The sequence below is a fragment of the Ranitomeya variabilis genome, chromosome 4 (genome assembly GCF_051348905.1).
Source record: "Ranitomeya variabilis isolate aRanVar5 chromosome 4, aRanVar5.hap1, whole genome shotgun sequence".
NCBI classification, from domain to species: Eukaryota; Metazoa; Chordata; class Amphibia; order Anura; family Dendrobatidae; genus Ranitomeya; species Ranitomeya variabilis.
Genome location: NC_135235.1, coordinates 229,478,936 through 229,551,024, shown reverse-complemented (window position 1 = coordinate 229,551,024; position 72,089 = coordinate 229,478,936). Strand labels below are relative to the sequence as shown.

General features: G+C 43.6%; 2 protein-coding genes across 2 annotated transcripts in view; both read left to right on the top strand.

Annotated features, from left to right (window-relative positions):
- The window catches only part of LOC143768730 (zonadhesin-like), an 18,295-nt gene extending 8,018 nt beyond the window's left edge, over positions 1-10,277 (top strand). The window contains exons 5-8 of the mRNA XM_077257384.1: positions 692-880; positions 6,622-6,801; positions 7,926-8,104; positions 9,748-10,277. Coding sequence (XP_077113499.1) covers positions 692-880; positions 6,622-6,801; positions 7,926-8,104; positions 9,748-9,753 — 554 coding nt within the window. The 3' untranslated portion in view covers positions 9,754-10,277. The remainder of the gene's footprint in view (positions 1-691; positions 881-6,621; positions 6,802-7,925; positions 8,105-9,747) is intronic.
- A 31,974-nt stretch (positions 10,278-42,251) lies between these two features.
- On the top strand, positions 42,252-67,050 carry LOC143768729 (uncharacterized). The gene is made up of 5 exons (XM_077257383.1): positions 42,252-42,355; positions 54,921-54,987; positions 56,201-56,563; positions 64,429-64,695; positions 66,631-67,050. The coding sequence occupies exons 2-5, from the start codon at positions 54,942-54,944 to the stop codon at positions 66,816-66,818; spliced, it is 864 nt and encodes a 287-aa protein (XP_077113498.1). The 5' UTR covers positions 42,252-42,355; positions 54,921-54,941; the 3' UTR covers positions 66,819-67,050.
- Positions 67,051-72,089: the final 5,039 nt, after the last annotated feature.

Below are 72,089 nucleotides of genomic sequence, written 5' to 3'. Positions count from 1 at the left end.
CCTGGAAACTTTCATTAGCATCACTTCTTCATCCAAAATCCTGGAGATTTTTATTGGCATCACTTGTTTTCCCATGGACATGGATAATTTAATTGACATCACTTCTTCACTTAAGGACCTGAAGACTTTTATTTGCATTACTTTTTCACTCAATAACCTGGAAACTTTCATGGGCATCACTTATTCACCCCAAAACAGGAAGATTTTCATTGGCATCCCTTGTTCATCCAAGAACCTGGATAATTTAATTAGCATTACTTATTCCCTTAAGTACCTGTAGACTTTTATTGACACCAGTTCATCATCCAAAGACCCGGAGACTTTCATTTACACCAGTTCTTTACCCAAGGACCTGGAGACTTTCATTGACACCACTTCTTTATCCAAGGACCTGGAGACTTTCATTGACACCACTTCTTTACCCAAGAACCTGGAGACATTTATTGGCATAACTCCTTGATCCAAAGACTTGGAGGCCTTCATTGGAATCACTTCTTCACCCAATGACCTGTAGACTTCTTTTGGCACCTCCTCTTCACCTTTAGTTATGCATATCCAACTACTTCATATTTTATTTTTAATTTAGTTTTTCTTTCCGAACTACGTCTTTTAATTTAGATGCATTGTAATAATAAAAGCTTAGTTTCTGAAGTGGATATAACCCTTGCATTTACCATTGTTTTGTAACCAGATTCCACCATAACCTGCCCTCCTGACGCTGAAGTATATAACTGTACAGGGTGCTGGTCAGAATGTCCCATTGCAAGAAAGATTTGTAGCAGTGAATGCAAGGAAGGATGCACATGTAAAATTGTCGGATATTTCCTCCATAATGACAATTGCTTTCCACTTTCTCAGTGCCCGTACCTCCCACTGAAGGGTAAGAAATTATAAATTATATTTGTTTTCAGAAAAGGGAAGAATGGCAACAGCGGTAAAATATATATTGTGTCCGTATATATATATATATATATATATATATATATATATATATATACACACAGTACAGACCAAAAGTTTGGACACACCTTCTCATCTAAAGATTTTTCTGTATTTTCATGACTATGAAAATTGTACATTCGCACTGAAGGCATCAAAACTATTAAGTAACACATGTGGAATTATATACTTAACAAAAAAGTGTGAAACAACTGAAATTATGTCTATTCTAGGTTCTTCAAAGTAGCCACCTTTTGCTTTGATGACTGCTTTGCACACTCTTGGCATTCTCTTGATGAGCTTCAAGAGGTAGTCACCGGGAATGGTTTTCACTTCACAGGTGTGCCCTGTCAGGTTTAATAAGTGGGATTTCTTGCCTTATAATTGGGGTTGGGACCATCAGTTGTGTTGTGCAGAAGTCTGGTGGATACACAGCTGATAGTCCTACTGAATAGACTGTTAGAATTTGTATTATGGCAAGAAAAAAGCAGCTAAGTAAAGAAAAATGAGTGGCCATCATTACTTTAAGAAATGAAGATCAGCCAGTCCGGAAAATTGGGAAAACTTTGAAAGTGTCCCCAAGTGCAGTGGCAAAAATCATTATGCGCTACAAAGAAACTGGCTCACATGAGGACCGCCCCAGGAAAGGAAGACCAAGAGTCACCTCTGCTTCTGAGGATAAGTTTATCCGAGTCACCAGCCTCATAAATCGCAGGTTTACAGCAGCTCAGATTAGAGACCAGGCCAATGCCACACAGAGTTCTAGCAGCAGACACATCTCTACAACAACTGTTAAGAGGAGACTTTGTGCAGCAGGCCTTCATGGTAAAATAGCTGCTAGGAAACCACTGCTAAGGACAGGCAACAAGCAGAAGAGACTTGTTTGGGCTAAAGAACACAAGGAATGGACATTAGACCAGTGGAAATCTGTGCTTTGGTCTGATGAGTCCAAATTTGAGATCTTTGGTTCCAACCACCGTGTTTTTGTGCGACGCAGAAAAGGTGAACGGATGGACTCTACATGCCTGGTTCCCACCGTGAAGAATGGAGGAGGAGGTGTGATGGTGTGGGGGTGCTTTGCTGGTGACACTGTTGGGGATTTATTCAAAACTGAAGGCATACTGAACCAGCATGGCTACCACAGCATCTTGCAGTGGCATGCTATTCCATCCAGTTTTGTTTAGTTGGACAATCATTTATTTTTCAACAGGACAATGACCCCAAACACACCTCCAGGCTGTGAAAGGGCTATTTGACCAAGAAGGAGAGTGATGGGGTGCTACGTCAGATGACCTTGCCTCCACAGTCACCAGACCTGAACCCAATCGAGATGGTTTGGGGTGAGCTGGACTGCAGAGTGAAGGCAAAAGGGCCAACAAGTGCGAAGCATCTATGGGAACTCCTCCAAGATTGTTGGAAGACCATTTCCGGTGACTACCTCTTGAAGCCCATCAAGGGAATGCCAAGAGTGTGCAAAGCAGTCATCAAAGCAAAAGGTGGCTACTTTGCAGAACCTAGAATAGAAGACATATTTTCAGATGTTTCACACTTTTTTGTTAAGTATATAATTCCACATGTGTTAATTGACAGTTTTTGATGCCTTCAGTGTGAATTTACAATTTTCATAGTCATGAAAATACAGAAAAATCTTTAAATGAGAAGGCGTGTCCAAACTTTTGGTCTGTACTGTATATATATATATATATATATATATATATATATATATATATATATGTATATAATGAAAAAAGTGGTATTCACCTGCGCTGTCTACAAAAATGAACAATAAAATGAAAAATAGATGAATAAGAGAGCACTTACTTGCCTATATTACAGGGCGATAAACATATTGGGGATCTTTTACCGCAAAATCCAAGATTTGTATATACAAAAGCCCAAAACTTGGGCCTTCTGCTTGCTCCCACCACTAAATCAGTATTAAGCAATCTCAAAAATACAAATAAGGTATCAAATACTAAAACTATGGGGTTCAAATCATGTGGCAAATGTTTCTGCTGCAAGCACACAAAATGTGGCAGAAAAATATACACGTCTTTTACAGAAGCAAATAACACTCATGAATATCCTATTGAGTCCTCAATCACATGTGACTCTGTAGGGGTCATCTATATCCTTAGTTGCCCATGCGAGAAAATTTACGTCGGGTGCACAAAAAGACCCCTAAAGGTCCGCATAAAGGAACATCTGAACAATATCAAAAAGGGTTTCAAAGGTCATCCCTTATCCCGACACTTCTATGAGAAACACAATAAATCATGTGAGGGTATCTCCTTTTACGATATCCAAACCGTACCTAAGAACCCAAGGGGTGGCCACTACATCAAAACCATGTCAAGAATTGAATCTAAATGGATCTTCTCCCTTGACAGCCTGGCACCCAAAGGGCTAAATCAGGAAACTGAACTTTATGCCTTTTTTTGACGTGTCATTTGGCCAAATTCTGACCCTCATGAGGCTGTCAGCAGTATCTGGGTCAATAATAACATCATCCGTTTTGAACACAGGCTAAAACGATGGAGAATATCCCGGGCTAACATTATTAATGGGTGACTATACATAGAGGCAAGTGCCTAACAAGGGCTATAGAGCCCTAATATTTTATATTTCATACATAAAATGACATATTTTATGTATTCCTAATATTTGTGTTCATTTATAACTCCACACATACTGATGTGGTTATATGTTCAGTCAGTCTAATTGAGAGACAATATTTTGTTAGTATTTTCATTTTTAAATGCAGTATATACAGATATACTTTTTAAGCTTTTTACTATAATCAATAAAGGATTTTATTTATTTATTTATTTTTTATTTATATTTTTTTTATTTTTTCCCCTTTAAAATGCTTCCCCAGTTCTTAATCCACCTGTTTATACACCTTAGGGCTGTGTGAGCGCGATGCGGATTTGGTGCGGATCTGCAGCGTTTCTTTCTGCTGCAGAGGCGCTGCAGATCTGCACTGTGATTTGCAGTACAATGTGAATCAGTGTAAAAGAAAAAAACCAAAAAAAAAAAACCTGTGCACATGGTGCAGAAAAATCAGCGCAGAAACGCTGCAGATTTCAGGGAAGTGCATATCACCTCTTTTGTGAGTTTCTGCACCGTTTCTGCACCCCTCCATCAATAGAGGGTCCGCACAGAAAACGCATCAATACCGTGCAAAAAACGCATCAAAACCGCACAAAAAAACGCATAAAAAACGCAGCTGCAGACTCTGCCAGTGGGTGCGGATTTTGTGTGGATTTTCTGCAGAAAATTCTGTGCCGATTCTGCATCGTGTGCACGCAGACTAATTCCTAACCAACAGACAATTCAATTGAGTTCCACAGCTCAATACCTAATTACATATCAGCAACTTTCTGTATTGGTGCACAAACAATCATCCAATTAATGATGCGATTCACTAATTGAATCAGCACTGGCAGCAATTACACATAGGAGGGGAGGGCATATCGCTATAAAAGAAGCAGGAACACATGCGGTCAGCATTAACCCTGATGAAGAGGGCCAGAGCCCTTGAAATGCATAGGTTGGCTGACTAGCTATACTAGCACACCTGTCTTCTTTAGCCCCGTAGCGTGGTGACGTCACCAGTAGCTCCGCCCACCCTCTCCGACCGCTACCTCAGCGCTGCATCCGGCCGGGGCACGCGAGGTCTCGCGGTCGCACGGCTTCTGCCGCCACTCTCTCCTTAAACCCACCACTCTGCCATAGCGATACACGTAGCGGTGGCTCAGACCTTCCGGAACTGCTTCCCTCCGCACTCAGCACCACAGTGAGTACAGCATATTTTATGTGCACATAGCAATTGTGGCATATTAGTGCTCCAACATACTAGGGGAGCATTTCTCCTCATCTCAACATATGGGCAATCAATTCTAATCACAGTAATCCTTGTCAGCCAGCACCTGACGGTCATCTTAGTACCTTAACCTAACAGGAATCCTGCGCTACTCCCACCAGCAGTAAGTTCATTATGTACTGGGAAAACTAGACCGCATTTACTTAAAACCATACCTATAAAGGTTGTACATTTATCTAAGCAGGGGCATCTACTATAAACCTCTGAAGATTAAGCAACCGTGGTCATCACAATACCCGCATCAATTGCAGATACACAGAGATCACGTCTCTTCATTGCACATTTCCATTTAATATCTGAGTGAGTATATATTATAAATCTATTTAGTCTCACTACATTCACCAATACAAACATTTACCCCTTTTTTTTTTTTCCTTCTTGTTCCCTTAAGATTCTGGTAGCACTTTAAGGACCTATTAAAACATCCACTGCATAACCAATGATTACTCATTAAGTAAGTGCTCTCTTATTCATCTATTTTTCATTTTATTGTTCGTTTTTGTAGACAGCGCAGGTGAATACCACTTTTTTTCATTTGATATACTTTACAGGTCTACACAGAACCTGTCACAATCACCAGTAGCACTCTACATTCAGCAATTTTTCTCCCCCACTAGGAACTATCAGGAGCGCCAGTGCTTTCTACTTCCTTTTTTAATATATATACAAATTGAACTTGTCAAGTTTTTGGAAATTCACTGAATCCAGCAAATTTGCACATTGCAAAAGATTGCAATTGCATGATTAGCCAGATTAGGCTCACATTTAAGGCATGATCGAGTGAGCTTCTCAATTTATCTATCACATCACATAGTATCGCAAAACCAAACATCATAACCTGTATAAAAGTAGAGGCAGGGAATGCAGCATCCATTTACTGTGTATCTGTATAATGATAGGACATCACAGCTCAAAGCGCAACACTAGAGAATTTCTGTATGTGTTTTACAACAGTGAGGAAAATTAGCATAGGAGGTGAAGAAAGGAGAATAATTCAGAGATTCATTTTTGTTTCCCTGTTTGTGTAGAAACGAGCCAACAACATTGCAGAAAGAAAAAATAACTCAGTGACTTCCAAAGTGTGTATGTCACAAACTATTGTACTGAGATTTTGGACACCTGCTACATTAGTCTTATTTAACGCCTGTTGTCACTATATTTTGGACATGTAACGACCAAGAATTTCTTGCTTTCTAGCATTTCACCAAAAGTGACCAAAGTTCCGAGGTTCACGGAACTGTGTACCGACCAGGTGTCCATAAGGTACACAAAGTGTGCTTGTCACACACTATTTTTTTTTGCATTCCTGTTTTATTAGTTATCAAGTGAGGACTATTAAATAAAGTGGGAAAAAAAATTACCTAATAGGTAAAAAACTAAAAAAAACACAAGTTCAAATCAGCCCTCTTTTGCCCCATTGAAAAAAAAAATATTTGGTATCACTGCGTTCAAAAATGTCCGATCTATCAAAGATCTATAAAAAGAATTAATCTGCTCTGTAAATGGCGTAACGAGAAAAAATCGAAACCCAAAAATTATAGTTTTTTTGGCCTCTGCAACATTGCAATAGCAGGCGATCAAAACAGCGCAGGGCGTAAAAACTAAGCTCTCATCAGCCCCAAATCCCAAATAATCGAGACGTTACTGGTCTTGGAAAATGGCGACAAACGCAAAACTTTTTTTTCCTACAAATTTCGGATTGTTTTTTCACCGCTTAAATTAGAAATAACCTAGACATGTTTGGTATCTGTGCACTCGTACTGACCTGCGGAATCATATTTTCTTTCATTCTTTAGATAAAATATGTCCAGGTAACATGGTGTGGAGAAATTGCTCAGTTTGTAAAGATTATTGCCCAGTTCAAGGACAAAGGTGTATAAAGAAGTGCAGGACGGGGTGTGTTTGTAAGGGCGACTTTTTGCTATATTATGGGAGATGTATCCACAAATCTGCCTGTCCACAGAGATTCGCTTTTGGTAAGAATTATACTGTTTTTCTTTTTTTAACTTATTTTTCTTTTCTTATTATTTTATTTCTCTTTTTTTCACCTGTTATCTCATTTAACATGCGCCAATAGAGGCACACGTCAATCCATGTTCCCATCGGATGCGATCACAGGGTAACATGACAGCTTGGGGTCTGCTGATGACCCCCATACCCGTCATTACGATCTTGAAGGCCAACAAGTCACTGCCGTTCATAGGAGATCATGATTTTAGCTATACTGATGCGCTACTATGTATAGTGCAAGCGATCAGATGATCGCAGCTTCAAGTCCCCTAAGGGGACTATTAAACTGAGTAAAAAAATGAAAAACAAAATATAAAAAAATATTAAAAAAACACAAAAGTTTAACTCACTCCCCTTTTGCCCCATTACAAAAATAAATTTAAAAAAACACACATTTGGTATTGATGCGTTCGTAAAAGTCCGATTGATAAAAATATAAAATAAATTAATTTAATCGATAAGTGGTGTAATGAAAACAAATCAGAATGCCAGAATTACCTTTTTCTTTGTTAACCACAACTTTACAATAAAATGTAATAGCATTATATCTACCCCGAAATGGTATCAGTAAAAACATCAACTCAGGGCACTAAAAGTAAACTCTCACTGAGCCCCAGACCCGAAAATGTAAAACATTGCGAGTCTTGGAAAATGGCTACAAAAGCAATTTTTTTTTCTTATTATTATTATTATTATTATTATTATTATTTCTTACACATTTCCTAATTTTTTTTAATCATTTTAATTAAAAAAAAGTATAAATGTCTGGTATCTGCGTACTCATACTGACCTGGGGAATCATAATGGCAGCTCAGTTTTACCATACAGTATAGTGAAGATGGTAAATAAAAAAACCTGAAAAACAATTGTGGATTTGCAGTTTTGTAATTTCGGCACACTTGAAATTTTGTTCCCATTTTCCAGTACTGTATATGGTAAAACCATTGGTGCCATTCAAAAGTCTAACCCTTAACCCGCATATGGCTATATAGCTGGAAAAATAATAAAGTTATGGCTCTTGGAAGAAGGGGAGGAAAAATTGAAAAATGGCCAAGGCGTGAAAGGGATAACGTTAATGTCATTATTCTAGTTCCCAGCTGTCCTGATGGCCAGAGTTGGCATTATTGTGCTCCGTGCGAATCCTTTTGCTTTCCTGAAAGTAAATGTGGGAGGGAATGTGTACAAGGCTGCACGTGTGAAGACGAAGATTTGGTATGGTATGATGGAAAATGCATCAAAAGAGAAAAATGTCCTTCACTTCCTTCTCGGGTAATTTATTTTGCTTTGTTTTATAATACTGTCTTGGTGATTATGGTTGAATGGCACTAAACCAAAGAGAAAAAGCCAATCCAATGATGGATGATGGATGGATCGATCGGTGGTTGTCTGCCACCAGTAGTTTCCTGTACAGTGACCTCTTCTGGAGAAATGTAGTATTGCATGGTGCCAATCGATGAACGGCCAAATAGAATGTCCTGAACCCATCCAATCAGTAGCCAATATGGCCATTCTGGTTTATATAACCTCCTGTAAGATGTCCAGATGCCTCAATAAGGCATTAATACAGGTGCTGACCAGTGAGGACAACCTGTGTAATATCTAATAATTGATCATTGGTTCCTTTAAAAGGATTGTTCCGAAAATAGAAAAATAACAGCGATACTTTCTTCCAAAAACAGCTTCTCAGCTCCTTTGAAGTAAATGCCAGAGAAAACCTGTAAATGAGTAAAATGCTGTTCTTGGAGGAAAGTCAGGTTTTAGTATTCATGGATGAAGCCCTTTAAGAAAAAGTATGTTTGTCAAGCTGCTGCAATGCAGGTAGGTGCAGGATCCACTAGATGGCAGTAGAATGGAAGCAGGACTGCACCAAAAGCTGGCATGCAGGGCAGCAGTGAGGCTACCATGAGAGGCAGCAGAATAGTCAAACAAGCCGGGTCAAATCCTAGACTGTAGAGCAGTACCAAAGGAATAAGCAAACTCACGGTCAGAGACAAGCCAATGGATCAGTAATGTTTAGGAGCGGATAAGCCAGAAGACAAAAGACAGAAGCAGGTGAGGATACAAGCCAAGTCAAAACCAGGGAGTCGCACACTAAAGGGAAACATTGAGTCAAGACAGGAATAGGGGAAAACAGATACGGGTTCAGACCACAAGCACAGCAGGACAAATCAGAGCAATCGGAGTCAGCTGCAGCAGCCCTAAGCAAAGACTAACTGACATCGCCTGCAGGAAGTAGCGGCAATAAATAGCCAACCTGAGCCAAGACCTAGGCTGGGAAAGGTTAACTCTTGACATGACCAGACTGGGAAAAAGGGAAAACAGGACTCAAAACCTGGTCTGGATCATGACAATGTTAAAATGTTGTATTCGAATTTCAATGTCTGTCAGGACTAGAATTGGTGCAAATGGATTCGACCGTTGGTCAGTGGAATGGGAGATGGAGTAATGACTCTTAACCGACGGTGTCCGCAGATCTTCTTTTGATTGGCTGGCCTGGAATGATGTCACATGGGCATCATGCCACAACGATGGTGTTATGCCAGGCTAAAAAATCAAAAGAAGGTCCATGGACACCGTCAGGCAAGAAGCAGTAGGCCCTCTCCTATTCCAATGGCCACAGACTACTGTTATGGCCACTGGAACGGGACTTAGAATTAAATTCACACCCATGCTAGTCTGGATCATAACCAGTACATTCGGGAGGTTTTCCAGAGAATAGAATGCATATATGATGCCCACCAGACTCCTCTTAGCTCATGATATAGAAGCGAGAGATGATGGATAAACCCTTTAATAGTCAAGATTCTGAATCTGTAGGTGAAGAAATGTCACCCCAAACTGGTCCAGTGCAGCTTTTTGGATGGTGAGCCCAGTCTGATATGGTCTAAGTTTTGACTTGCATTTTCTCTTAGCCCTAGATGTGAATCATCCCTTCATGATGACGTCTCTCAGCACCACGTCAGATGAGATCCTTCACCCATCACACTGCTAAAAATGAAGTACAAGAACCTCCTCTGAAACCCTTAGGATATGTTCACACGTCGCATTTTTGCATCATTTTTTTCAGTGTTTTTTTTTCTATGTGGAAAAGGAGAAAAATTTTACAGAAGCAGCAAACGTAATACAATTTCAAAAATCTTTTCCTTGCATTTTTTAAGCTGTGGGGCATTTAAAAAAAAATTGAAGAGTGTCAATTTTTTTTTCAGCTTCTTTGTTGCATTCTTTTACTTGAATGCATGAAAAAAGTACCAAAACATGTACGAAGCATCTATCCTGCCAACATTCTGAATTTTTCATGCATAAAACGAAAACAAAAAAAGCTGCAGAAAAGCATTGTGTGAACATAATATTAAACCTCATTACTGACTGTGATTATAAGTGAATGATCCTTATAATTATGCAATGATTTCACTGTGATAATAAACTACAGCTGATTCCACCTAGTTAGTTTGTACTGTAATAATTTTTGCACTAGAATGAGAGCAAGACAGCGCAATATCCTGTCATGAATAAGCAAAGACAGCAGCATAATAAAGAGCAACTAAAAGGGTCCTTACAATGCAGCACACTGGCAATTATAAACAAAGACTCATTCATGTCTAGTATGTTGATAATTCATACACTTTTCCAATTCAATTTACACAAATACAACAAAGTGTTGGCAGGTCAAAGTTTTCCTAGATTCAAAACGGCCAGGAAGCGTTTAGAAAAGTAAAAGAATATTCACCAAGCTCTTACCTGTCTTCTAAAGTCTGGTCATTGTTGTGGTCTTCAGTAACATCTTTGGCATCTATTGCGCTTACTAGACTGCAATCTCACGGTGATATAACTTTGCAGTCTACTCAGCACAAGAGGCACTGACTATGCCGAAAGTGAGAAGATGGCCCAATGAAGACCACATCGGTGACTGGAGCAAAGAAAACTACTGAACAGGAGTGGGTGTCATGGGTCCCAGGTATAACTGCTGCAGGGAAGCTGCGCGCCGCAGCAAGGGAGCTGAGCAGAGCAGCGGGAATCTCAATGAGTAGCAAACAGGACCTGAACCACGTGAAGTGGTTTAGGGTGGCGCCAAACGCCGGGGTGCAGAGGAGAAGATATACATTGGAGAGTAGTTAAACATGCCAAGATCAAAACAAGGAGACAACGTGGAAACCGAGGGGTGAGACGGAGGGATAGAAAGGGAGCCAGAGGTCAGAAAGCCAACAGAACAAACAAGCGGAGTAACGCACGGAGAATAACACAAGCAAAGGCAAGCCGAGTATACACTCAAGGGGTCAGCCACACAGACTAAACGAATGTATAAAGGAGGAATCAAGAGTTTTTTTGTATAAAAATATATATATCCTTTATTACATATAATATTAACAATTATTTATCAGTATCATAATATTAAAGACAATGTGTCAGTATGAAAAAAGAGATTGATCCAATATAGGTGATAGCGCAAGCGCAACCACCAGCAGAGACTTGACAATTTATAAGGGGTTCAGAATGAATACTAACTACCAAATAAATGTCCACTCACACATATAGAACAATGCAGTTCTGTGTGAGTATAGGTGTGTCACAAATCTACATACAACAGTCTTTTATCACGCAAGCCATGTGGCAGCGCTGATGATTAAGCGGCACACCTAACATATATAAAAGAACCACATATAAAAAGATAAAGCATAAAGCAGTAAACTGGTTAATTACCCATGTTATAAGGACGTCAGCTCTGCGGGTGATCGCTCTCCCCGACGCGCGTTTCGCGAGACCGAATCTCGCTTCCTCACGCCCCCTTGAGGAAGCGAGATTCGGTCTCGCGAAACGCGCGTCGGGGAGAGCGATCACCCTCAGAGCTGACGTCCTTATAACATGGGTAATTAACCAGTTTACTGCTTTATGCTTTATCTTTTTATATGTGGTTCTTTTATATATGTTAGGTGTGCCGCTTAATCATCAGCGCTGCCACATGGCTTGCGTGATAAAAGACTGTTGTATGTAGATTTGTGACACACCTATACTCACACAGAACTGCATTGTTCTATATGTGTGAGTGGACATTTATTTGGTAGTTAGTATTCATTCTGAACCCCTTATAAATTGTCAAGTCTCTGCTGGTGGTTGCGCTTGCGCTATCACCTATATTGGATCAATCTCCTTTTTCATACTGACACATTGTCTTTAATATTATGATACTGATAAATAATTGTTAATATTATATGTAATAAAGGATATATATATTTTTATACAAAAAAACTCTTGATTCCTCCTTCTTTATATGATTAATTTTGAGTTTTGTATTCTCATATTTAATTTATATTGCTGGTTTCTCTATATAAACGAATGTATAGCTGACAGGGAATCTTAGGGTATGTGTCCACGTTCAGGATTTGGTCAGGATTTTCCATCAGTATTTGTAAGCCAAAACCAGGAGTGGAACAATTAGAGGAAAAGTATAACAGAAACATATGCACCACTTCTGCATTTATCCCCCACTCCTGGTTTTGGCTTACAAATACTGATGTAAAATCCTGACCAAATCCTGATGCAATCCTGAATGTGGAAACATACCCTTAGTCTGGAGTGTGTATAAATATCCCTCTCAGATCCAAAGAGAGGGCAGCAATATTAACCCTGAGAGAGCAGGACATAAACCATGTCCTTTACCATGACAAATACAGTAGGTAACTCAGGATTAATACAGGATCAGTAATGTAATGTATGCACACAGTGACTGTACCAGCAGAATAGTGAGTGCAGCTCTGGGGTATAATACAGGAGGTAACTCAGGATCCGTAATGTAAGCACACAGTGACTGCACCAGCAGAATAGAGAGTGCAGCTCTAGAGGATAATACAGTAGGTAACTCAGGATTAGAAATGTAATGTATGTACACAGTGACTGCTCAAGCAGAATAGTGAGTGCAGCTCTGAGGAATAATACAGGATGTAACTCAGGATCAGTAATGTAATGTATGTACACAGTGACTGCACCAGCAGAATAGTGAGTGCAGCTCTGGGGTATAGTAAAGGAGGTAACTCAGGATCAATGCAGGATCAGTAATGTCATATATGTACACAGTGACTGCAATAATAGAAAAGAGAGTGCAGCTCTGGAGTATAATACAGGATGTAACTCAGGATCAGTGCAGGATCAGTAATGTAATTTATAACATAGTGACTACACCAGCAGAATAGTGAGTGCAGCTCTAGAGTATAATACAGAATGTAACTCAGGATCAGTAATGTAATGTATGAACCCAGTGACTGCACCAGCAGAATAATGAGAGCTGCTCTGGAGAATAATACAGGATGTAACTCCGTATCAGTAATGTAATGTACGCACACAGTGACTGCACCAGCAGAATAGTGAGTGCAGCTCTGGAGTATAATACAGGATGCAACTCGGGATCAGTAATGTATGTACACAGTGACTGCACCAGCAGAATAGTGAGTGCAGCTCTGGAGTATAATACAAGATGTAACTCAGGATCAGTAATGTAATGTATGTACACAGTGACTGCACCAGCAGAATAGTGAGTGCAGCTCTGGCGTATAATACAGGATGTAGCTCAGGATCAGTAATGTAATGTATGTACACAGTGACTGCACCAGCAGAAAAGTGAGTGCAGCTCTGGAGTATAATACAGGAGGTAACTCAGGATCAGTAATGTAATGTAAGCACACAGTGACTGCACCAGCAGAATAGTGAGTGCAGCTCTGGAGTATAATACAGGATATAACTCGGGATCAGTAATGTAATGTATGTACACAGTGACTGCACCAGCAGAATAGTGAATGCAGCTCTGGGGTATAATACAGGATGTAACTCAGGATCAATAATGTAATATATGTACACAGTGACTGCACCAGCAGAATAGTGAGTGCAGCTCTGGCGTATAATACAGGATGTAGCTCAGGATCAGTAATGTAATGTATGTACACAGTGACTGCACCAGCAGAAAAGTGAGTGCAGCTCTGGAGTATAATACAGGAGGTAACTCAGGATCAGTAATGTAATGTAAGCACACAGTGACTGCACCAGCAGAATAGTGAGTGCAGCTCTGGAGTATAATACAGGATATAACTCAGGATCAGTAATGTAATGTATGTACACAGTGACTGCACCAGCAGAATAGTGAGTGCAGCTCTGGGGTATAGTAAAGGAGGTAATTCAGGATCAATACAGGATGAGTAATGTCATGTATGTACACAGTCACTGCAATAATAGAATAGAGAGTGCAGCTCTGGAGTAGAAGGATGTAACTCAGTATCAGTAATGCAATGTACGCACACAGTGACTGCACCAGCAGAATAGTGAGTGCAGCTCTGGAGTATAATACAGGATGTAGCTCACGATCAGTAATGTAACGTATGTGCAGAGTGACTGCACCAGCAGAATAGTGAGTCCAGCTCTGGAGTATAATACAGGATGTAACTCAGGATCAGTAATGTAATGTATGTACACAGTGACTGCACCAGCAGAATAGTGAGTGCAGCTCTGGAGCATAATACAGGATGTAAGTCAGGATCTGAACTGAAATAATTTATGTACAGTGCAGAATGATGAACTTTTTATATAGAATCCTTTTACATGTAGATGGTAAGATAATGATCAGAGGTACACACAGACTTCACTGCCCCTTCTACAAATGATTTGAATATTGTATGGATCGTTCCTCTTTCTCTTCTATTTCGTCAGTTATAATGGCCCCCGGTCTCTAAAAGAATAACCATGAGGGGTATTATAAGTTGACAAGAACCTAATTTGCCATTGATTTAGACTGAATCTATGGAATCAAATTAAATATTGCCTACACTTCATAGATTGTTATTCTGCTATTAGCTGAGAGCAGCACTAGCGCCTTATCAATTTGCAGCCTTGTAATGTAAACGTGTTCTCATTCACTGACTGGAAGCAGAAATATTGATAATGATGAGTAAATGAAACATAGGTATGCTCAAAAGTTATAGAACTTTCATTCTACAGAGATAAAGCTTCAACATAAATGTCATAAATAATCCCATCTGTACATTACTGTGTGCATGATGCTCTGCAATTAAAGGCCTAATCCAAACTTGCGCTTCTTATGTTTGTCTAAGACTTGGGGCTTTGAAGCTAATCCCGCTAATGTGATGGAGGCGTCATTCATAATATTTCAGCTGGGTAGTCACATAACTATAAAGACAATAACAGGATGTAAATGTGTTTTTTCTATGAAAGCGAAAATAAGATACATCGTTTTAACCCAGGAAAGAACCATTACTCATATTCATGATATGTAACTTAGCAAATATTTCCATACCACACATAATATCAACAAAATAATATATTGATAGTGTGGTAGATTGGCTCACTCGGCTGCATACAGAGTAAGACTCAGGAACGCTGTCTCTTTAAACCTCTCACTGGTTTATTAAGGACACTGCATAAACCAGTGGAGAGTTGGCAAAAACAAACCCATCCTTTCTAGCCTAAGAAAAAACAAAAACATAATACAAAAGCACAGACCGTGTTGTTGCTGGAATCCGCTCACTCGGCTTAGCAAAACACAATCACCTCTCTAGAGTTAACCTCTCCAGACACACTGAACACTGAGTGTCTAAGAAGGCCGAGTATTTAAATCCTAGACCCCCTACTGGGGTGGAGATATGGTGAACAACCTCCCACCTGCTCTATAGTTGTTCAAAAAAAACCAGCCCTTTAAAATGACTGCTTAACCCCTCTCTACACTTAGTGTGCTGGAGCAAAACTTATGGGTTTCAAATCGCTGAAGCTAATTTCCTCTGTGAAACATATCTCTCCTCCAGTACTTTGCCAGGGATTGTCACAATAGATAGACAGATGGATATGTAGATACATAGAATCCTAGAATGTTAGAGTTGGAAGGGATCTCCGGGGTCATCGTGTCCAACCCTCTGCTCAATGCAGAATTCACTAAATCATCCCAGACAGATGTCTGCCCAGCCTCTGAAAATGTCCATTGATGGAGAACTCACCACCTCTTGTGGCAGCCTGTTCCACTCATTGATCACCCTAACTGTCAAAAAGTTTTTTCTAATATCTAATTTGTATATTCAGCTTTTCAGTTTCATTCCATCGCTTCTCATATTTCCAAAGATGATCCCTCTACACCAGGGCTCCCCAACCTGTAGCTCGGGAGCCACATGTGGCTCGCGGCCCCATGAATTGTGGCTCGCGAGTGTCTGCCAGCTTGATGCATTAGGTCTAGCAAACAGGTTGTTAGGAGTCGAGTTTCCTCTGCTGCACAGGGGGAATCTCGATCCATGTCTGCTGCGGTCTCCCATTCTCCATTGGCCGCAGTGGAGCCTGCTCAGCGGAGATGTCGGTCCCAGTGTCTCACTGAGTCTGATTCAGTGCAAAGGGTTATTGCTGCCTCTCCAGGCTCTGCTGTTGTACCCTGCACTGATCTACGGTGAACAGGCTTTTCTGGGACTAAGTCCTGCTTTGCACACACTGAGCATGCCCAGGGTAAGATCTCTCACTGGAGATCAAGGGTCACATGTTCAGGTACTGCAGCCAAATCTATTGGTCTTTCTAGGAAGGTCCTGTAGGTACACAGGCTCTGTAGCAGTTTCTCATTGGTCCTCTTTTGGAAGGTCCTGTACGTGCTGCAGCTATTTAAGGCTCGCATGGCCGCACGGCCATGCGCTAGTATCTTCTAAAGTTACATGCTTTGCGCCACTGTGGTCATATGCGTGAATGTGTTCAGGGACCCGGCTGAAATAAGCCCCTAGAATGCTGGTACCTCCGGCGAGGAGATTGTTTATGAGAGTATTCAGGGACCCGACTGAAATAAGCCCCTAGAATACTGGTACCTCCGGCGAGGAGTGTTGTGTGCATGCATGACCACTGACTGCTCTCTTCTGGGTAGTTAGCCTGTGTCTCTGTGAGAGTTAACAGGGCACAGAGCTTTGCTTTCTCGGGCGCTCTGTGAAGCTAACAGAGCTGGTTAATACCGCCATATTGTGCCGCCATTCACTTAGCGGCAGGATATTTCCTGCACGGTGGATCTCGGGTTGCGAACGCACCAATCACATCAATAAATATATTCGGTGCGTTCCGCAAACCCTAACAGTATACTGGCGCCAGGGTCTGGCTAAGTAATGGCGGATGAACAACGATTGCAGGGGTACATCCAGCTGCTGGAGAGCCGGTTGGCGTCTCTCGAGCGTGCAACCTCGGCGGTGGATGTTACCGCAATTGCTGTTTAGGCTGCTAGCCTGGCTGCAGCAGCTTTACCCACTGCCACCTCTGTTCCGACCTTATCCCACCTTCCGTTACCTGAAAAATTCTCTGGGGACAGTAAGTCCTGTAGGGGATTCGTGAGCTAGTGCGGTATACATCTCGAGCTCCTGGCTGCACGTTTTCCCACAGAGCGGGCAAAGGTGGGATTTGTAATTTCTCTCCTATCGGACAGAGCTTTGGAGTGGGCTACGCCGCTGTGGGAGTGCAACGATCATGTGGTGCAGAGTGTTCCTCGGTTTCTGGGCACTCTGAAGCAGGTCTTCGTAGGACCTCAAGTCACCCATGAAACGGCGCTCCAACTGCTGGCATTGACTCCGTGTTCGACCATGGTCAGCCAATTTGCCATTCTCTTCCGGACTTTAGCATCTGAGTTGGAGTGGTCAGATAAAACCCTCATCCCAGTATTTTGGAGGGGGCTGGCTGACCATGTGAAGGACACTTTGGCCACTAGGGAGATTCCCGCTACACTGGAGGAGCTCATATCTATATCTACTCGCATAGACCTTCGTTTTCATGAGCGAGGGTTGGAGCGAGCCCAGTGTAAGCAGAGGTTTTGGCTGGCTCCCACCTTCGCCAGACCTTTGGAATCTCCGGTCCAGGCGTTCGAGTCACATGAGGCCATAGGGGGGTCGCGAGCGGGGTCTAAGTCCCAGGCCGCTCGTGCCCTTAAGGTCTGTCATGTTTGCCGGCAGTCCGGACATCTTGCCTCCAAGTGTGCGCAGCGGTCAAGGAAACATCAGCGTCTAGTGGCAGTTGGAGGAGGTACATTAGACACGGCGACGTTTACCTCAAAATTGTCCTTCAAGGGGACAATTACCATAGGCCCATCCACTCTTATGGTAGAGCTTTGCGTGGACTCTGGGGCAGAGGGTAATTTTATGTCATCCGCTTTCGCTCAGCGACACGCAATACCCCTGGTGATGCTCGCCAAGCCAATAACCATTCGAGTGGTAAATGGGTCGACACTACCTTCACAGATTACACACCAAACCATCCCTTTCACTCTTTCTGTATCTCCATCACATCAGGAGATTATTTCTCTTTTGGTCCTTCCTGAGGGAGTTGATGAGGTCCTGTTGGGGATACTCTGGCTTTGTTTTCATTCTCCTCATATAGAGTGGTCCTCAGGGAAAATTTTGTGATGGAGTAAATCCTGTGAGGGTAGATGTCAGAGGGAATGCATTCAGGTTGCTACAACTGAGGTACCCGCAGATCTTTCCTCTCTCCCCAAGCACTATTGGCCTTATGCGGACGTGTTCTCCAAAAGGGCTGCGGAGACCCTTCCGCCTCACCGCCCCTATGACTGTCCTATCGATCTCTTGCCTGGTGCTGAGCCTCCCCGGGGTCGAGTCTATCCGTTATCTCTCCCGGAGATGGAGGCAATGTCTCAGTATATCCAAGAAATTCTGGCAAGGGGTTTTATTAGGAAGTCAGTGTCACCTGCAGGGGCTGGGTTCTTCTTCGTGCAGAAGAAGAGTGGAGAATTACGTCCATGCATTGACTACAGGGGTCTTAACGCCATCACCATTAAAAACAAGTACCCACTACCCCTGATATCTGAGCTCTTTGATAGGCTACGGGGAGCAAGGGTATTTACTAAACTAGATCTGCGGGGTGCTTATAACCTGATTCGCATCCGTGAGGGGGACGAGTGGAAGACTGCTTTTAACACCAGGAATGGGCACTATGAATATCTGGTGATGCCCTTCGGGCTCTGTAATGCCCCAGCCATTTTCCAAGACTTTGTGAACGACATCTTCCGGGAGATGCTCACCACCTCGGTCGTAGTCTATCTGGATGATATTCTCATCTACTCTCCAGATATTGACTCCCACCTGAGAGATGTTCGCAAAGTCTTCAACCTCTTACGGGCAAACTCCCTCTACGCCAAGTTGGAGAAGTGTGTGTTTGAGCAGGAGTCCTTGCCATTCCTTGGTTATATCATCTCTGCCCAGGGTTTGGCTATGGATCCTGCCAAACTACAGGCTGTGATGGACTGGCAGGAACCCCATTCACTTAAAGCAGTGCAGCGCTTTATGGGGTTCCTCAATTACTATCGCCAGTTCATTCCACACTTTTCAACTTTGGTAGCTCCCTTGGGTGCCCTCACCAAGAAGGGAGCAAATCCCAAGTTGTGGTCGGAGGATGTCTCCAAGGCATTTCTTTCGATTAAGTCACACTTTGCTAGCGCTCCTATTCTACATCGCCCCAATGTAGATAAGCCATTTATAATGGAGGTGGATGTCTCATCCGTTGGTGCTGGAGCAGTCCATTTCCAAAAGGATGCTCAAGGTCGGAAGCATCCTTGCTTCTTCTTCTCCAAGACCTTCACACCAGCGGAGAGGAATTATTCCATCGGGGACAGGGAGTTGCTAGCAATGAAGTTGGCTTTTTCTGAGTGGAGACACCTCTTGGAGGGAGCTCGCTTTCCCTTCCAAGTATTCACCGACCACAAAAACTTGGTGTACATACAGAAGGCCCAGCGGCTGAATTCTCGCCAGGCCAGATGGTCCCTGTTCTTCTCCCGGTTCTATTTTACTCTCCATTTTCTCTCTGGGGAGAAGAACATTCATGCCGACGCTCTCTCCCGCTCCGTAGTGTCATCTGAGGAGGAGGATGAGGAGCCTCGGCTTATTGTCCCCTCTGAGAGCCTGAGAACTGTGGCCCCGGTTTCGCTAGAGTCCGTGCCCCCGGGCAAGACTTTCGTACCAGCGAATTTGCGACCGGAGGTTCTCTCTTGGGCTCACTCGTCCAGAGTGGGTGGACATTTTGGAACCAAGAGGACATCTGAGCTTTTGGCGAGGACGTACTGGTGGCCGCATATGGCCCGCGATGTCGGGAACTATATTCGGGCGTGTGTCTCCTGCGCTCAGAATCGGTCTTCACGACAACGGCCTGCTGGTTTACTTTACCCCATGCCGGTGGTAGACAGGCCCTGGGAGATGGTCGGGATGGACTTTGTGGTGGGTTTGCCCAAGTCTCGCGGCTGTATCATCATTTGGGTCATCACCGATCATTTCTCCAAAATGGTGCATTTGGTGCCGCTACCACGGTTACCTTCTGCACGGGCCTTGGCGGCGTTGTTCATTAAACATATCTTCCGCTTACATGGAATGCCTGATAAAGTTGTCAGCGACCAGGGTCCCCAGTTTGCGTCTCGGTTTTGGAGAGAGCTCTGCCGTTTACTCAGCATAGAGTTGAATCTTTCCTCTGCATATCATCCCGAGGCTAATGGGTTGGTAGAGAGAACCAATCAGACTCTGGTGAGATACTTACGACATTTTGTCTCAGCTAGGCAGGATGACTGGGCATCTTTGCTACCTTGGGCAGAATTTGCCTTGAACAACGCCGTAGCCGATTCCACTGGTCAGACTCCCCGCTCCGACCTTTGCTCCTGGTGACTTAGTGTGGCTCTCCGCCCGTAACATCAGGCTGCGAGTTGAGTCCACTAAGTTTGCACCTCGCTACATTGGCCCGTTCAAGGTTCTGGAACAGGTGAACCCTGTGGTCTACCGTTTGGCTATTCCTCCACGCCTTGGTATCACCGATACCTTTTGCGTTTCCCTCTTAAAGCCGGTTCATTTGTCCCGGTTTTCTGAGTCATCTGCCGGGACATCGGGTTCATCCACGGATGAGTTTGAGGTGAATGCTATCGTGGGGTGCAAGGTGGTACGTGGCAAGAAATTTTATCTGGTGGATTGGAAGGGTCACGGTCCAGAGGATAGAACCTGGGAGCCTGTGGAGCACAAACACAGGTATCAAGACCACATCTCAAAATGGTGAATTTTTGTGAGTAGCCCTGCACAGAATTGCAGATCTGGATGCACAGTTACTGGTCTTAGGGGTTTTGAGATGTTTTAGTATGGTATGCTGGAGGTTTGTACTACCTGTTAGAGGAGGTACTCAAACCTGGATGTGACAGTGTGTTGAGAGAATACTGAATGGGGGTATTGTGGGAACCCCTGGATCTCAGTGTACGGCTCTGGAGTGATTTCTGTGGAAAAGCTTTGGTTATCATTATACCTGTAATGGGGGCTTTGGTTGCCACTATGAAGAGGGTGGGAGCTGGATGTGGCTCGTGACCCTCTCTCAGTGCTGGATGTGGCTCGCGACCCTCTCTCTAAGCTTAATGTGGCTCTCAAGATCAGAAAGGTTGGGGACCACTGCACTAGGCGGATGCTGAATTGCCGGCTTTTCTTCTATCCATCTATGTAATATATATACATATATATATGTGTGTGTGTGTGTGTGTGTAACTGACATCTATATATCTACCTATCCTATGTGTATACATTTATTCTAACCTGTCACTCTGTGATTTTACTGTATGCGGCACATAAATTGCCGGCTTTTCAAGGGATACCGGTGCGTAAAAATCGGACAGCACTCGAGTGCTGTGCGATTTTTTCTAGCACCCATAGGCTTGCCTTGGCGGGTCTTGGTGACAATCGCAGCCTGCTGGGATTTTACACGCACATTAAATACGCCTGAGAAAATAAACGGTGATGTGAGCTGCCTCATACTGGGCCGAGTGCTATGCGATGATTTCTCGCATAGCACTTGGCCATATTCTAGTGTGACTCCGGCCTTATTCTCGCTCTCTGTCATGTCATTACAAAAATATTCCACGTAATGAGACATTTCACAGATAATTGTCCTGTTAGGGAAGGAAACGCATATACTAAGTATCAAGAGTAAGTGGTTAACACTTCTGGCCACTTGACCTAAATGGAAAAATACAATGATGCAGGTGAAGAAGTAACAGGATAAATATAAACAAATAAGATATAAATAATAGAAAATAAATTTAATAGTATCAAATAAATATGAATAAATATAGCTCTAAATAGATAGATACAAACACAATGTTTATAAAAGCAATCCTTCATATTGGGGAACAGAACAAATGAAAGCAAAACATTTTTTAGGGGATTACAGCTCCCAAAATGCTCAATTTGTTTCTGATTATTTATTTTGTCACTTTGTGTTTCCTTAAATGCTATAGACCCCTATGCACTGATACTTTTTTTTATTATTAGTTTGTGATACCATAATTTCTTTACCCTGCATTACCCTCAGTGTAAAGCACAATTCACACATAGTGTATGGACTGCAAGGCCCAGACCAACTGAGGGTCTCCAGACCAGAAAAAAAAGTATCATTTATGTCTATGAGGGCATTATGATCTGTACACAGACAAGGAAACACAGAATTGTACATTCAATAGTGGAAGTGAGTGGGTTGTACACTGCAAATTATACTGTGGAGAGGGGGAAAGCATCTATGTTCTCGGGGAGATCAGAGAAAACAGGCTGTAGATAGGGAGGGAAGCACATGAAGATAAAAACAGATGGGTTGATAGTTAATAAATTGCATCCTGGATATGGAGACCTCACATCCAACTTGTATTATTGTGAGGAAAGGGCACATTCAGATGAGAAAACTGCACCTCTTTGGGTTTGTAAATGAAGGAGGGAGATATACATGATGATTTATGACTAATGGTTAATAATATTTATCATAGAGAAAATTAAAATCTTGACAGAGATTGTACTCTACAAGTTGTCTACACATACTGTACCACTCTATAAACCACACAAAAGTCCCACATCAAAAACTGGGCACTTCAATTCATGATATAAACCAATACTCCATATCACTCCATGAATAATGGAAATAAGAAGAGATCCCACAATAAAAATAAAAATTAACTTTTATTGCCAATTACATAAAAACAGAGGAATAAAAAAGCAATTGTACTGTTAATGGACACCGAACAGCTGAACACATAGATATATTGAATATAGCTGTATAATATAAATAACTAAATGACCATAATTTCATATATCAGTTATACGGCTGACATGAGATACGCACATCCATAGTGTGAAAACATGGGGATATATTAAGACAAATGCATCCAGATTCCTCAGAATACCAGTCTATACGGCCTCCAGTAGTGCCATCTGAGGCTAATAATGTAGTCAATATCCTTATTTCACAATGAGAAAAGAGCCGTACAAAGTATAATACCACTTGATAATAAAGAATGAGAATACGCGCATGCGCAGAGGCATGTGAACTCCGTATGGATGGAAAGAACTTGATTATAGAGAACATTCACATACATGATGGAACCAAAGTAATGTGAAAGAACTACTAACGAATCCTATGTGCAGTGACAACAATCAGTACATAAATACCTAATCATAATGCTTAAATGTACAATATATGAAAAAAATATATATATCGAATAAGTGCTTAAGAAAAACGTGACAAAAACCTCAAATATAAATAAATAATAATAGTAAGTCAGGGTAAAATTGAAAAAGTTCTTACGGGACTCCAAAGATTATGAAACCAATAAAATATTTTGCTGGCAACAAACTAGGACGATAAAAACTAATTATAATACATCAGGGGAAAGGTATGAAACTTCTAGTGTGTCAGGAAGTGAAAGTGGCTTGTCCAATGGAGAGACCTCACACACTCGGGATTTCCACTCATGAAGTGGGGAATGTAAGAAATTTCCGGATATGTTTAATAAACCATGAAAACAAAGGAAACATGGAGATCAAATGAAGGTAATAAACCTTTCAGAACATTGTCTATCCCCTATACAGGAAGACCTTTTATGCAGGGGACTTACGTTTTCACCTTCCTCCCATTTAGATGCCTTTAATATGGTAAAAGACGTCAACCTTTTTTCCAGGAAAATGTTACTTCGTAAGCTCCATTTTAAACCTGAATTAGATAATATTCTTGGAACGAGGAGGAGAGAGAAACCAGTCAAGTGCTGGAATCTTTGTTACTGGAAAATGAATCAACTAAGGTTAGTATGGTCCCAGATAACCTGGTGTCTAAATCCTAAAATTTCCCTTCGTTGGGACTATGTCCTGCAGTAGACATATTTACAAAACTGGTGACCCAGGATGTAGAGGAATTAGCATCCAAACATATGGAAGGTATTAATAATTTATCCAGGGCAGAGCGGAGGGAGTTGACAGAATTGAGAGGTTGGGACAACGTAGTCTTCAAACCGGCGGATAAGGGGGGCAACCTTGTTATCTGGCCGGTACAAATGTATGAAAGACAAGCCTATAAACTATTGGATGATGGTCAGTGTTACAAAAGATTAACATACAATCTGCTGTCTTCTTGTCAGCAGACTCTGGTGGATATTTTGGGGAAGGCTTTTGAGGAGGGTCTTATATCTAAGACCTTTTTTGAAAAAAATTGAGATTTACACCCGAGGCTATGTACCTTTTATCTCATCCCAAAGGTACACAAAAATCCTATTGATCCCCCCGGGAGACCAATTGTGGCTGGAAATGGGGGACTATGTGAGGTGGTCTCGGATGTTATTGATTATTTTTTGAAACCTCTTGTTTCCTCCCTTCCTTCTTTCATTAGGGATATCAATCAGGCTTTACAATGGATTGACCAACTTGAATTAGATGAGAATATGCTTTTGGTAACAGCGGATATAGAATCCCTGTACACTTCCATTAAGCATATAGACGATTAGTCCCTCGGGTCTTAATGAAACAATGGGCTTTTCTGTGTTTGTATCGTGATGCATCTTTTTTATGGGTGGGTGATATCCGGTTATCTGATGTTTTTAATTACTTGTTTTTAACATTTGTTTTTTCTTCTTTTTAATTTTAGTCTTTATCTCTATAAGTTCTGTGGGAAGGAGGTCTCGTAGACATCGGCGTCCTCTATGACTGGATGAATTTGGACGCGTCCATAGATGTGGAATGGATGAAATTGGTTGTTTATTCATTTAGTGATATTGGTAGTCTATGCACTGTCACTTTACATATTATCTACACTATATGGATATATATGCAATTATGTGTTTTTTGGTAGTATGTACTGCCATTTTAGTATTGTATCATGTCGGCTTTTTTATCACTATACCAATATATAATATACTATTATGTTTAATAATAGAACTATTGATATATGTAATTTTGGTCACTTTGTATGTGGGTTTTTATCTGGGGCTATTTAATTTGATTATATGGTTGTATGTTTTATGAATGTAGTGAAGTACATCATTTTATTTAGTATTTTTCATATTGGATGCACTGTCACTTTATATGTTTTATACTATTTGTATTTATAGTCTTTATAGTAGGATGCACTGTTACTTTAGGATTGGTTAGAAGATAATTGGGTTCAATTATTTGGGGTATTTATTGGGGTATATTTTAATATATTTGGGTAATCTATGATATATAATCATTTATGCTCACTAAATATGTGGGTATTTATTTATTTATTTTATGCACTCTTCATTATTATTATTTATTTATATTTGAGGTTTTTGTCACGTTTTTCTTAACCCCTTCACCCCAAAGCCTGTTTTCACCTAAGTGACACGGCCAATTTTTACAATTCTGACCACTGTCACTTTATGAGGTCATAACTCTGAAACGCTTCAACGGATCCTGGTGATTCTGAGATTGTTTTCTCGTGACATATTGTACTTTATGATAGGGGTAAAACTTCTTCGATATGACTTGCATTTATTTGTGAAAAAAACAGAAATTTGTCGAAAATTATGAAAATTTAGCAATTTTCAAATTTTTCGTTTTTATGCCCTTAAATTAGAGAGTTATATCACATAATATAGTTAATAAACAACATTTCCCACATGTCTGCTTTACATCAGCACAATTTTGGAAACATAATTTTTTTTTGTTAGGGAGTTATAAGGGTTAAAAGTTGACCAGCGATTTCTCATTTTTGCAACAAAATTTGCAAAACCATTTTTTTTACGGACCACCTCACACTTGAAGTGACTTTGAGGGGTCTATATGACAGAAAATGTCCAAAAGTGACACCATTCTAAAAACTGCACCCCTCAAGGTACTCTAAACCACATTCAAACAGTTTATTAACCCTTCAGGTGCTTCACAGGAATTTTTGGAATGTTTAAAAAAAATTGAACATTTAACTTTTTTTTCACAAAATTTTTACTTCAGATCCAATTTGTTTTATTTTACCAAGGGTAACAGGAGAAATTGGACCAAAAAAGTTGTTGTACAATTTGTCCTGAGTACGCCGATACCCCACATGTTGGGGTAAACCATTGATTGGGCACATGGCAGAGCTCAGAAGGGAAGGAGCGCCATTTGACTTTTCAATGCAAAATTGGCTGGAATTGAGATCGGAACCCATGTCGTGTTTGGAGAGCCCCTGACGTGCCTAAACAGTGGAAACCCCCACAAGTGACACCATTTTGGAAAGTAGACCCTCTAAGGAACTAATCTAGATGTGTGGTGAGCACTTTGAACCTCCAAGTGCTTCACAGAAGTTTATAATGTGGAGCCGTAAAAAAAATTAATATTAATTTTCACAAAAAATGATCTTTTTGCCCCAAATTTTTTATTTTCCCAAGGGTAGCAGGATAAATTGGACCCCAAAAGTTGTTGTGCAATTTGTCCTGAGTACGCTGATACTTCATATATGGGGATAAACCACTGTTTGGGCGCATGGCAGAGCTCGGAAGGGAAGGAGCGCCATTTGACTTTTCAATGCAAAATTGGCTGGAATTGAGATCGGAACCCATGTCGTGTTTGGAGAGCCCCTGACGTGCCTAAACAGTGGAAACCCCCAGAAGTGACACCATTTTGGAAAGTAGACCCTCTAAGGAACTAATCTAGATGTGTGGTGAGCACTTTGAACCTCCAAGTGCTTCACAGAAGTTTATAATGTAGAGCCGTAAAAAAAAATTAATATTAATTTTCACAAAAAATGATCTTTTTGCCCCAAATTTTTTATTTTCCCAAGGGTAGCAGGATAAATTGGACCCCAAAAGTTGTTGTGCAATTTGTCCTGAGTACGCTGATACTTCATATATGGGGATAAACCACTGTTTGGGCGCATGGCAGAGCTCGGAAGGGAAGGAGCGCCATTTGACTTTTCAATGCAAAATTGGCTGGAATTGAGATCGGAACCCATGTCGTGTTTGGAGAGCCCCTGACGTGCCTAAACAGTGGAAACCCCCAGAAGTGACACCATTTTGGAAAGTAGACCCTCTAAGGAACTAATCTAGATGTGTGGTGAGCACTTTGAACCTCCAAGTGCTTCACAGAAGTTTATAATGTAGAGCCGTAAAAAAAAATTAATATTAATTTTCACAAAAAATGATATTTTTGCCCCAAATTTTTTATTTTCCCAAGGGTAGCAGGATAAATTGGACCCCAAAAGTTGTTGTGCAATTTGTCCTGAGTACGCTGATACTTTATATATGGGGATAAACCACTGTTTGGGCGCATGGCAGAGCTCGGAAGGGAAGGAGCGCCATTTGACTTTTCAATGCAAAATTGGCTGGAATTGAGATCGGAACCCATGTCGTGTTTGGAGAGCCCCTGACGTGCCTAAACAGTGGAAACCCCCACAAGTGACACCATTTTGGAAAGAAGACCCCCTAAGGAACTTATTTAGATGTGTGGTGAGCACTTTTAACCCCCAGTTGTTTCACTAAAGTTTAGAATGTAGCGCTGTGAAAATCAAAAAATCATTTTTTCTTTCCACAAAATGATGTTTTAGCCCGCAATTTTTTTTCCCCCAAGGGTAACAGGAGAAATTGGACCACAAAAGTTATTGTCCAATTTGTCCTGAGTACGCTGATACCCCATACATTGGGGGGAACCACTGTTTGGGCGCACGGCAGAGCTCGGAAGGGAAGGAGCGCCGTTTGAAATGCAGACTTAGATGGATTGGTCTGCAGGTGTCATGTTGCATTTGCAGAGCCCCTGATGTACCTAAACAGTAGAAACCCCCCACAAGTGACCCCATATTGGAAACTAGACCCCCCACGGAACTTATCTAGATGTGTTGTGAGAACTTTGAACCCCCAAGTGCTTCACTACAGTTTATAACGCAGAGCCGCGAAAATAAAAAATATATTTTTTTCCACGAAAATTATATTTTAGCCCCCATGTTTTTATTTTCCCAAGGATAAGGCTGGTTTCACACTTGCGTTTTTTTTAAAAACGCATGTGTGAAAAAACGCATGTAATCGCGGTAAAACGCATGCGTTTTTTTAGACGCATGCGTTTTTATAGAAAAACACAAGAAAACAAGAAAAAAACAAAAAACCCTAACCCTACCCCTAACCCTACCCCTACCCCTAACCTGAAATACGTGGCACTGAAATACGTGGCACTGAAATACGTTTATATACGTATATACGTATATACGTATATAAGTGCCACGATATTTCAGTGGCCACGTATATAAGTGCCACGTATATAAGTGCCACGTATATAAGTGCCACGTATTTCATGTACATGCCACGATATTTAAGTGCCACGTATTTAAGTGCCACATATTTAAGTGCCACGTATTTAAGTGCCACGTATTTAAGTGCCACGTATTTAAGTGCCACGTATTTAAGTGCCACGTATTTCACGTAAATGCCACGATATTTCAGTGCCACGTATTTCACTGAAATACCGTGGCACTTAAATACGTGGCACTGAAATATCGTGGCACTGAAATATCGTGGCACTGAAATATCGTGGCACTGAAATAACGTGGCACTGAAATACGTGGCACTGAAATACGTGGCACTATGACTGTCAGAAAATGTTCATTAAACGGTTAGGGATGAGTTTAGGGGTAGGGTTAGGGTTAGGGTTTGGATCCCTTTATCACCTTGATGGTGGTGGGTGACTTTTCAGTGTGTTCTGTTTTTTTTCTATAAAAACGCATGCGTTTTTAACGCAAACAAACGCGTTGAGATCGGACGCCATGTCGCGTTTGGAGAGCCCCTGATGTGCCTAAACAGTGAAAACTCCCCAATTCTAACTGACACCCTAACCCCAACCCTAACCCTAGTCCTAACCCTAGCGCTACTTTCACACTAGCGTTTTTTTGCATACGTCGCAATGCGTCGTTTTGGCGAAAAAACGCATCCTGCAAAGTCATCTGCAGGATGCGTTTTTTCCCCATAGACTAACATTAGCGACGTATTGACAGACGTCGCAAGCGTCGTGCGACGGTTGCGTCGTGTTGTGGCAGACCGCCGGCAGCAACAAACGTTACATGTAACTTTTTTTGTGCTGACGGTCCACCATTTCCGACCGCGCATGCGCGGCTGGAACTCCGCCCCCACCTCCCCGCACCTCACAATGGGGCAGCGGATGCGTGGAAAAACAGCATCCGCTGCCCCCGTTGTGCGGCGCTTGCACAGTATGCGTCGGTATGTCGGGCCGACGCAGCGCGACGGCCCCGTACCGACGCTAGTGTGAAAGTAGCCTAACGGGAAAATGGAAATAAATATATTTTTTAAAATTTTATTATTTTTCCTAACTAAGGGGGTGATGAAGGGGGATTTGATTTACTTATATAGCGTTTTTTGGGCGGATTTTTATGGTTGGCAGCCGTCACACACTAAAAGACGCTTTTTATTGCAAACAATAGTTTTTGCATCACCACATTTTGAGAGCTATAATTTTTCGATATTTTGGTCCACAGAGCCATGTGAGATCTTGTTTTTTGCGGGACGAGTTGACGTTTTTATTGGTACCATTTTCGGGCACATGACATTTTTTGATCGCTTTTTATTCCGATTTTTGGGAGGCGGAATGAACAAAAACCAGCAATTCCTGAAATTCTTTTAGGGGGTGCGTTTATACCGTTCCGCGTTTGGTAAAAAGGATAAAGCAGTTTTATTCTTCGGGTCAGTACGATTACAGCGATAACTCATTTATATAATTTTTTTATGTTTTGGCGCTTTTACACAAAAAAAACTATTTTATATAAAAAATAATTGTTTTTGCATCGCTTTATTCTGAGAGCTATAACTTTTTTATTTTTCTGCTGATGATGCTGTATGGCGGCTTTTTTTTTGCGGGACAAGATGACGTTTTCAGCGGTACCATGGTTATTTATATCCGTCTTTTTGATCGCGTGTTATTCCACTTTTTGTTTGGCGGTATGAGAATAAAGCGTTGTTTTTTGCCTCGTTTTTTTTTTTTTTTTTTTACGGTGTTCACTGAAGGGGTTAACTAGTGATATAGTTTTATAGGTGGGGTTGTTACGGACGCGGCGATACTAAATATGTGTACTTTTATTGTGTGGTGTTTTTTTTATTTAGATAAAGAAATGTATTTATGGGAATATATTTATTTATTTTTTCTTTATTTAGGAATTTTTTTTTTTTTTTTTTTTACACATGTGGAAAAATTTTTTTTTTACTTTTTTACTTTGTCCCAGGAGGGGACATCACAGATCGGTGATCAGACCGTGTGCATAGCACTCGGTCTGATCACCGATGTGCCAGGCACATTGCAGGGGCTTGCCGGCGCCTGCTATGAGGATTCTCAGCAGACGCCGGCAAGCAGGGTCATCTTATGACCCGGAAGGAGTCCGCCGGCCATCTTGGATCCGGGGACTCCTTCCAGGTCACCGGAGCAGCGCGATCTCATCGCGCTGCTCCGGTGGGAGAGCGCAGGTAGCCCCCGTCCCCTGCGCGATCCCCCTCTATGCCGCTGTCACTATTGACAGCGGCATCAGAGGGGTTAAATGCCCGCGATCGGCGACAGCGCCGATCGTGGGCATTGCTGCGGGGTGTCAGCTGTCATATACAGCTGACACCCGCACCCGATCACCGCGGCGCTCAGCGTGAGACCGCGGTGATCGATGCGCCGTACTAGTACTGCGGCTGGCACTAATGCAGTGCCGGCAGCGCCGTACTAGTACGGCGCATGTCACGAAGGGGTTAAGCACTTATTCGATATACAGTGCCTACAAGTAGTATTCAACCCCCTGCAGATTTAGCAGGTTTACACATTTGGAATTAACTTGGCATTGTGACATTTGTACTGTAGATCAGCCTGGAAGTGTGAAATGCACTGCAGCAAAAAAGAATGTTATTTCTTTGTTTATTTTTTTTTTAAATTGTGAAAAGTCTTTTCAGAGGGTCATTTATTATTCAACCCCTCAACCCACCAGAATTCTGTTTGGTTCCCCTAAAGTATTAAGAAGTAGTTCAGGCACAAAGAACAATGAGCTTCACATGTTTGGATTAATTATCTCTTTTTCCAGCCTTTTCTGACTATTTAAGACCCTCTCCAAACTTGTGAACAGCACTCATACATGGTCAACAAGGGAAAGACAAAGGAGCATTCCAAGGCCATCAGAGACAAGATCGTGGAGGGTCACAAGGCTGGCAAGGGGTACAAAACCCTTTCCAAGGAGTTGGGCCTACCTGTCTCCACTGTTGGGAGCATCATCCGGAAGTGGAAGGCTTATGGAACTACTGTTAGCCTTCCACGGCCTGGACAGCCTTTGAAAGTTTCCTCCCGTGCCGAGGCCAAGCTTGTCCGAAGAGTCAAGGCTAACCCAAGGACAACAAGGAAGGAGCTCCGGGAAGATCTCATGGCAGTTCGGACATTGGTTTCAGTCAATACCATAAGTAACGTACTCCACCGCAATGGTCTCCGTTCCAGACGAGCCCGTAAGGTACCTTTACTTTCAGAGCGTCATGTCAAGGCTCGTCTACAGTTTGCTCATGATCACTTGGAGGACTCTGAGACTGACTGGTTCAAGGTTCTCTGGTCTGATGAGACCAAGATCGAGATCTTTGGTGCCAACCACACACGTGACGTTTGGAGACTGGATGGCACTGCATACGACCCCAAGAATACCATCCCTACAGTCAAGCATGGTGGTGGCAGCATCATGCTGTGGGGCTGTTTCTCAGCCATGGGGCCTGGCCATCTGGTCCGCATCCATGGGAAGATGGATAGCACGGCCTACCTGGAGATTTTGGCCAAGAACCTCCGCTCCTCCATCAAGGATCTTAAGATGGGTCATCATTTCATCTTCCAACAAGACAACGACCCAAAGCACACAGCCAAGAAAACCAAGGCCTGGTTCAAGAGGCAAAAAATCAAGGTGTTGCAGTGGCCTAGTCAGTCTCCTGACCTTAACCCAATTGAAAACTTGTGGAAGGAGCTCAAGATTAAAGTCCACATGAGACACCCAAAGAACCTAGATAACTTGGAGAAGATCTGCATGGAGGAGTGGGCCAAGATAACTCCAGAGACCTGTGCCGGCCTGATCAGGTCTTATAAAAGATGATTATTAGCTGTATTTGCAAACAAAGGTTATTCCACAAAATATTAAACCTAGGGGTTGAATAATAATTGACCCACACTTTTATGTTTAAAATTTATAAAAATTTAACTGAGCAACAAAACTTTTTGGTTTGTAAGATTTATGCATCTGTTAATAAATCCTGCTCTTGTTTGAAGTTTGAAGGCTCTAACTTATTTGCATCTTATTAAACCTGCTAAATCTGCAGGGGGTTGAATACTACTTGTAGGCATTGTATATATATTTTTCATATATTGCACATTTAAGCATTATGATTAGGTATTTATGTACTAATTGTCACTGCACATAGGATTCGTTAGTAGTTCTTTCACATTACTTTGGTTCCATGTATGTGAATGTTCTCTATAATCAAGTTCTTTCCATCCATACGGAGTTCACATGCCTCTGCGCATGCGCGTATTCTCCGGCCTCCGGGAGTTCCCCTGGACGCTCTCACACTGACACGCGGGCTTGCGTGCCACTGAGCGTTGTCAGGGAAACATCCTGATGGGGAGGCGGTGATATGCGTGATGCGCTAACAAGGGCTGACGTAGATCTCCTCCCCCCGCTAGATGCCGATTGGCGGTGCGTTGTACTTAAACTCGGCTGCCCCTCACCTTGACACGCTCCCGGAAGAAGCTGGCGGCAAAACGTACGTCTAGGTCAGTGGACGCCGAATGGGTACACGTGTGTGGAATTTGGTGAGCACATAGCATTTCCTGGCAAGAATAATTCATATGCATACCTTCTTTAATGTCTCTGGGATTATTCCTTAAGATATGGGGATTTAGATTTGATTAGTTTATCAAGTGGTATTATACTTTGTACGGCTCTTTTCTCATTGTGAAATAAGGATATTGACTACATTATTAGCCTCAGATGGCACTACTGGAGGCCGTATAGACTGGTATTCTGAGGAATCTGGATGCATTTTTCTTAATATATCCCCATGTTTTCACACTATGGATGTGCGTATCTCATGTCAGCTGAATAACTGATATATGAAATTATGGTCATTTATTTATTTACAGTATATTATACAGCTATATTTAATATATCTATGTGTTCAGCTGTTCGGTGTCCATTAACAGTACAATTGCTTTTTTATTCCTCTGTTTTCATGTAATTGGCAATAAAAGTAAATTTTTATTTTTATTGTGGGATCTCTTCTTATTTCCATTATTCATGGAGTGATATGGAGTATTGGTTTATAACATACCACTCTATGTAGCTGATCCCCATCTTTGTAATCAGATAATTAAGGAAACTCCTAATGGCTAACAGATGTTAGGCCATTGCACCAAAAATGGAGAAGAAGAAGAAGAAGATTTACGACCGAGATAAGAACTAGGAGAATATCTGTGGTCTTTGCCTGCTTATTAGAAAATTAAGTAGGGAGCCTTGTACGAACTGTATCGATCTTATAGATAGGAAAGTCATATTTTCAAAAATGTTACCAAGTTGCAAATGCAAAGCATGGTTTCACGTTGCTGGGCAATGACCAATAACTGTCTGATAGATGAGGCTACACCTGTCATCTTTGGTCTCTATGTAAAGATAAAATCGTAATAAGAAAGACTACGGCAATATTTTACACCTGTGATTTCCAGGAGTGGAGATATCCTGGAAATTCAGAATCTCATAATTTTCTGAAATTGAAGCCACATCCCATAACCAGCCTTGTTATGAGTTATCAAGTTGAGATATGAGGTCATCACTTAGGAGCTAATGAAAGGCACATTTTGGACCTCATCAGTCCCTGGAGGTGCAGCTAACTGATGTTCTGTCCTTTCCTTTCTGGAGTACTTCCCTCTATAAATCTGAAGCCATTGCAGTGACATCAGGTTTAGTAAGTTTCTTTTATTTTTATTCTTTATTATTCAATGTAATTTTACATGCTGTATTATTTTGTCTCCTTTTTTAACATCTTTTGTATATTTTTTGTAAACACTGCCTATCTTTCTGGATTAAATATAAAATTGAATTGTTCTGTTCCTTTTGTTCTGTAAACCGCACCCGAATCCTTATGTTACCTGAAACCAGGGTCCAATTGACCTGTAATTGGTGGTGGCAGCTAATAATCTTTCTTGGGTTATTGTGGAGATGGCAGTGACCGATCCAAGATATATATGTTTCATGCTTTGGAATTGGTTTTATATAAAGACATGCACTGTTAGTTTCCCAATAACTGGTCTAGTAGTAGAAACAGTCACAGCTTCCTCTGTTAATTGCTGGTTAATTGCGTAATTGTCCCGATGATAGGGTGCAGCAGAGAGCTGTTCGTGACAAAAATGTAAGAGGATTAGTTCAGCATGACCCACTCAGCTGTGATCTTGACAATATTCAAAAAAGTAGTATACTCCCTATTTTAGTTGTTCATTAACTGAAGACGGTTTGCTAGAAGAGAATATCAGTAATCAGGTCAGAACTATTCTTGACCCCTGGCCCCAGAAATGTCTTAGATGCCACCATAAAGACAAACACACAACTATTGTACTTAAAGTCAGGCAGGCAATAATGGCGAACGCAGTCTCTCTTCTGAGAGCATAACTAAAACTCTTTTAGAATAATTCATGGGCACAAATCTTGATTGTTACAATTCACCATTGAGGCACTGCGCTGACAGTAGTGCTGTGCTTGGTGATTACATCACCAGTCATGCTGTGCTTGGTGGTTACATCACCAGACAGTGGTGCTGTGCTTGGTGGTAACATCACCAGACAGTGGTGCTGTGCTTGGTGGTTACATCACCAGACAGTGATGTTGTGCTTGGTGGTTACATCACCAGACAATGGTGCTGTTCTTGGTGGTTACATCACCAGACAGTGGTGCTGTGCTTGGTGGCTACATCACCAGACAGTGGTGCTTGTTGTGAACTCTGTTTTTGGGCTCCCTCTTGTGGTCACAAGTGGTACTGTGTGAGTGCTGTCTTTGGGCTCCCTATGGTGGCTCTTTGTGTCATTCTGCAGGTCTGAGGCTGATCAGCTGTCTCGTTATGTTAGCTGGTTTCCTATTTAGCTCACCTGGACTATCAGTTGTTGCCTGCTGTCAATGTATTCAGTGCTATTTTGGATCTCTCCTGCCTACCTTGGTTACCAGTCTCTCCAAGAGAAGCTAAGTTTTCTGTTTGTTCATTTTTTGATCATTAGTGTTCAATATGTTCCTTGGTTATTTATTTGTCCTAGTCCAGCTTGCTAATATGTGATTTCCTTGCTTGCTGGTAGCTCTAGGGGGCTGAGTTTCTCCCCTCACACTGTTAGTTGGTGTGGGGGTTCTTGAATTCTCAGCGTGGATATTTTGTATAGGGTTTTTTACTGACCGCACAGTTCCCTGCCTGTCTTCTGCTATCTAGTATTAGTGGGCCTCATTTGCTGAATCTGTTTTCATTTCTACGTTTTGTATTTTCCCCTTACCTCACCGTTATTATTTGTTGGGGGCTTCCTATATCTTTGGGGGTCATTTCTCTGAGGCAAGTGAGGTCTTACTTTCTCTATAGGGGTAGCCAGTTTCTCAGGCTGCGTCGAGACGTCCAGGAATTTAGGCACGTTCACCGGCTACCTTCAGTGTGTTTGGTTAGGATCAGATTTGTGGTCAGTCCAGTTACCACCTCCCTAGAGCTCGTTCTATGTTCAGTAACTTAGCTAGTTCATTCTGTGATCCTCAGCCACTAAGGATCATAACAGTACAGCAGGCCAAAAAGTGTTTAATGCATCGCAGAAGTGGGATAAGAGAAGCCCTGAGTACAATTTTTTTTTTCCTCTCCCTTTGCTGTAGTCCGTCCAGCTTTCTCATCCCCTTAATCTCTGGGTGGCTTTGAGTTCAGCTGCAGACATGGATATTCAGAGTCTGACTTCTAGTGTGGATCATCTTGCTGCAAGGGTGCAAAGCATTCAGGATTTTGTTGTTCACAGTCCTATGTCTGAGCCAAAAGTACCTATTCCTGAGTTGATTTCTGGAGATAGATCAAGGTTTCTGAATTTTAAGAATAATTTTAAATTATTTCTTTCCTTGAGACCTCGTTCCTCTGGTGATTCCGCTCAGCAAGTTAGAATTGTTATCTCCCTGTTACGTGGCGACCCTCAAGATTGGGCTTTCTCCCTGGCGCCAGGAGATCCTGCATTGCTGAATGTGGATGCGTTTTTTCTGGCGCTTGGATTGCTTTATGAGGAACCTAATCTTGAGAACCAGGCAGAAAAGGCCTTGCTGGCTCTCTCTCAGGGCCAGGATGAAGCCGAGGTGTATTGTCAAAAATTTCGGAAATGGTCGGTGCTTACTCAATGGAATGAGTGTGCCCTGGCTGCAAATTTCAGAGAGGGTCTTTCTGAAGCCATTAAAAATGTTATGGTGGGGTTCCCCATGCCTGCAAGTCTGAATGACTCAATGGCTTTGGCCATTCAGATTGATCGGCGTTTGCGGGAGCGCAAATCTGCGCACCATCTGGTGGTGTTTTCTGAACAGAGACCTGAGTCTATGCAATGTGACCGAATTCTGACCAGAGTTGAGCGGCAAAATCATAGACGTCAAAATGGGTTGTGCTTTTACTGTGGTGATTCAACTCATGTTATCTCAGCATGCTCTAAGCGCTTAAAAAAATCGCTAAAACTGTCACCGTTGGTACTATACAGCCTATAATCATTTTGTCTGTTACTTTAATTTGTTCTCTGTCATCTTACTCGGTTATGGCTTTTGTGGATTCAGGTGCTGCCCTGAACCTGATGGATTTGTCGTTTGCCAGGCGCTGTGGTTTTGTCCTGGAGCCTTTGGAATTCCCTATTCCACTGAGGGGAATTGATGCTACACCATTGGCTGAGAATAAGCCTCAGTATTGGACTCAAGTGACCATGTGCATGACTCCTGTACATCAGGAGGTGATTCGCTTTCTTGTGCTGCATAATTTGCATGATGTTATCGTTTTGGGTCTGCCATGGCTGCAAGCTCATAATCCAGTGCTGGATTGGAAAGCTATGTCTGTTTCAAGTTGGGGTTGCCAGGGGATTCATGGCGATGCTCCTTTGGTGTCAATTGCTTCTTCCACTCCTTCTGAGGTCCCTGAGTTTTTGTCGGACTACCAGGATGTATTTGATGAGCCCAGATCCGGTGCCCTACCTCCTCATAGGGATTGTGATTGTGCTATAAATTTGATTCCTGGTAGTAAGTTCCCTAAGGGACGACTTTTTAATTTGTCTGTACCAGAACATGCCGCGATGCGGAGCTATATAAAGGAGTCTTTAGAGAAGGGACATATTCGCCCGTCCTCCTCCCCTCTTGGTGCAGGATTCTTTTTTGTGGGCAAGAAGGATGGTTCTCTGAGACCTTGTATTGATTATCGTCTTCTAAATAAAATCACGGTGAAATTTCAGTATCCTTTGCCATTATTATCTGATCTGTTTGCTCGGATTAAGGGGTCCAGTTGGTTCACCAAGATAGATCTTCGTGGTGCGTATAACCTTGTGCGTATTAAGCAGGGGGATGAATGGAAAACAGCATTTAATACGCCCGAAGGCCATTTTGAGTACTTGGTGATGCCTTTTGGACTCTCTAATGCTCCTTCTGTGTTCCAGTCCTTCATGCATGACATCTTCCGAGAATATCTGGATAAATTTATGATTGTGTATCTGGATGACATTTTGGTCTTTTCTGAGGACTGGGAGTCCCATGTGAAGCAGGTCAGGATGGTATTTCAGGTCCTACGTGCTAATGCCTTATTTGTGAAGGGCTCAAAATGTCTTTTCGGAGTACAGAAGGTTTCCTTTTTGGGTTTTATTTTTTCTCCTTCTACTATTGAGATGGACCCAGTCAAGGTTCAGGCTATTCATGACTGGACTCAGCCTACATCTGTTAAGAGTCTTCAGAAGTTCTTGGGTTTTGCTAATCTTTACCGTCGCTTCATTGCTAATTTTTCTGGCGTGGTTAAACCCTTGACGGATTTGACCAAGAAGGGTTCTGATGGGACTAATTCGTCTCCTGCGGCCGTGGAGGCCTTTCGGGAGCTGAAGCGCCGGTTTTCTTCGGCTCCAGTTTTGTGTCAGCCTGATGTCTCTCGTCCTTTTCAGGTCGAGGTTGATGCTTCTGAGATTGGAGCAGGGGCTGTTTTGTCGCAGAGAAGCTCTGATTGCTCTGTGATGAAGCCTTGTGCTTTCTTTTCGAGAAAGTTTTCGCCTGCCGAGCGGAATTATGATATTGGTAATCGGGAGTTGTTGACTATGAAGTGGGCATTTGAGAAGTGGCGACATTGGCTCGAGGGAGCTAGGCATCGTGTGGTGGTCTTGACTGATCACAAAAATCTGATTTATCTCGAGTCTGCCAAACGGCTGAATCCTAGACAGGCTTGTTGGTCGTTGTTTTTCTCCCGTTTCGATTTCGTGGTCTCGTACCTGTCTGGTTCGAAGAACGTGAAGGCTGATGCGCTTTCTAGGAGTTTTGTGCCTGACTCTCCGGGAGTTTCAGAGCCGGCTGGTATCCTCAGAGAGGGAGTGATTTTGTCTGCCATTTCCCCAGATTTGCGACGAGTGCTGCAGAAATTTCAGGCGGATAGACCTGACCGTTGCCCACCAGAGAGACTGTTTGTCCCAGATAGATGGACCAGCAAAGTTATTTCCGAGGTTCAGTCTTCGGTGTTGGCAGGCCATCCTGGGATTTTTGGTACCAGAGATTTAGTGGCTAGGTCCTTCTGGTGGCCTTCCTTGTCGCGGGATGTGCATTCCTTTGTGCAGTCCTGTGGGATTTGTGCTCGGGCTAAGCCTTGCTGTTCTCGTGCCAGCGGTTTGCTTTTGCCTTTGCCTGTCCCGAAGAGGCCTTGGACGCACATTTCCATGGATTTTATTTCGGATCTTCCAGTCTCTCAGAGAATGTCTGTCATCTGGGTGGTGTGTGATCGTTTTTCCAAAATGGTCCATTTGGTGCCCTTGCCTAAGTTGCCTTCCTCCTCTGATTTGGTTCCTCTATTTTTTCAGAATGTGGTCCACTTGCACGGCATCCCTGAAAATATTGTGTCTGACAGAGGATCCCAGTTCGTGTCCAGATTTTGGCGGATCTTTTGTACTAAGATGGGCATTGATTTGTCTTTTTCGTCGGCCTTCCATCCTCAGACGAATGGCCAAACCGAGCGAACTAATCAGACCTTGGAAACTTATTTAAGATGTTTTGTTTCTGCTGATCAGGATGATTGGGTGACTTTTTTGCCATTGGCCGAGTTTGCCCTTAATAATCGGTCTAGTTCTGCTACTTTGGTTTCGCCTTTTTTCTGCAATTCTGGTTTTCATCCTTGTTTCTCCTCGGGTCAGGTCGAGCCTTCTGACTGTCCTGGGGTGGATTCTGTGGTGGATAGGTTGCAGCAGATTTGGAACCATGTGGTGGACAATTTGAAGTTGTCACAGGAGAAGGCTCAGCGCTTTGCCAACCGCCGTCGCGGTGTGGGTCCCCGACTTCATGTTGGGGATTTGGTATGGCTTTCTTCTCGGTATGTTCCTATGAAGGTCTCCTCTCCTAAATTCAAGCCTCGCTTCATCGGTCCTTATAAGATTTTGGAAATCCTTAACCCGGTGTCATTTCGTCTGGACCTCCCAGCGTCATTTGCCATTCATAACGTGTTCCATAGGTCTTTGTTGCGGAGGTATGTGGTGCCTGTGGTTCCTTCTGTTGAGCCTCCTGCCCCGGTGCTGGTTGAGGGCGAACTGGAGTACGTGGTGGAGAAGATCTTGGATTCTCGTGTTTCTAGACGGAGGCTTCAGTATTTGGTTAAGTGGAAGGGCTATGGTCAGGAGGATAATTCCAGGGTTGTCGCCTCTGATGTTCATGCGGCCGATTTGGTTCATGCCTTCCATGTTGCTCATCCTGATCGCCCTGGGGGTTTTGATGAGGGTTCGGTGACCCCTCCTCAAGGGGGGGTACTGTTGTGAACTCTGTTTTTGGGCTCCCTCTTGTGGTCACAAGTGGTACTGTGTGAGTGCTGTCTTTGGGCTCCCTCTGGTGGCTCTTTGTGTCATTCTGCAGGTCTGAGGCTGATCAGCTGTCTCGTTATGTTAGCTGGTTTCCTATTTAGCTCACCTGGACTATCAGTTGTTGCCTGCTGTCAATGTATTCAGTGCTATTTTGGATCTCTCCTGCCTACCTTGGTTACCAGTCTCTCCAAGAGAAGCTAAGTTTTCTGTTTGTTCATTTTTTGATCATCAGTGTTCTATATGTTCCTTGGTTATTTATTTGTCCTAGTCCAGCTTGCTAATATGTGATTTCCTTGCTTGCTGGTAGCTCTAGGGGGCTGAGTTTCTCCCCTCACACCGTTAGTTGGTGTGGGGGTTCTTGAATTCTCAGCGTGGATATTTTGTATAGGGTTTTTTACTGACCGCACAGTTCCCTTCCTGTCTTCTGCTATCTAGTATTAGTGGGCCTCATTTGCTGAATCTGTTTTCATTTCTACATTTTGTATTTTCCCCTTACCTCACCGTTATTATTTGTTGGGGGCTTCCTATATCTTTGGGGGTCATTTCTCTGAGGCAAGTTTGGTCTTACTTTCTCTATAGGGGTAGCCAGTTTCTCAGGCTGCGTCGAGACGTCCAGGAATTTAGGCACGTTCACCGGCTACCTTCAGTGTGTTTGGTTAGGATCAGATTTGCGGTCAGTCCAGTTACCACCTCCCTAGAGCTCGTTCTATGTTCAGTAACTTAGCTAGTTCATTCTGTGTTCCTCAGCCACTAAGGATCATAACAGGTGCTGTGCTTCGTGGTTACATCACCAGACAGTGGTGCTGTGCTTGGTGGTTACATCACCAGACAGTGATGCTGTGCTTGGTGATAACATCACCAGAGTGGTGCTGTGCTTGGTGGTTACATCACCAGATTGTGGTGCTGTGCTTGGTGGTTACACCACCAGACAGTGGTGTTGTGCTTGGTGGTAACATCACCAGACAGTGGTGTTGTGCTTGGTGGTTACATCACCAGACAGTGGTGCTGTGCTTGGTGGTAACATCACCAGACAGTGGTGCTGTGCCTGGTGCTAACATCACCAGATAGTGGTGCTGTGCTTGGTGGTTACATCACCAGACAGTGGCACTGTGCTTGTTGGTTACATCACCAGACAGTGGTGCTGTGCTTGGTGGTTACATCACCTGACAGCATTGCTGTGCTTGGTGGTTACATCACCTAACAGTGGTGCTGTGCTTGTTGGTTACATTACCAAACAGTGGTGCTGTGCTTGGTGGTTGCATCAACAGACAGTGGTGCTGTGCTTGGTGATTACATCACCTGACAGTGGTGCTGTGCTTGGTGATTACATCACCTGACAGTGGTGCTGTGCTTGGTGGTTACATCACCTAACAGTGGTGCTGTGCTTGTTGGTTACATTACCAAACAGTGGTGCTGTGCTTGGTGGTTGCATCACCAGATAGTGGTGCTGTGCTTGGTGTTTACATCATCAGACAGTGGTGCTGTGCTTGGTGGTTACATCACCTGACAGTGCTGTTGAGTTTAGGGGTTACATCACATGACAGTGGTGATGTACTTATTGGTTCCTTGACAATGGAGCTGAGCTTGGTGGTTGCATCAGTTGATGGTGGCGCTGATCTTGCAAAGTTATGCAATTAATTGGTTAAGTATTTTAATTAGTCCAAAAAGTGATGACTGCTGCCAAAAACCAATGCCCAATAACTTGTAGTTGGATGTACATTGCAGTAGGTTATATCTAAAACATTCTCAAAATTTATTCACAAAGCACATATTGAAGACACACACACTCTGCAAGTCTGTCAATGGAAGCCACATTCTTCATAGATGTCTCAAACCACATAGGCCTCACAATTTAAGTTACTTCTCATGATGTTGTCTCATCAAAGCCCATGGCCACCACTTGTTGGCTGCATCACCATTCACCTATAATACATGATGGACCTGGAAATACATTACAGGAGATCAGATGTGGATAAGGAGGTGGCCTTCCCGAGGTGGTGGTCTGTCGGAGAGGTCAACTGTACTCTATGTATATCAGAAAACTTGCATTGCTTTTTACAGAAACCTCTGTAGATATCCTCTTCATCTTGGCTTCGTGGCAGGGGATTTCTCAGAACTGTCTGCCCTCCCACCTCAGGTTTGATGTTTTACTTTCATAAAGTCTTCAGCAGAATCTTCAGTTTCTGCATCACTGACGACTAAGGTAACGTTCTCTCCTTCTTTGACTTCATTATTTCCATGATTTTCTATAAAGGGATCCATATAATTTCTTGTGTACAGACTGAGGAGTTATGATGGTCGAGGTAGAATACAGAGGCCCCAATGGAATAATTAAATTGTGTTCCCTTCTGTTACAGTTCATACTTTCATCCCTTACAACAGAGACTGTGACTGTGCACCCCATACTGATCCTCGATATTAGGGTTTCCAGTAACTAACCGTTCTGCAGATAATTGACGACAGATGCTGATATTACATTTACATCAGTCATAAGGGACTTAATCCCCACAGTGATTGGACAAATTCTATAATCTGCCAGGACAGACAGCCCCATACTTCCCCCCATACTTCCCTACACCACCAGAGATGATCATATAAACCCATCCATACCCTAGACCACCCGGGTTGTTGACAATTAGTACTTCACTATGTTAGACCACCAGGGATGCTGACAATACCCTAGACCCCCAGGGATGATTATATTAACCTTTCACTATCCAAGACCACCAGGGATGCTGACAAAAACTACCTCACTAAGCTAGACTATCAGGGAAGCTAACAATAACTACCTCACTATGTTAGACCACCATGGATGCTGAAAATACTCTAGACCACCAGGGATGATTATATTACCTTTCCCTACCCTAGACCACTAGAGATCCTGACAATAACTACCTCACTATGTTAGACTTCTGGGGATGCTGACAATACCCTAGACTTCTGGGGATGCTGACAATAACTTCCTCACTACCCTAGACCACCAGTGATGCTGGCAATAACTTCCTCACTATGCTAGACCACCAGGGATGCTGACATTAACTACCTCACTACCCTAGACCACCAGGGATGCTGGAAATAACTACCTCACCAAGTTAGGCTACCAGGGAAGCTGACAATAACTTCCTCACTACCCTAGACCACCAGTGATGCTGGCAATAACTTCCTCACTACCCTAGACCACCAGTGATGCTGTCAATAACTTCCTCACTATGCAAGACTACCAGGGATGCTGAGATTAACTTCTTCACTATGCTAGACCACCAGGGATGCTGACATTAACTTCCTCACTATGATAGACCACCAGGGATGCTGACAATAACTACCTCACTACCGTAGACCACCAGGGATGCTGACAAAGCTTCCTCACTATGCTAGACCACCAGTGATGCTGGCAATAACTTCCTGACTACCCTAGACCACCAGGAATGTTGACAATAACTTCCTCACTATGCTAGACCCCCAAGGATGGTGACAATATCTTCCTCACTATGCTAGACCACCAGGGAAGTTGACAATAATTATCTCACTATGCTAGACCACTAGGATGCTGACAATAACTACCTCACTATGCTAGACCACCAAGGTTTTTGGCACGGACTACTTCCATAGAATGGACAAATGATGCCAAAACTGCCAACCAACCTGCCATTTATCCCTTAACTGCCCTGGACCACCAGGGATCTTAATATTCACACCTTCATAGTCTTATACCACAAGGGCATTAGGTATTTTGTATTTGCTTCTGGCACATGTCACCCTCACCATGTGTCATGTTTGGCTACTAATTTGGAACTGTGAGGCTGGTCTCCGAGAGGTTTCCTATTGCTCATGGTGAAGGGGGATGTGATCCTTATACTTAGAGTATGTTAGGAGTTCTCTGCTGGTCATTGACACTTAAGAACTTCTTCAAAGTGTATTGAAGCAGCGGAGTTAGATAAAGGCGGCTGACTGTATAGATATGAGGTCAGTGAACTTACAGGACCCAGCTTAGTCCATTTTACTAATGCATTGATTCACAATCTTTGCTTTCGCCATCCATTCCCCTGATCTGTACAAAAACCTATCAAGTACCATGTGCCATTACTAGCACTACCTCCCTCTTATATGGCACCTTGGTTCACGAAGAAGATGTAAAACATGGAGGGAAACTTGTGGAATTGATACAGATGATGGCAAAATCCACCTCAATGCAGAATTGTCTTGTATGAGGGCAAACTGAAAGAGACCCTCTATAGAAAGAGACCCTCTATAGAAAGAGACCATCTATAGAAAGAGACCCGCTATAGAAAGAGACCCTCTATAGAAAGAGACCCTCTATGGAAAGAGACCCTCTATTGAAAGAGACCCTCTATAGAAAGAGGCCCTCTATAGAAAGAGGCCCTCTATAGAAAGAGACCCTCTAAAGAAAGAGACCCTCTATAGAAAGAGACCCTCTAAAGAAAGAGACCCTCTATAGAAAGAGACCCTCTATAGAAAGAGACCCTCTATAGAAAGAGGCCCTCTATAGAAAGAGGCCCTCTATAGAAAGAGACCCTCTATAGAAAGAGGCCCTCTAAAGAAAGAGACCCTCTATAGAAAGAGACCCTCTATAGAAAGAGACCCTCAATAATACAGAAAGCTGTGACCACATATCTGCTTCTAGGTAGAAGTAACCACATCAACATCCTACTGTAGCTGACAGCCTCTGAAGAGATAAGAGTTGCCTCCGCTCACATTTCTATTGCTTCCTTTTTTCTTTTTTTTTTTGTGTAAATTGCTAAGAAAAGTTACAAATGTAGCAGAACTGAATTGTTTCATTTCTACATAGTGATACAAAAATGACTCAGCTTTGCTACATCTCAGCCGTGCCGTCCGCTACATTTCTGCATCTCAAAGAAGCAAACTTGTATCAGCCATGTATTGGAAGGCTAAAACTTTTTTATATTATTTTGTTTTATTTACTTTTCCTTTTTTACAATAATATTTGCAGTACCTATGTGAAAACAAACTTCAATCCAGGACAAGACACAGAATGATACAAAGAATCACGCGGAAAGTTACAATAATACACAGCACACCAAAACAATGCAACAAATGTAAAAGATAATTAAAATATATTAACTTCCCCTTTTCCATTTCTGTTGTATCCCACAAGAAACTTTTTATCTTTATATACAATTTTTTTTTTAATCAGCTTCAATCATTAAGATATTAATGAAAAAAAAATTATTGGAAATATACACTGTACAGTATTAACTCTTCAGTGCTGTGTGGCCTCACTATATGGAGTGAGTTTAGGAGCTGCTCCATACAGTGCAGGCGCCAGCTGTGCCACACAGTCGGCATCGGACACTGACTTCTTGTTGTATCAAGCTCCAATCGCAATAGTTAGTCCTCTGAGATGTCCCTGATGTGATCGCTGGCTGCTCTGGCCCCCGCCACTGCCATCTTGGCACTACTCTAAAGCCACATAAATTTTACTATGCCCTGAAAAATGTAACAACAAAGTGTAGAAGATTCATGTCCCCTAGGAGGAAAAAAAAATAAAGTGAGAATAAATTTTAATAAGAAAAACATAAAAAATCTTAAAAACTTGAATCAGACCCATTTATCTCAATTTAAAAATTAAAAAAAAATACAAGTTTGATACATAAAATTCAAAGTTAATGATCCAGACACAAAATGTAATAGTGGCTGCAAAGCGCCATTTTTTTTGTTATTTTTTAATTATTACATTTCATTTTATTAAATTAAAAACATTATGGAGCTCAGAAAATGGCGACATAAGCAAAATGTGTTACATTTTGTTAATTAAAACAAAGGCAATTAGAAAGCGGATACATTCAGCTCCATTGAAACAGCGGCCCCTTGCAGTGTCCAGGTAATTAAACAGGAGATTGTCTGGGGAAAAAGACAATGAGACTGAGATTTGTTTGCCCATAGGAGGAGAAGAATGCTTCCACAGGAAAGAGCTTCCTATGATCAAAGGAAACTGTACAATTGCAGCTGGAGGGTACGGCGCCAGTGGTCAGTGATGAATATTGGGGTTTTACAACAAACCAATGTTTATGGGAGAAATATTTTCAGCCTCGTAGCAAAGGGATAAACAGAATGCATTCACTCACAACACCGCAAGGCTGGCAGAATCCCTCCAACTTAATAACTCCGAAACGCGCGTCGGGGAGGGTCCTGGGCCCCCCAGTTGGTGTACACACCAGGTACAGTGCATATTTAATTGTGTTTGCACCTATGTAGGTGCTTGATATCACGCCTGTCGTAATTTATTTATTATTCTTTTCATTGTTACGGGCTGTTATCCTATTATTATTTAGTGCTGCTGGGTGTATCAGCCATGGGGGGTTTCACAGGTCCCTGTGTTTACAGTGTATTATGGTTCGGTGTCCCATTACCCCTGCCTTTGTCATTTATGCCTATTTAGTGTTTTTAAAGATATATTAATAAAAGTGATTTTTTATGGGATATAACTGTGTTCTCGTGGTGATTTAGGTCCAAAGAATTGTGCTATACATGTCGTGTTTAGTGTTGAGCATTCCGATACTGCAAATATCGGGTATCGGCCGATATTCGCTGTATCGGAATTCCGATACCGAGTTCCGATATTTTTGTGATATCGGAAATCGGAATCGGAAGTTCCCAGTGTGTGGTTCCCAGGGTCTGGAGGAGAGGAGACTCTCCTTCAGGCCCTGGGATCCATATTCATGTATAAAATAAAGAATAAAAATAAAAAATATGGATATACTCACCCCTCTGGCGGACCCTGGACCTTAGCGGTGTAACCGGCAGCCTCCGTTCCTAAGAATGCAGTGAGTGTAGGACCTGCGATGACGTCGCGGCTTGTGATTGGTCGCATGAGCGGTCACATGAGCGGTCACAGGACCAATCACAAGCCACGACGTCATCGAAGGTCCTTCACTCTGCATTCTTAGGAACGGAGGCAGACGCTTGCAGTGGTGACAGCCAGGGGCCATCCGAGGGTGAGTATATCCATATTTTTTTTTTTTATTCTTTATTTTTTACATGAATATGGATCCCAGGGCCTGAAGGAGAGTTTCCTCTCCTTCAGACCCTGGGAACCATCCAGGATACCTTCCGATATTTGTGTCCCATTGACTTGTATTGGTATCGGGTATCGGTATCGGCGATATCCAATATTTTTGGGATATCGGCCGATCCAATCCAATACCGATACTTTTGAATATCAGAAGGTATCGCTCAACACTAGTCGTGTTTCATTTCTATAAAAAAAATAAAATTGCGATAATGAACATGACGACAATATCTCCCGACTAGGATCTCCAAGGGTGAAGATATCCTGTAAGTTGGGAATGTCATAAAATTCTATCAGACCTAGCACTTCCCACAATCAGCCCCCACATAAGCTCATCAAGGGGAGGTATGTGGGCATAACTTTGAGCTAATAAAAAGCAGTAGTTTAGGTCATTTATTAGTCCTGAAAGGTACAGCTTGCTGTGGGTTCCATTTCTTTTTCCTAAGGAGTACCTCCCTCCTCTAATCTCTGACATCAGGTTTAGTAATTCCCTTTCATTATTTCTTATTATCTTATGCAATTGTATATACTGTATTGTTTTGTTCACATTTGTATCATTTTTGTATACGTTTTGTAAACATTGTCTACGTTTGTGGAATAACTATATAAAATGTAGTAGCTGTGTTCCTCTTGCTCTGAAAACCGCACCCCTGAATCCATACACTGCCTGTAACCAGTGTGAAATCGGCCCTGTGGCAGCCAGTAGTTCCTTTTGCTATTGTGGAGCTGGCAATGACTGTACTGGGGTATATATATATATACCATGAGCTGGAATTGGAGGTGTATATACCGTACGCTCACTGTGAGTTTCCCAATAACCAGCCTAGTAGAGGAATCATCAGCTTCCTCGTCAATCACTCATCACTCAATTGCGTAATTCTTCTGAAGATTGGAGGCAGCAGAGTTGCAACCTATGACAAATTGGTGGCAGTGGTGAGATCTGTGTGGCTTTCCCGGTTGTTATCCTTGATATGGAGTAATAAATAAAATAATTGCCCTGACTAAAGCAAAACCAGAGGCAAAGCTGTTATGGTTCTCAATGGCAAGAGAATATAGCCCAGCAAACATAAGAACTAGCTCTTGGAAGGAAGGAAACTAAACTGACCATGAACTAAACCTGCCGCACAACTAACGGTAGCCGGGTAGCGTAGCCTGCGTTTTATCCCTAGACGCCCAGCGCCGGCTGGAGGACTAACTAATCCTGGCAGAGGAAAATATAGTCCTGGCTCACCTCTAGAGAAAATTCCCCGAAAGGCAGACAGAGGCCCCCACAAATATTGGCGGTGATTTTAGATGAAATGACAAACGTAGTATGAAAATAGGTTTAGCAAAATTGAGGTCCGCTTACTAAATAGCAGGAAGACAGAAAGGACACTTTCATGGTCAGCTAAAAACACTATCAAAACACCATCCTGAAATTACTTTAAGACTCTAGTATTAACTCATAACATCAGAGTGGCAATTTCAGATCACAAGAGCTTTCCAGACACAGAAACAAAACTACAGCTGTGAACTGGAACAAAATGCAAAAACAAACAAGGACAAAAGTCCAACTAAGCTGGGAGTTGTCTAGCAGCAGGAACATGCACAGAAAGGCTTCTGATTACAATGTTGACCGGCATGGAAGTGACAGAGGAGCAAGGTTAAATAGCGACTCCCACATCCTGATGGGAACAGGTGAACAGAGGGGATGATGCACACAAGTTCAATTCCACCAGTGGCCACCGGGGGAGCCCAAAATCGAATTTCACAACAGTACCCCCCCCTCAAGGAGGGGGCACCGAACCCTCACCAGAACCACCAGGGCGATCAGGATGAGCCCTATGAAAGGCACGGACCAGATCGGAGGCATGAACATCAGAGGCAGTCACCCAAGAATTATCCTCCTGACCGTATCCCTTCCATTTGACCAGATACTGGAGTTTCCGTCTGGAAACACGGGAGTCCAAGATTTTTTCCACAACGTACTCCAACTCGCCCTCAACCAACACCGGAGCAGGAGGCTCAACGGAAGGCACAACCGGTACCTCATACCTGCGCAACAATGACCGATGAAAAACATTATGAATAGAAAAAGATACAGGGAGGTCCAAACGGAAGGACACAGGGTTAAGAATCTCCAATATCTTGTACGGGCCGATGAACCGAGGCTTAAACTTAGGAGAAGAAACCCTCATAGGGACAAAACGAGAAGACAACCACACCAAGTCCCCGACACAAAGCCGAGGACCAACCCGACGCCGGCGGTTGGCAAAAAGCTGAGTCTTCTCCTGGGACAACTTCAAATTGTCCACCACCTGCCCCCAAATCTGATGCAACCTCTCCACCACAGCATCCACTCCAGGACAATCCGAAGATTCCACCTGACCGGAGGAAAATCGAGGATGAAACCCCGAATTACAGAAAAAAGGAGACACCAAGGTGGCAGAGCTGGCCCGATTATTGAGGGCAAACTCCGCTAAAGGCAAAAAAGCAACCCAATCATCCTGATCTGCAGACACAAAACACCTCAAATATGTCTCCAAAGTCTGATTCGTCCGCTCGGTCTGGCCATTAGTCTGAGGATGGAAAGCAGACGAGAAAGACAAATCTATGCCCATCCTAGCACAGAATGCCCGCCAAAATCTAGACACGAATTGGGTTCCTCTGTCAGAAACGATATTCTCCGGAATACCATGCAAACGAACCACATTTTGAAAAAACAGAGGAACCAACTCGGAAGAAGAAGGCAACTTAGGCAGGGGAACCAAATGGACCATCTTAGAGAAACGGTCACACACCACCCAGATGACAGACATCTTCTGAGAAACAGGAAGATCCGAAATAAAATCCATCGAGATGTGCGTCCAAGGCCTCTTCGGGATAGGCAAGGGCAACAACAATCCACTAGCCCGAGAACAACAAGGCTTGGCCCGAGCACAAACGTCACAAGACTGCACAAAGCCTCGTACATCTCGTGACAGGGAAGGCCACCAGAAGGACCTTGCCACCAAATCCCTGGTACCAAAGATTCCAGGATGACCTGCCAATGCAGAAGAATGAACCTCAGAAATGACTTTACTGGTCCAATCATCAGGAACAAACAGTCTACCAGGTGGGCAACGATCAGGTCTATCCGCCTGAAACTCCTGCAAGGCCCGCCGCAGGTCTGGAGAAACGGCAGACAATATCACTCCATCCTTAAGGATACCTGTAGGTTCAGAATTACCGGGGGAGTCAGGCTCAAAACTCCTAGAAAGGGCATCCGCCTTAACATTCTTAGAACCCGGTAGGTATGACACCACAAAATTAAACCGAGAGAAAAACAACGACCAGCGCGCCTGTCTAGGATTCAGGCGTCTGGCGGACTCAAGATAAATTAAATTTTTGTGGTCGGTCAATACCACCACCTGATGTCTAGCCCCCTCAAGCCAATGACGCCACTCCTCAAAAGCCCACTTCATGGCCAAAAGCTCCCGATTCCCAATATCATAATTCCGCTCGGCGGGCGAAAATTTACGAGAAAAAAAAGCACAAGGTTTCATCACGGAGCAGTCGGAACTTCTTTGCGACAAAACCGCCCCAGCTCCGATTTCAGAAGCGTCGACCTCAACCTGAAAAGGAAGAGCAACATCAGGCTGACGCAACACAGGGGCGGAAGAAAAGCGGCGCTTAAGCTCCCGAAAGGCCTCCACAGCAGCAGGGGACCAATCAGCAACATCAGCACCCTTTTTAGTCAAATCAGTCAATGGTTTAACAACATCAGAAAAACCAGCAATAAATCGACGATAAAAGTTAGCAAAGCCCAAAAATTTCTGAAGACTCTTAAGAGAAGAGGGTTGCGTCCAATCACAAATAGCCTGAACCTTGACAGGATCCATCTCGATGGAAGAGGGGGAAAAAATGTATCCCAAGAAGGAAATCTTTTGAACCCCAAAAACGCACTTAGAACCCTTCACACACAAGGAATTAGACCGCAAAACCTGAAAAACCCTCCTGACCTGCTGGACATGAGAGTCCCAGTCATCCGAAAAAATCAGAATATCATCCAGATACACGATCATAAATTTATCCAAATAATCACGGAAAATGTCATGCATAAAGGACTGAAAGACTGAAGGGGCATTTGAAAGGCCAAAAGGCATCACCAAATACTCAAAGTGGCCCTCGGGCGTATTAAATGCGGTTTTCCACTCATCCCCCTGCTTAATTCGCACCAAATTATACGCCCCACGGAGATCTATCTTAGAGAACCACTTGGCCTCCTTTATGCGAGCAAACAAATCAGTCAGCAGTGGCAACGGATATTGATATTTAACCGTGATTTTATTCAAAAGCCGATAATCAATACACGGCCTCAAAGAGCCATCTTTCTTAGACACAAAGAAAAAACCGGCTCCTAAGGGAGATGACGAAGGACGAATATGTCCCTTTTCCAAGGACTCCTTTATATATTCTCGCATAGCAGCATGTTCAGGCACAGACAGATTAAATAAACGACCCTTAGGGTATTTACTACCCGGAATCAAATCTATGGCACAATCGCACTCCCGGTGCGGAGGTAATGAACCAAGCTTAGGTTCTTCAAAAACGTCACGATAGTCAGACAAGAATTCAGGAATCTCAGAGGGAATAGATGACGAAATGGAAACCAAAGGTACGTCCCCATGCATCCCCTTACATCCCCAGCTTAACACAGACATAGCTTTCCAGTCAAGGACTGGGTTATGAGATTGCAGCCATGGCAATCCAAGCACCAACACATCATGTAGATTATACAGCACAAGAAAGCGAATAATCTCCTGATGATCCGGATTAATTCGCATAGTTACTTGTGTCCAGTATTGTGGTTTATTACTAGCCAATGGGGTAGAGTCAATCCCCTTCAGAGGTATAGGAGTTTCAAGAGGCTCTAAATCATACCCACAGCATTTGGCAAAGGACCAATCCATAAGACTCAAAGCGGCGCCAGAGTCGACATAGGCATCCGCGGTAATAGATGATAAAGAACAAATCAGGGTCACAGATAGAATAAACTTAGACTGAAAAGTGCCAATTGAAACTGACTTATCAAGCTTCTTAGTACGCTTAGAGCATGCTGATATAACATGAGTTGAATCACCACAATAAAAGCACAACCCATTTTTTCGTCTAAAATTCTGCCGTTCGCTTCTGGACAGAATTCTATCACATTGCATATTCTCTGGCGTCTTCTCAGTAGACACCGCCAAATGGTGCACAGGTTTGCGCTCCCGCAGACGTCTATCGATCTGGATAGCCATTGTCATGGACTCATTCAGACCCGCAGGCACAGGGAACCCCACCATAACATCCTTAATGGCATCAGAGAGACCCTCTCTGAAATTCGCCGCCAGGGCGCACTCATTCCACTGAGTAAGCACAGACCATTTACGGAATTTTTGGCAGTATATTTCAACTTCATCTTGCCCCTGAGATAGGGACATCAAGGCTTTTTCCGCCTGAAGCTCTAAATGAGGTTCCTCATAAAGCAACCCCAAGGCCAGAAAAAACGCATCCACATTGAGCAACGCAGGATCCCCTGGAGCCAATGCAAAAGCCCAATCTTGAGGGTCGCCCCGGAGCAAGGAAATCACAATCCTGACCTGCTGAGCAGGATCTCCAGCAGAGCGAGATTTCAGGGACAAAAACAACTTGCAATTATTTTTGAAATTTTGAAAGCAAGATCTATTCCCCGAGAAAAATTCAGGCAAAGGAATTCTAGGTTCAGATATAGGAACATGAACAACAAAATCTTGTAAATTTTGAACTTTCGTGGTGAGATTATTCAAACCTGCAGCTAAACTCTGAATATCCATTTTAAACAGGTGAACACAGAGCCATTCCAGGATTAGAAGGAGAGAGAGAGAGGAAGGCTGCAATATAGGCAGACTTGCAAGTGATTCAATTGAAAGCACACTCAGAACTGAAGGAAAAAAAAAAAAAATTTTTTAGCAGACTTCTTTTTTCTCTCCTTTCTCTGCCAATTAATTTAACCCTTTTTGGGCCGGTCAAACTGTTATGGTTCTCAATGGCAAGAGAACATAGCCCAGCAAACATAAGAACTAGCTCTTGGAAGGATGGAAACTAAACTGACCATGAACTAAACCTGCCGCACAACTAACGGTAGCCGGGTAGCGTAGCCTGCGTTTTATCCCTAGACGCCCAGCGCCGGCTGGAGGACTAACTAATCCTGGCAGAGGAAAATATAGTCCTGGCTCACCTCTAGAGAAAATTCCCCGAAAGGCAGACAGAGGCCCCCACAAATATTGGCGGTGATTTTAGATGAAATGACAAACGTAGTATGAAAATAGGTTTAGCAAAATTGAGGTCCGCTTACTAAATAGCAGGAAGACAGAAAGGACACTTTCATGGTCAGCTAAAAACACTATCAAAACACCATCCTGCAATTACTTTAAGACTCTAGTATTAACTCATAACATCAGAGTGGCAATTTCAGATCACAAGAGCTTTCCAGACACAGAAACAAAACTACAGCTGTGAACTGGAACAAAATGCAAAAACAAACAAGGACAAAAGTCCAACTAAGCTGGGAGTTGTCTAGCAGCAGGAACATGCACAGAAAGGCTTCTGATTACAATGTTGACCGGCATGGAAGTGACAGAGGAGCAAGGTTAAATAGCGACTCCCACATCCTGATGGGAACAGGTGAACAGAGGGGATGATGCACACAAGTTCAATTCCACCAGTGGCCACCGGGGGAGCCCAAAATCGAATTTCACAACACAAAGCCATAAGCAGTGCAAGAGGCAATACCAGGAAAGGCACCAGAGGCTGCATCAGTTGCAACATCAGAGGCAGAACCAGAAAAAGCACCAGAGGCAGCTCCAAAGGCAGAACCAGAAAAAGCACCAGAGGCAGCTCCAAAGGCAGAACCAGAAAAAGCACCAGAGGCAGCTCCAAAGGCAGAACCAGAGGCAGCATCAGAGGTAGGACCAGTGTAAGTAGCATAGGCAGCATAAGAAGCAGAATAAAAAACTGCACCAGATGCAGAACCAGAAGAGCAACAGAAAATGCACCAGTGGCAGCTCCAGAAACAGCACCATAGGCAGTTTGAGATGCAAGAACAAAGGGAGCGCAATAGGCAATACCAGAAAACGCACCGGAGGCAGCACCAGAAAGAGCATCAGAGGCAGCACCAGATAAAGAACCAGAGGCAGCTCCAAAGGCAGAACGAGAGGCAACATGAGAGATAGGACCAGTGTAAATACCAGAAACAGCACCAGTTGCAGCTTCAGAGGCAGAACCAAAAACAGCATCAGAGGCAGTACCAGAAGAGCCACAAACAAGGCACCAGAGGCAGAAACAGAGGCTCCATCAGAGGCAGCACCAGAAACCACATCATCGGCAGCACTAAAGGCAGTACCAGCACCATCACCACAGGCAGTTCCAGAATCAGAGGCATTGCCATAGGCAGCACTAGAGGCAGCATCAAGAAAAGCACCAGGAAAGCCCCTAATGGCAGCTCCAGAAACAGCAGAGAAAGTACCAGAGGAAGCATTTGGCACAATGAGTGATAAAGTGTAAGTATAGCAATTCCATGCTTGGGATAACGCCAGATTCTGGCTTTGATCTCTCTGCCTTCCTGATCGTATCTATGAGTAAACATTTAATAAATATTATACAGGATTATCGTATTCCTGACTGCTAAACCCGAATAGTGAGGAATGTAAATCTAATATCTGCATCTTCTATTTTACAGGTAACATTCCTTTAAAGGAGAATGAAGTTTTCTCATTTAACTATTCTTTTCCTACTTCAGAAACTTAGTAAGTGCCAATCATGAATTATCTATCTATCTATCTATCTATTTATGAGTGATTGAGGAAGACTCTTAGGGTTGGCGGAAAGCACCGAATATATTTATTAGGAGAGATCGGTGCGTTCGCAACCCGGGATCCACCGTGCAGGAAAGAACCTGCTGCTAAGTAAGGCGGTGAAGTAAATTAGTATAAACGGACTCTGTTACTTCACAGAGCCCATAGTAAAGAGAACGCTGTGCCCAGTTTAGCTCACAGGGAACACAGCTACTGAGTAGAGCAGACAGTGGTCATGCAGTCCAACCAGCACGCAGCTCCTCTCCGGTGGAGCCGGAATTCTAATGGCTATTAGCCAGCCCTGAATTCACTCATGAGAAACTCCTCGCCGGAGGTGCCAGCATTCTAGGGCCTTATTTCAGCCGGGTCCCTGACTGCATACACAAAACTCCTCACCGGAGGTGCCAGCATTCTAGGGGCTTATTTCAGCCGGGTCCCTGACCACACACACGACCACACTGGCGCTGAGCTCGTACATATTTGACACTAGCGCATGGCCGAGCGGTCATGAGAACCTTATATAGCTGCAGCACCTACAGGACCTTCCAAGAAGGACCAATGGAAGGCTGCCACAGAACTTGATCAGGTACAGGGCCTTCCTGGAGGACCAATGGAAGTTGCTGCAGTACCTGAGCATGTGACCCTTGATCTCCATTGAGAGATCTTACCCTGGGCATGCTCAGTGTGTGCAAAGCAGGACTTAGTCCCAGAAAAGCCTGCTCGCCGCAGACCAGTGCAGAGGGTACAATAGTAGAGCCTGGAGAGGCAGCAGTAACCCTTTGCACAGTACCAGATTCAGTGAGACGCTGGGACCGACGTCTCCGCTGAGCAGGCTCCACTGTGGCCAATGCAGAATGGGAGACCGCAGCAGACACGGATCGAGATTCCCCCTGTGCAGTGGTGGGAACTCGACTCCTAACAGACTCAGTATTTTGTTTGTAGCCAACAAGTTACATAAACACTATACACTATGGGTGAATAAAGGAAAGTTTTTATGTACAGAGTAACCTTTGTTTTATTTATCTATATCAATAAATCAGTAGAACGTGCAAAAATAAGAAATAGTGTAGTATATTTTATCAGAGAAATTCACATTTTGTTCCAGATGTAAATTCTGTCCTATCACTATATACTGAGTGTACGCCATATTGTGTTTCTTCTTCAGGTGTCGTTCAGTGCAACGTCTTATTGTTACAACCTCCGGCTGTAGCCGCCATGCTCGGTTCCTCTGTTAATTTGAGTTGCCACATGCAGGAAAATGGCGTGAAACTGGTCCGGGTGAATTTATACTGGTTAATTCCATTACCCAACAACAAATTCAAAGAACGGCTGCATCCGAAACCCAGAAACGAAAGTGACCGGAGCAGAAAATCTCGGCTGGTCTATCCGAACTTTACAGAAGACCTGTCTCTGACCATCGATGAGGTCCAACTGTCCTACACCGACACCTACATATGTGAAACGTCCCTGGTGATAGAAGATAAGAATAAACTTGTTACGGGGAATGGAACATATCTACTGATTTATGGTGAGCAAAATAGCTACTATCTATGTAGAAAAACAAGCAGCACTGCTAATAATGTGAAAAAGTAAGGGACTCATATTAGTCCAAGTGGCAACATCTTGGTTCAATAATAAAGCCTTTCTCCACAGAACCGAAACTTTGCCACATGTGCTAATAAATAGCCCTTAACTTTTTAACGTTTCGGCTCTTCCAGCTGTCAAACTGTGAGTCTCTCCCAAACCATGAACATTCACAGTATATATAGATCAGATGATCACACCTTTAAGTCCCCTGAGGGGACTTTTAAATCCAGTAAAAAAAGGTTTTTAAAAATATGAAAAAATAAAATATAAAAGTTCAAATCATCCCCCATTGTGTCCCATAAAAATAAGGCAATTTTAGAACATAAAAATACACATTTTTGGCATCTCTAAAACATAAAAGTCCAATATATCAAAATATGTAATAAATTAATCCGATTGGCAAAGAAAAAAAAATCAAAGTGTCAGAATTACAAATTTTTGGCTGACACAACATTACAATAAAATGTAGTAAGAGAGGATTAAATCATCATAACTACCCCAAAGTGTATCTTCACCAAAAAGTCTTCACCCAGCCCCAGATACTGAAAATTGAAAATGCAATAGAAGCAATTTTTTTAAAAAATGTTACAAATTTCCAAATTTTTCTCACCACTTAAAAGAAATAAAAAATTATAGATGTTTGGTATCTGTGTCATCATACATTGCGTGAATCACAATGCCAGGTCTGTTTTACCATAGAATGAACATAGTAAATAAAAAAAGCAAAATACAATTGTGAAATATTTTTTTTCAATTTTTATGCACTTGTAATTTTTTTCTGCCTTCTTGGGTATAGAGTATGTTAGAGGTCGAGTTCCCATCTCTGCAGAGGGGGAATCACAGGCCATCTCCACTATGGTCTCCCATTCTTCTGCCACAGTGGAGGCTGCTCAGCGGAGACGTCGGTCTCCACGTCTCGCTCAATCTGACTCTGTGAAGAGGATTACTGCTGCTTTTCCAGCTTCTGCCATTGAAGTCAGTACTGGGCAGCGGCGAGCAGACGCTTTTGGGACTAAGTCCTGCTTTTCTCCTTCTGAGCATGCCCAGAGTAAGATCTCTCATTGGAGATCGAGGGTCACATGCTCAGGTACTGCAGCAAAGCCCATTGGTCCTCCAGGAAGGTCCTGAAGGTGCTCAGGCTTTGTGGCAGCTTCTCTTTGGTCCTTCTAGGAAGGTCTTGTTCTGGCTGCAGCTATAAAAGGCTCGCATGACCGCACGGCCATGCGCTAGTATCTTTCTAAGTTATGTGCTTTGCGCCAGTGTGGTCATGTGAGATTGTGTTCAGGGACCCGGCTGAAATAAGCCCCTAGAATGCTGGCACCTCCGGCGAGGAGTTTTGTGTGCATGCATGACCACTGACTGCTCTCTGTTGGGCAATTAGCCTGTACTCCTGTGAAGTCTAACAGGGCGCAGAGCTTTGCTTTCACGGCTGTTCTGTGAGTTAACAGAGCTAGCCAATACCGCCATATAGTGCTGCCATTTGCTAGCAGCAAGTTTTCCTGCACAGTGGACCCCGGGCTGCGAACGCACCAATGACAACAATAAAAAACTATATTTTCTCGGTGCGTTCCGCTAGCCCTAACAGAACACTAGCGCCAGGGTCTGGCTAGTGAATGGCGGACAATCAGCGTCTACAGCGGTACATCCAGCAGCTGGAGGGTAGGTTGGCGGCTCTAGAGAGTACAACCTCAGCTGCAGACGTCACTGCTGTCGCTGTTCAGGCTGCAAGTGCAGCTGCAGCCAGTTTGTCCGCAGCCACCCCAGCTCCGACTATATCCCGTCTCCCGCTTCCAGACAAGTTTGCTGGTGACAGTAAGCTATGTCGAGGATTCGTGAGCCAGTGCTCCATACATCTCGAGCTCCTGGCTGCACGTTTTCCTATGGAACGGGCGAAAGTGGGATTAATTTTGTCTCTTTTGTCGGGCAGGGCGTTGGAGTGGGCAACATCGCTTTGGGAGCGCAATGATTATGTGGTGCAGAGTGCTCCTCTCTTCCTGGACGCTCTGAGGCAGGTCTTTTTGGGACCTCGTGTCACTCACGATACCGCGCTCCAATTGCTGGCAATTACTCAGGGTTCGTCCATAGTCAGCCAGTTTGCCGTTCAATTCCGGACTCTAGCCTCTGAGCTAGAATGGCCAGATAAAGCCCTTATTCCGGTGTACTGGAAAGGACTGGCTGATCATGTAAAGGATGCCTAGGATGCCTTGGCCACCAGGGAGATTCCCGCCACACTGGAGGAGCTCATTTCAATATCTACCCGCATCGACCTCCATTTTAACGAGCGGAGGTTGGAGCGGATCCAGTGTAGGCAGAGGTTTCGGCTGGCTCCCACCTTCGCCAAATCTCTAGAATCTCCTGTTCTGGCATCCGACTCCCATGAGGCCATGGAGGTTTCTTGAGTGGGACCTAAGTCTCAGACTGCTTGAGTACCTGTGGTGTCTATAAATTGTCAACAATTGGGAGATTACGCTAACAAGTGTCCACAGCGGTAGGGAAACGATCGCGTCTAGTGACCATAGGAGGAGGTTCACTAGACACAGCGGCCTTTTCCTCCAAGCTGTCCTTTAAAGGGACAATTCTGTTGGGCTCATTCACTCTTGCAGTTGAGCTTTGTGTGGATTCAGGAGCAGAGGGAAATTTCATGTCCTCTGATTTTGCTCTGCGCCACGCAGTACCTCTGGTGATGCTTACCAAACCAGTAACTGTTAGAGTGGTGAATGGGTCGACACTTCCATTACAAATCATACACCAGACCGTCCCTTTCACATTAGCCATGTCCCCATCCCACCAGGAGATTATTTCCCTTCTTGTCCTTCCCGAGGGAATGGATGAGATTCTGCTGGGAATACCCTGGCTCCGTTTCCACTCTCCACATATTGAGTGGACCTCTGGGAGGATATTGGGTTGGAGTGAATCTTGTAAGGGCAGATGTGTGAAAGAGTGCGTTCAGGTTTCCACCACTGAGATACCCGCATATCTCTCTTCTCTTCCCGAATGCTATTGGTCCTATGCAGACGTTTTCTCCAAAAAGGCTGCGGAGACCCTTCCGCCTCACCGTCCCTATGACTGTCCTATAGATCTCTTGCCTGGAGCAGAACCTCCTCGGGGACGTGTCTATCCCCTCTCTCCCCCAGAAATGGAGGCTATGTCCCAATACATCCAGGAGAATTTGGCAAGAGGGTTTATTAGGAAGTCAGTGTCACCTGCAGGGGCGGGGTTCTTTTTCGTTCAGAAGAAGAACGGAGAGTTACGTCCTTGCATAGATTACAGGGGTCTTAATGCCATCACCGTTAAGAATAAGTACCCGCTGCCCCTGATTTCTGAGCTTTTTGATAGGCTACGGGGAGCAAGGGTATTTACCAAATTAGATCTGTGGGGTGCTTATAACCTGATTCGCATCCGTGAGGGGGACGAATGGAAGACGGCGTTTAACACCAGAGATGGGCACTATGAATATCTGGTGATGCCCTTCGGGGTCTGTAATGCTCCAGCCGTTTTCCAAGACTTTGTCAACGACATCTTCCGGGATATGCTCTCCACCTCGGTTGTAGTCTATCTGGATGATATTCTCATCTTTCTCCAGATATTGACTCCCACCGGAGAGATGTTGGCAGAGTCTTCGACCTCTTACGGGCATATTCTCTCTATGCAAAGTTGGAGAAGTGTATGTTTGAGCAGGAGTCTTTACCTTTCCTGGGCTATATCATCTCAGCTCAGGGATTGGCTATGGATCCTGCCAAACTACAGGCTGTGATGGACTGGGAAGAACCCCATTCTCTTAAAGCGGTGCAGCGCTTTATGGGGTTCATTAATTATTACCACCAGTTCATTCCCCACTTCTCAACTTTGGTAGCTCCTTTGGTAGCCCTCACCAAGAAGGGAGCAAATCCCAAATTGTGGTCAGAAGAGGTCTCCAGGGCCTTCTCTTCTATTAAGTCTCATTTTGCTAGTGCTCCCATTCTACATCGTCCCGATGTAGATAAGCCGTTTATCATGGAGGTGGATGCCTCATCCGTTGATGCAGGAGCAATCCTTTTCCAAAAGGATACTCAAGGTCGGAAGCATCCTTGCTTCTTCTTCTCCAAGACCTTCACACCAGCGGAGAGGAATTATTCCATCGGGGACAGGGAGTTGCTAGCGATGAAGTTGGCTTTCTCTGAGTGGAGACATCTCTTGGAGGGGGCTCGTTTTCCCTTTCAAGTCTTCACGGACCACAAAAATTTATTATATTTGCAAACAGCTCAGCGGCTAAGTTCTCGCCAGGCCAGATAGTCCTTGTTCTTCTCCCGGTTCCATTTCACCCTCCACTATCTCGCTGGGGTGAAGAACATTCGTGCTGACGCCCTTTCTTGCTCTGTTGTGTCATCTGAGGAGGAGGAAGGAGAGCCTCGGCTTATTGTCCCTTCCGAGAGTCTGAGAACCATAGCTCCGGTTTCGCTAGAGTCTGTGCCTCCAGGCAAGACTTTTGTACCCATTAATTTGCAACCGGAGGTTCTCTCCTGGGCTCATTCGTCCAGGGTGGGTGGACACTTTGGGACAAAGAGGATGTCTGAGCTGTTGGCGAGGACATACTGGTGGCCACATATGGTCCGTGATGTCAGAGATTATATTCAGGCGTGTGTCTCCTGCGCCAAAAATAAGTCTCCTCGACAATGGCCAGCTGGGTTACTCTATCCCTTGCCGGTGGCAGACAGGCCCTGGGAAATGGTCGGGATGGACTTTGTGGTGGGTTTGCCCAAGTCTCGTGGCTGTACCATCATTTGGGTTATCACTGATCATTTTTCCAAAATGGTGCATTTGGTGCCCCTTCCACGGTTACCTTCTGCACGGGCCTTGGCATCGTTGTTCATAAAACACATCTTCTGCCTACACGGTATGCCAGATAAAATTGTCAGTGACTGGGGTCCCCAGTTTGTGTCTCGGTTCTGGATAGAGCTTTGTCGTCTTCTCAGCATTGAGTTAAATCTCTCTTCTGCATATGATCCCGAGACGAATGGGTTGGTAGAGAGGGCCAACCAGACCTTGGTCTCATATCTGCGACATTTTATCTCAGCCAGGCAGGATGACTGGGCATCCTTGCTACCATGGGAGGAGTTTGCGCTGAACAATGCTGTAGCCGACTCCACTGAACAAACCCCTTTCCTCCTCAACTATGGTCAGCATCCGCGGGTACCTGTGCCTATGCCCATGTCTTCCGCTGATTCCAGGATGGCAGCCTGGGCTGTGGAAGCACTGGATATTTGGGACCGCACTCAGGATGCCATTCGGGCCTCCAAGGAGAGAATGAGGTCCTCCGCCGATGCACATCAGCGCCCTGCTCCGACCTTTGCTCCTGGTGACTTGGTGTGGCTCTCCACCCGTAACATCAGGCTGCGAGTTGAGTCCACTAAGTTTGCACCTCGCTACTTGGGTCCTTTCAAGGTCCTCGAACAGGATAACCCTGTGGTCTATCATTTAGCCCTTCCACCATGCCTGGGTATCACCAACACCTTTCATGTGTCCCTCTTGAAACCCGTATACATGTCCCGGTTTTCCGAGTCATCTGCTGGGACATCGGGTTTGTCTACGAATGATTACGAGGTGAACGCTATTTTGGGGTGCAAGGTGGTACGTGGCAAAAAATTTTGTTTGGTGGACTGGAAGGGTTATGGTCCTGAGGACAGGTCTTGGAAGCCTGCTGAGCACATTTGGGCTCCGCAGCTCATTGCTGCCTTTGAGCGTAGTGAGGTCCAAGGAGGGGGGGCATGTTAGGTGTTGAGTTCCCGCCTCTGCACAGGGGGAATCTTGGGCCATCTCCCATTCTTCTCCTGCCGCAGTGGAGGCTGCTCAGCAGAGACGTCGGTCCCAGTGTCTCGCTCAATCTGACTCTGTGAGGAGGATTACTGCTGATTTTCCAGCCTCTGCCATTGAAGTCAGTACTGGGCAGCGGCGAGCAGACGCTTTTGGGACTAAGTCCTGCTTTTCTCCTTCTGAGCATGCCCAGGGTAAGATCTCTCATTGGAGATCGAGGGTCACATGCTTGGATACTGCAGCAAAGCCCATTGGTCCTCCAGGAAGGTCCTGAAGGTGCTCAGGCTTTGTGGCAGCTTCTCTTTGGTCCTTCTAGGAAGGTCTTGTTCTGGCTGCAGCTATAAAAGGCTCGCATGACCGCACGGCCATGCGCTAGTATCTTTCTAAGTTATGTGCTTTGCGCCAGTGTGGTCATGTGAGATTGTGTTCAGGGACCCAGCTGAAATAAGCCCCTAGAATGCTGGCACCTCCGGCGAGGAGTTTGTGTGTATTCAGGGACCTGGCTGAAATAAGCCCCTAGAATGCTGGCGCCTCCAGCGAGGAGTTTTGTGTGCATGCATGACCACTGACTGTTCTCATTTGGGTAGTTAGCCTGTGCCTCTGTGAAAGTCTAACAGGGCACAGAGTTTTGCTTTCTCGGCCGCTCTTTGAAGCTAACAGAGCTGGTTCATACCGCCATATAGTGCCGCCATTAGCTAGCAGCAGGTTTTCCTGCACAGTGGAATCCGGGCTGCGAACGCATCAATTACAATAAAAAACTATATTTTCTCGGTGCATTCCGCTAGCCCTAACAGAGTATTAGTGACTCTCTGTTCCCAAGTTATGCTACTAGTTTGCATTATGCTTTCTATATCATTACTATTATTACCACATCATCCTTATTTATAGACTACATCTAACTGTAATTCATCTTATTTTGTCCATAATTGAGAGACCAGAGCAATCTTCATATTCTTTTGAAGAAAATGTAAAATGTACTAATGTCTGGTGGAAAACTAAAACTTCAGATCACCCTGAAAACACCATCCCCACCATCAAATATGCTGGGAGCAGCTTCATACTGTGGGGAGGCTTTTCTTCAGCAGGGGCAGGGAAGCTGGTCAGAGTTGATGGGAAGAAAGATGGAACTAAATACAGGGCAATCCTGGGGGAAACTGTCATGATCCAGGCCAGGTTTTGTTTAGTCTTTTCCGGTCTGGTCATGTCAGGAGTTATCTTTCACAGCCTCGTTCCTGTGTCCGGTCTGCCATATATCTGTGCTGCTACCTATGTTCAGTGCCACCTATATTGTTGCTGATCACCAACATCTCAATACAATCTCTCTCAGAGAGTGAGGGGGCAAAGAAGAAGGGGCAAAATGTCACCTCTACGTGTGCAAAGCTGGAGAGACAGACCCCAGAAGACTGCAGAGAAAGCTGGAAGACAGACCCCAAAAGTCTGCAGAGAAAGGTGGGAGAGACAAACCCCAAAAGACTGCAGAGAAAGGTGGGAGAGACAGACCCCAAAAGACTGCAGAGAAAGGTGGGAGAGACAAACCCCAAAAGACTGCAGAGAAAGGTGGGAGAGACAGACCCCAAAAGACTACAAAGTATTGACTCGGGGGGCTGAACACAAATGCTCCTCACAATTTGCAGATTTACAACTTTCAAATATTTAGAAAACCTTGTATCATTTCCTTTACGCCTCACAAATTCTTGCTACTTTGTGTTGGCATCACAGAAAATCTCAATAAAATACATTTAAGTTTGTGGGTGTAATGTGGAAAAAATGTGTAAAAGTTCTCAGAATATGAATACTTTTTCAAGTATTTTTTATACCTTGTTTATGCCCTGTGAATGTTCACGGCTTGAAAAAGGCTCACACGGTTTGGAGAGCCAAAACGTCGCCCATAGAGGAGTGAATAAAGACCACAGGTTTTTTTTCTTACTATGTCATATCTGAAGTGCAGTCATTTTTTTCTATCTATCTATCTCTTATTCTGGCAATTTACTTCTTCCTACATTTAATAATTTACAGATGACTTGATGACATTTATGAACCAGAGTGACATCGTCTGTAAAGTTAAGGTACAAGCACCGCAGGACGTGGATCTAGTTTGGGATTTTCAGGGTCAGGAGTACAACGTTCGGTCCAGTGTAATCCAGGCTTCACACAATTCATACTGGATCGAAAGTGTGATGATGAACTGGACTCAACGGTGCCAAGAGAACATGACCTTCACCTGTAAGCTCAGGTATAAGGGACAGAGCCTGGTGGAGTACAGTATGGAGGCCACCTGTGCAGGTAAAGTATGCTGAGACAGGAGTTATATTACAATAGTCTGTATACTAGTATATACACTCACCGGCCACTTTATTAGGTACACCATGCTAGTAACGGGTTGGACCCCCTTTTGCCTTTAGAACTGCCTCAATTCTTCGTGGCATAGATTCAACAAGGTGCTGGAAGCATTCCTCAGAGATTTTGGTCCATATTGACATGATGGCATCACACAGTTGCCGCAGATTTGTCGGCTGCACATCCCAAAGATGCTCCATACAAGGCAGGATGGATCCATGCTTTCATGTTGTTTACGCCAAATTCTGACCCTACCATCCGAATGTCGCAGCAGAAATCGAGACTCATCAGACCAAGCAACGTTTTTCCAATCTTCTACTGTCCAATTTCGATGAGCTTGTACAAATTGTAGCCTCAGTTTCCTGTTCTTAGCTGAAAGGAGTGGTACCCGGTGTGGTCTTCTGCTGCTGTAGCCCATCTGCCTCAAAGTTCGACGCACTGTGCGTTCAGAGATGCTCTTAGGCCTACCTTGGTTGTAACGGGTGGCGATTTGAGTCACTGTTGCCTTTCTATCAGCTCGAACCAGTCTGCCCATTCTCCTCTGACCTCTGGCATCAACAAGGCATTTCCGCCCACAGAACTGCCGCTCACTGGATTTTTTTTCTTTTTCGGACCATTCTCTGTAAACCCTAGAGATGGTTGTGCGTGAAAATCCCAGTAGATCAGCAGTTTCTGAAATACTCAGACCAGCCCTTCTGGCACCAACAACCATGCCACGTTCAAAGGCACTCAAATCACATTTCTTCCCCATACTGATGCTCGGTTTGAACTGCAGGAGATTGTCTTGACCATGTCTACATGCCTAAATGCACTGAGTTGCCGCCATGTGATTGGCTGATTAGAAATTAAGTGTTAACAAGAAGTTGGACAGGTGTACCTAATAAAGTGGCCAGAGAGTGTATATTGTATATACCATAAGGGATCGTCTCTCTGGTGCTTACACAAGGATCCAGTTCATAGGTTCAAAACAAGCGTGCGGTTTACTAAATGTCCGTAAATCGTCCAGCTTACTTCTGGGTACAACATACAACAGGTATAACAGAACCAAAATGGAAAAGAAACAGCCCATGTACAACACGGGTCACCTGGTTAAATGTTTGACCTTTACTTAGCCTCCAGCCACACAAGCAAGGTCTTTGCACCTTGCACAAACCACACTAATGATACAGCCGGACTTCCTATATAACTGCCGTACCACACCCCCGAGTGGGGATACGTGAGCAACCAGACCCACCCATCTCTTTGACTGCTCGGAAACCCATCTCTGGACACATCCTATTAGCGTTCTCAGCACTATAAGGGCTGGAGCCTGCTATCCGGGCTTATATCACCGAGGCTACCAACCTCGAGGATACGCATCTCCCCTCGAGAATCTGTCCGGCGGCCTCAGACGAGATATAGGTCTGGAAATATCCTGAATCCACTCATAAAATGTAAATGACTGTCCTGATGGTATATGGCAGCTTAAGGGAGAGTATTAAAAATATGCATGCAGGTGTCTGCTTGTGATAAATGTTATACTCATCTATTCACATCATCTCTGATCTCTTCACAATCACCGCAGCTTCCCGTTCCCCTGCACCGGTGTTCTTTTCTTCTATTGCTCCAAGCGAATGATGATGTGTGATTATCCTCATGCAGTCATGTGTGGGTGCAGTTGACATAATGACGTACATTGCCCCCCCACCTGACTTGTCCACACAAAGCTGATCACCATCTTGGATTTTCTTGAACACCAGGATGGAGTAATGCATGAAAAGAAGATATCAATGTGCAAAACTCCTTCTGACTGTCACCTGATATCTGGGATGTTCTGGCTGGAGATCTGTGTCTTCTTGGTGGAGTTTGACCTCTTATAACTGACTGTTTCCATTATTTTAGGTGACCTACATTACCCTCCACACCCCACCATGCTCTACATCCTGATTCTGGGAAACTCTTTCCTAATCCTGATCATTATTATTGTTCTTTTATTTTTCTTGGTGAAGAGGAGGAAGAATAAAAGAGTCCAAGTTGTTGCACCATATGCCAATTTTTCCAATACCTCAAGGAAATATTATAATGATTGAATATAAGGGTCTGTTTCGGGGTATAACCTGAAGCCCCAACCTGCTGGACAGAAGCTCAACTAATCTACTATGTGATAATCTGTGCTTGTATGAAGATCGCTGGATACATCCTCAGCTATAGACGGACTCATCTGCTAACTTAGCAACACAACCGCAGGAGCAGTAGGACGGTCCGACCAACTCTGTCTGTATGTGTCTGCATCTCACGTGTGTGGGGCCCGTACACATGAGAGAGCTGCCAGCCAAACTCTAGACCCCTCTGTCCCCTCCAGATTTCTCTGCTCTCTGAAAATACCTCTGTCCTCTACAGGCTACTCTGTATTCTCCAGGCTCCTCTGACACCTTTGTCCCTTCCAGGTACCTCCATCCTCCCCAACTCCTACAGACACCTCCATCCTCCCCAACTCCTACAGACACCTCTATCCTCCCCAACTCCTACACACACCTCTATCCTCCCCAACTGCTACAGACATCTCTATCCACCCCAACTTCTACAGACACCTCTTTCCTCAACTTTTACAGACACCTCTATCCTCCCCAACTCCTACAGACACCTCTGTCCTCCCCAACTCCTACAGACACCTATATACTCCCGAACTTCTACAGAAACGTCTATCCACCCCAACTTCTACAGACACCTCTATCCTCTCCAACTCCTAGACACCTCTATCCCTCCCCAACTTCTACAGACACCTCTATCCACCCCAACTTCTACAAACACTTCTATTCTCCCCAACTTTTACAGACATCTCTATCCTCCCCAACTCCTACAGACACCTCTGTCCTCCCCAACTCCTACAGACACCTATATACTCCCGAACTTCTACAGAAAAGTCTATCCACCCCAACTTCTACAGACACCTCTATCCTCTCCAACTCCTACAGACACCTCTATCCCTCCCCAACTTCTACAGACACCTCTATCCACCCCAACTTCTACAAACACCTCTATCCTCCCCAACTTTTACAGACATCTCTATCCTCCCCAACTTCTACAGACACCTCTATCCTCCCCAACTCCTACAGACACCTCCATCCTCCCCAACTCCTACAGACACCTCTATCCTCCCCAACTCCTACAGACACCTCTATCCTCCCCAACTCCTACAGAGACCTATATCCTCTCCAACTCCTACAGATACCTGATCTCTATCCTGCCCAACTTTTATGGACACGTCTATCCACTCCAACTTCTACAGACACCTCTATCCTCTCCAACTCCTACAGACACCTCTGTCCTCCCCAACTTCTACAGACACCTCCATCCTTCCCAACTCCTACAGACACCACTATACTCCCCAACTCCTACAGACACCTCTATCCTCCCCAACTCCTAGAGATGCCTCTCTCCTCCCCAACTCCTACAGACAACTCTATCCTCCCCAACTTCTACAGACCCCTCTATCCTCCCCAACTTCTACAGACACCTCTATCCTCCCAACTCCTACAGATACTTCTATCCTCCCCAACTTCTACAGACACCTCTGTCCTCCCCAACTCCTACAGACAACTCTATGTTACCCAACTACTACAGACACCTCTATCCTCCCCAACTTCTACAGACACCTCTGTCCTCCCCAACTCCTACAGACACCTCTATCCTCCCGAACTCCTACAGACACCTCTATCCTCCCCAACTCATACAGACACTTCTATCTTCCCCAACTCATAGACACCTATCCTCCCCAACTTCTACAGACACCTCTGTCCTCCCCAGCTCCTACAGACACCTCTATCCACCCCAACTTCTACAGACACCTCTGTCCTGCCCAACTCCTACAGACACCTCTATCCTCCCCAACTCATAGACACCTTTATCCTCCCCAACTTCTACATTCACCTCAATCCTCCCCAACTTCTACAGACACCTCTATCCTCCCCATCCATTATAATGTAATATGTGGACACTGTGGTTTTGACGCTACATAAATATCAAGTGTCAAAACTGCACCAATTCCTGATCATGGGCACATACACTAAGGGGTATATGGAGGAGGCAGAATCCTAATGTTCCAGTGATTGCTACAATGTATCAGTCTGAATTACAGACTGTTCAGCTAAAAAAATATTGACTAGAATTTATTCAATTGTATCGCTTCTTAGCTGAGAAAGTTGTATCATCAGCCTGCTATATTCCAATATAACCTAGAATTGTTTTCATTCATCTGTAGCAAACTGAGAACTTGTGAAAGATGGAGAATTGAAACATAAAATATCTTGAAAAGTCTGTATAATGCTGTGTGCGCAGTACTGTGATAATAAAAATGCCTGTTCAGAACTTTTTCGTATGTGTCATGTTTGCGGTCTCAGTCCCGGGGCTTTGAAGTCTATTCTGCTGCAGAGGTGTTAATAAATGGTAAAAACAGGATGTAAATACATTTTTATATGCGTGATAGTATTACCTGTGTTCTTATTTTCACAGAAGAAACATTAGATTCATGTTATCTATGTCAGATTTCTTTCCAGTTCATGAAGAAATTAAAAATAAATATATTTTTAAATATATAATATTATAATAGATTTTAGCTAGGTCGTTACATATATTTGGTAAACATCGCATAAACATAACTGGATACTGTATATCAAATATGTAAGACCACAGAAAAGTGATATTATTAAAAAGGTGGAAGTGTTAAGAAACCGCAGCAACTCAGGTATGAAGTGGAGAGGAGACCCCATAACATTACAGAGCGGGGGACCAAGTGCTGAGGAGCAGAGGGCAGAAAAGTCACCACCGCTCTGCTGACCTCATAACTCCATAATAAATAAAGTGCTAGTGCAGTATAACACCAGTAGATGTCACCATAAATCCATGGTGTATAGAAAGTCAGTCCAAAAGTGGAGGTGTGACTTACAATGGTGATGCTGATCTCAGTCTCCTGGATGGTGTCCTCCCCAACGCGTGTTTCGGCACGCAGCCTTTGCCACGATTGGTGACGAATGCAGCTTGTTACTGGTGTTATACTGCACTAGCATTTTATTTATTCATTCATTTACATCTTGCACTTTTTTGTTACATTTCTTATCATATGCACATTTCGCGGTTTACACAATCTTTTGATTCACTCAATCTTTGCATCAATTTTTTGCAACTTTTTTTGTGCATTATTTATATCAATATATGTATTGGTTTTTGACAATTTGGTACTTTAAACATCTAGTTCTATTTGTTCTTGGTGCCCGCGTCCTTGTTTTTTATAACTTTTATTCTGCTATCTAGATTGTTGTTGTTCTGCTATTTCACCTGATTATATGTAATCTAATAAATTAATTTTGATTTTTTTCACCATGATTCTTTGGACTTTATGGTAGCTTTTTTTCTTCTTCGCTTCGCTTACCTTTGAATGAACAGGAATGGAGACTGTGAACTCCCTACCTGGGTCTGACTCCGCAAATGCTCTCTTGGATAAAAGGGTGAAAATTAACACAATCACCTCCAAAATCTAATAGAAATGCTTCTCAACTCCATAATAATGCTTACCGTATATACTAGAGTATAAGCCGAGATTTTAACACCATTTTTTTAGGCTGAAAGTGCCCCTCTCGGCTTAAACTCAAGTCATTGTCCCAGGGGGTTGGTGGGAAAGGGGGAGCGACAGCTGTCACATCATACTCACCAGCTCCTGACGTGTCTCTGCATGTCTCTGCTTCTCCGGCACCCGCAGCTCTTCCTGTACTCAGCGGTCACGTGGTACCGCTCATTAAAGTAATGAATATGGATGCGACTCCACTCCCATAGGGGTGAAGCCGCATATTCATTACTTTAATGAGTGACACCAGTGACTGCTGAACACAGGAACAAGCTGCCGGCCCGGGACGATGGAGAAGCAGGGACCGCACACTGGGTGGGTGAGTATAACAGGGGAGGTTGAGCATTGCTATATTCACCTGTCCCTGTTCCACCGCCGGGCTCCGTTTTCCACGTCCTCTGGCTGTGACATTCAGGTCAGAGGGCGCGATGACGTAGTTAGTGCATGACGCCCTCTGCCTGAACAGTCAGAGACCCGGAAGACGGTGCGGCGCACGGCGGTGGAACGGGGACAGGTGAATATCACAAGTGCCGGGGGCCTGATCGACGAGAGGTGAGTATGTCATTTTTTTTTTCTTCATCGCAGTAGCAACAGCATATGGGGCATAATCTATGGAGCATTTTATGGGGTCATCAACCTTTATGCAGCAATATATGGGGTATAATATTCTATCGAGCATCTTATGGGGCCATCAACTTTTGTGCAGCATTATATGGGGCATAATATTCTATAGAGCATCTTAAGGGGCCATCATTAACCTTTTGTGCAGCATTATATGGGGAATATTTTAATATGTCGCATCTTATGGGGCCCATCATGAACTTTATGGAGCATTATATGGGGCTCCTGATTCAATATGGATATTCAAAAACACTTAACCAACTGAATTAATTTTACTTTTATTGGCATCTATTTTTATTTTTGAAAGTTACCAGTAGCTGCTACATTTCCCACCCTAGGCTTATAGTCGAGTCATTAAGTTTTCCCAGTTTTTTGTGGCAAAATTAGGGGTCTCGGCTTATACTCAGGTCGGTTTATACTCGAGTATATACGGTAATATTAATGACTATGGATGTAGAATGGGAGGTCAGAAAAAATTGTGGAGGGGTCACAATATAGTATGTCTGACATATGCATGCACTTCACTGCCTATCGCATGCTGTCTTCCCGGAACACATGCAGCTGCGGTATGTACAGGTGCTTCTCACAAAATTAGAATATCATCAAAAAGTTAATTTATTTCAGTTCTTCAATACCAAAAGTGAAACTCATATACACTCTCTGACAGAAATTATATCGCTTATCCATGTTATGCAAATAAAAGCTTATAACCGGATGTTAAATTCATCCATTGGTTGTATAAATTATTCTTTTAAAAGCTGAAAACCTCCGGAATGTGGTTTAGGTTAAGAAAATAAATTGGCATCAATAAATATAGAAATTGAGAAATATTGGTAATTTAATGGACACAGAATGGTTAGGTTTTGGCAAGACAAAGGTTTTGTTGCCTGGTCATATAATGCACCCAATCCTAGTTTACATCCTCATCTGTGCTCAGTAAATGATTGGTTAATTAGTGTGTGTGTATAAAAAGAAACCCAGCACCCCAGACCTTCACTTGAACTGCAACTTGAGCTCTGACAACATGCCAAAAATCCACCCTGTGACCAAAGCCTGGATTATCAAGAGGCTGAAGACCAAATCCACTGCTGAGGTGGCTGGCACCTTTAATTTGTCTCAG

Excerpts from the sequence above, each read along its gene's own strand:
- LOC143768729 (XM_077257383.1), top strand. The coding sequence starts at position 54,942 with ATGAAGTTTTCTCATTTAACTATTCTTTTCCTACTTCAGAAACTTA. Across the intron at positions 54,988-56,200 it reads TTTCCTACTTCAGAAACTTA|GTGTCGTTCAGTGCAACGTC; the intron begins GTAAGTGCCAAT and ends TTTCTTCTTCAG. Across the intron at positions 56,564-64,428 it reads AACATATCTACTGATTTATG|ATGACTTGATGACATTTATG; the intron begins GTGAGCAAAATA and ends AATAATTTACAG.